The 72,089-nt window shown below is 44.0% G+C and overlaps 1 protein-coding gene across 1 annotated transcript; it reads left to right on the forward strand.

Moving 5' to 3' along the window:
- The first annotated feature begins 254 nt into the window (after nt 1–254).
- On the forward strand, nt 255–14,047 carry HIF1AN (hypoxia inducible factor 1 subunit alpha inhibitor). Its single transcript, XM_055300191.1, has 8 exons — nt 255–444; nt 710–960; nt 3,674–3,822; nt 5,698–5,843; nt 6,651–6,757; nt 7,175–7,238; nt 7,472–7,582; nt 8,414–14,047. Exons 1-8 carry the CDS (start codon nt 268–270, stop codon nt 8,456–8,458), a joined length of 1,050 nt encoding a protein of 349 aa, XP_055156166.1. The 5' UTR covers nt 255–267; the 3' UTR covers nt 8,459–14,047.
- Nucleotides 14,048–72,089: the final 58,042 nt, after the last annotated feature.

Below are 72,089 nucleotides of genomic sequence, written 5' to 3' on the forward strand. Positions count from 1 at the left end.
ACTGACGCAGCAGTAATATTTGGGGGATTCGTTAACCAGGTGATCAGTGAGTGAGTGGGACTAACCTCTGCGCCCCAAGTCTTCACCGGCGGAGCTTAGAGTGTAAAGCTGTTGGTCACCGACAGGGGGAGCTCCCCCACGCCGGGTTCCGCGTTCTTTGTGTCTCTGGACTGCTCTCGCGCGCAGTCCATCTCTATGGTTTCCGTTGTGTTTTACCCGGAATAGGCGGGGCTTCCGGTTCCGGTGGGGCTGTCTGTAGCGACGGACATGGCGGCGACAGCGACGGAGGCTGCGGCCTCCGGCTCTGAAGAACCCCGGGAAGAGGCTGAAGGCCCCAGCCTCGCCTGGGATGAGTCCCAACTGCGTAGTTATAGCTTCCCGACCCGGCCCATCCCGCGTCTGAGTCAGAGCGACCCCCGGGCGGAGGAGCTTATCGAGAATGAGGTAGGGGGCGGGGCCCCGTCCGAAGGGGGAGGGGGAAGAGACCTGGTTGAGAGAAGTCAAAAGCGAACGGTCACACAAGGCGGGCATTGGCCGGGCTGTGGACTACGGCTTAAGGGAAGATAGAGGAGGAGGCGAGGAGAAATGGGACTTACGGAGTTCGTGCTTTTTCACGGGAGAAAGTGTTCCGAATTGGGGAAGTTGTTGGAGTCATGGGACAAGAATCGCCAGCTCCGTGGGATGATTTCATTTGTTTGTTTTCACTTAGGAGCCTGTGGTGCTGACAGACACAAATCTTGTGTATCCTGCTCTGAAATGGGACCTTGAATACCTGCAGGAGAACATTGGCAACGGAGACTTCTCTGTGTACAGTGCCAGTACCCACAAGTTCTTGTACTATGATGAGAAGAAGATGGCTAACTTCCAGAACTTTAAACCCAGGTCCAACAGGGAGGAAATGAAATTTCATGAGTTTGTTGAGAAACTGCAGGATATACAGCAGCAAGGAGGGGAAGAGAGGTAGGTTCCCAGATCGTGGTTTTCCATTGAATCAAGGGTATCCATTTTCCTTTCTTGTAATTATTTGAGCATATGGAGGAGTTGGATGAGTTCTGTAACTTCAGAGATGAGACAATTATTAGATTTGAACTGTGACTCTGTAGCTTTTTGTCATCTTCATTAAGTGACAGTCACAGTCGCGTAGAAGGATTAGGTAGGTGAACAAAATGAGTGAAATTGTTTCGGTGAAAACTACAATGAATCTGAAAGCGTATGCCCTGTCAAAATGAGAAGTCATTACTTGACTCTTGTTTCTACTTGGGAGTGAAAGGTTGCCAGATACACTCTTATTTTTTGAGAAGCCAGGAATTAGGATTTTTACTTTAATTTTTTTTTTTTTTTTTTTTTTTACTTTTAAATGTGGGCAGCTAATTCAGATTTTTAAAAATACTGTGAGGTGCCATACAAAAACGAAAAAACAACTATCATTGGATTTAGCCCTGAGACTGTCAGTTTGCACCCTGTATCATGGCACATTCAGAACTGACTGTTCTCTGTGCTTTTATCCTTATATGTGAGGATAGCCTCTTTGATAGGTCCCAGACAGCCTTCAGTTCCACAGTATAACATTGCTTCTGGGGAATTGCTTCTGGGGATACTGAGTATCTCCATCTCACACGTGGTGCCCAACTCTGGGCTTGTCTTTAATCTCCTGCCTCAGTTTTTTTCCTGACTCTCTGCAAATCCGTTTGCTCAGCAGCATGTGGCTGAGCGAATGGATTTGAAATACCGTGTGTGTGTGTGTGTGTGTGTGTGTGTGTGTGTGTCTTCCTGACATTTAGCAGCTATCATAGTGCTAGGACTTTGACCAAAAAAGAATTTCCAGGGTCTCAACTGATTGATCAATTCCTTATGTTTTAAAAATACATAAGTTTTCTGCTTAAGGTTCCTCAAATTTTACATAGCATGTACATGTATATGTGCACACATCCATCCCCTACCCCCCAACATTAAGAGAGACAGGTCGATTAAATGGTGCTGGTGGAATGTAACACATCGAATGAACATTTGCAATGGAAGGAGCATGAGAAAAGACACATGATTCCTCATTCCTCAGTCACTTTAAGTTTCCTGCCTCCCAAAGGAAGAGTAGTTTGCCCCACTAAGTATATGCTATGAGTGTAGTCTGTACTTTATGAGTGATTCAAGGAAAATTTTTTTCTTATGCACAAGTTTTGCCCTACCAGCTGACTTTACCACCAGTCAGTTCCACTGTGGAATTGGGCAGGTTGTTATGATTCAAGGAATTCTGTGATTCCTCTTTGAGCACTTTTGACCATTTACTGTAGAGATGTAATAGGAGTAGTTTGGATTCATGTTTGGTGAGGGGTCTGCCTCTTTCAAAGTTACTTGGCAAAAGTTTTGTATGAATATTTTATTTCTGGGGAGAGTACAAAGGTTGAGTTTGAGTCTTGAAGGTTCCTTGTTTCCCAAAAGGTAGCTACTGTTTAGAACTTACCAAAATTTCTAGTAATATTGCCTTAAATATCCTGATTCTAGGCACTCAGATACCTTTGAGCCCTTTGAAGTAACATTCTCAGGACTAGAACAGGGCTCCTTACAGGGCTTCTTTTGTGTTTTCTCTTCATGTTTGCCCTTTTATTAATGTTCCTTGTGGGACTTGAGCAAATGTGTCTGGGTTTTCATATCTGTTAAGTAATTTCTGGTCTTCCTCGGTGTATAGGAGCCCCGGGTCTGCTGAAAGCCTGATGAAGCCTTCAGCTGTAGGAGGCTGCTACAGAGAGGTGGCTGAATTAGTTAAGATAAACTAGGCTTCAAGCCAGAGGCAGTGACTTGAAACAACAAAGGTTTATTTAGGTTTATAACAACAGTTACGCTGCATGTCCATCGTAGGTCATGTATAAGCTCTGCTGTTAAGCCATCTTTTTCATTTTGGGACCCAGATTGCCCCAGCAGTTACAGTCTGAAACCTTGCAGCTGATTAGCAGAAGGAAAGAAATGTGGTGGTAGTCAAATTACAGTTTGGAAGCAACACAAATAATTTTTGTGGACGTCTCATTGGTCAAAGTGAGTAAAATAAGCAAGCGTGGCTGCAAGGGGATACACGAGAATTAACTCCACAGGGAGGGAACTAGCTCTTCGTGAACAGTAATATGATCTATCATAATAGATAGAGCCCCATTGAGGGCCAAAGAGGATGTCTGAAGCCCTGAGAGTCTCTGGAGAAAGGCTGATTGATCATTCTAGACTCTGAATAGATGTTGAGGAATCTATGAAATTGTATGAAAGTCTTATGTGTATGTAAACTTTTATGGAAATGTTCCTTGGATTCTTAGATTTATGCTGTGATCCAGAAAAATTTAAGAATCATTTCTTCAGGGGTGCCTGTCTGGCTCAGTTGGTAGAGCATGCAACTCTTTATCTTGGAGTTGTGAGTTCAAACCTCACTAAGGGTGTAGAGCTTACTTAAAAAAAAAATAAAAGGAATCACTTCTTTTTAAAGTAGCAAGTTAGGTGTTGAATAGAATTCAAAGAAAGATAAGCAAGGATTGACAAGGATTCAGTTCTGTGAGAATCTGTCTTGGATAAGATTTGCATGGCTGCAGCTGTTCTCTGTGAGAGGTACTGGTGTGGATATGGATTTCCAGGTGTGTGGAGGCCATGCCAAAGGACCGTATGTGCACTAATGGCATTTTATTCTCGGGGAACATAGGTTGTATCTGCAGCAAACACTCAATGACACTGTGGGCCGGAAGATTGTCATGGACTTCTTGGGTTTTAACTGGAACTGGATTAACAAGCAACAGGGAAAGCGTGGCTGGGGACAGCTGACATCCAACCTGCTGCTCATCGGCATGGAAGGTAAGAAGTCTTTCAGAAAGTAGCATAGTTTGGAGTTACACAAACCTGATTTCCCGGCCTGTCTTCACCACTCATTTGCTTTATGACTTTGAACAAGTCATTTGATTTTCTTAAACCTTAGCTTCCTCATCTGTGAAAGGAATATGATAGTATCTTATAAATAGCTATGAAGGATAAATGAGATAGCACATAAAGCGATTTATGGACTCTAAAAAGGAAAATTAGTTCTCTCTTCCCTTCCTCAGTTGCTGCATGAGCATGTATACTTAGGTATTAGGAATCTTCCTGCAATATTATTCTTTATTGAATTTTCTGTATTCAGAACATTTTTATTTCAGTAGAAGAAGAAAGCTTATTTTTTCAATATAAATTGGACCTTATCTCTTGAAGGTTAACGTATTTATGGAGTTAAGTCCAAAAGGTATAAATAGGCATGTAATGATAAATCTCTCTTCCACTCCTCTATTTTCCAGCCTTCCGATATCCCTCCCTGGAGGCACCATATGTTATTAGTTGTTTGTGTATCCTGTTGGAGGATTTTATGCATACACGAGCAAATATGCGAATATATTCTTTTTTTCCCTTCCATTTGAATGAGAGGAGAAGCCTTTAAACTCCAATCATAGGAAGGAGAGCGGCTTACTAACTCTTTCTTACTTTTATTTCTGGTACTAGCTCAAGGCCAGACCTGTAAATGGTACTTAGTAAATGGTGAATAAGTTGGATTAAACAAAGAAGCAGAGTAATTATTTGTTGTCATTCACTACTGGGTTCTGAAGCCTTGTTTCCTCCTTTATTGTCCTTTCTTCAGATTTGGATCCTTTGCTGTCAGTGTTAATAAAGATTTCTACCAATGAAGCTTATGGATTGTACCCCTAACCTGCCTCTTTGAAACCAACTCTTGATTAACCCACCAGGAGCTAGTTTTCTGACTTACTTAGCTATGTTTTTCTGTTGCCTTCCTGCCCTTTGGTAGAGTGCACAGAAGCAGATCCCTCAGGTAGGGTTGAGAGAGCAAATCTCCTTTGAGGGTGCACTTGGACTCTCAACATTAAAGAAGGCCACGCTGTCTTGGCCTACCCAGGAAGACCTGGGGAATGTTTTTTAAACTCCATGCCCTGCAGAGGGCCCCTTGGCTCTCAGGGATTGTGCAAAGGATAGACAACAGATGAGATCCCAGTTAAAAAGAGTAGATGGAGCATACATACACTAGGGTAGAACTAATTCAAGTTAGCACCTTAAATAATTTGCCTTATTCAAATTATAGAACACTTCAGGAATCTGATATGCTTTCCCCATGCCTCCATGAAAATTAACAGCCCCATTGTTCTAAGAAGTGTTGCATTCCACAAGTGTATTAAAGTGGGAGCAAAGGTTGAGAATCTCTGAGCTCCAAAACAGCTACCCAAAGCAAGTATATATCCATACAACTTAAAATAACTGGTTAACTGTCAAAGAAGATTATGCATGTGTTGTTGATACCAGTCATTTCAGTTGTTTGTAACTTGCTTTGCTACCCTTGAATTCTTGCTGTAGTCAAGAAGAGTACAAGTATGCAGAGTATATTACTTTGCCAGACTTGTGAATATCATGTTGATGTGCTGCTGCTTCCAGTAAGGACAGAAGCATCATTTATGAAAGTTTGCTTTCCTCTAATCGATGGTGAACTCTTAGCCAGCAATGGTTTCTGAACAACCTATTACTCACTGAAAGGGTAACAGCTAATTTGCTAAGAGTTGTAATTGTTATCAGATCTTCCCGATTCTGCTTGAAATTTTGATTGGGAACCCTTAGCTGAGAGGGCAGGCTGGGTTCCCCTCCAGCCTATGCACTAGAGCCATTGCTCTGAATAAGAAAATGTCTTTCCTTCTACAGGAAATGTAACACCTGCTCACTATGATGAGCAGCAGAACTTCTTTGCTCAGATAAAAGGCCACAAGCGATGCATTTTATTCCCTCCGGATCAGTTTGAGTGCCTGTACCCATATCCTGTTCATCACCCATGTGACAGACAGAGCCAGGTGAGCTTGTGTGGTCTGAGGAGGGTATAGAACTCCTTTGGGATCTGGGCTTGGCATGTCTTTCCCCTTCCTGTGGATAAACTCAGGATAATTTCACAGTGTAGCTCATATAATCCAGGCCCTTGTGGTGGTCCCTAGGTGTTTATAATGATAAACAGCCCCATTGAGCTAATTCTGGAGGGCAGACCCCATCACTGCTGCTGGTGCACTCTGGTTATCCTGTTTGAATGTGTATGTCTCCGTTGGATCGAATAATTGTTTTCTGTGTCATGGATGCTGCTACTTTTTGATAAGGAGAACGCTAGAATTGTCATATGTTACTTACTGTCTTTCTTGGATTTGAAAGAAGTATCTGGTTGACCTTATGGCCAACCAGAGAGGTCCTCTCCTTTCTTGAGGAGAAAACTGCCTAGCCACTTCATGCAGGAGTTTTTGCTGGCAGGACTATATGTGTGAGAGAAAGTTTCAGAGGATTTGGTTGAAGGATGCATCCTCATTCCTCATATCTGCAGGCCATGAGTAGGTTTTCTAACCTGCGAGCTGTGATGATTGGCTTCTGACCTCAGGAACACTGAGGCCCAGGTTTCTTTATCACTTAATCTTCAAGCATGGCCTATCTTACACCGTTTTCTGAGAGAGAGCGTGTATGTTTAATGTGTATATGGTATCTTCTGCTGAATATAATCTCTAAATGCATCTTTTTTCTTAAAGCCATCTTTTTATTGCCACCAAACTAGCACATCACAGTTATCAATAAAGATTTGGTGATTGACTGATTTTTTTTTTTCTTTCTCTTGAACCTCTCAGGTGGACTTTGACAATCCTGACTACGAGAGGTTTCCCAATTTCCAGAACGTGGTTGGTTATGAAACAGTGGTTGGCCCTGGTGATGTTCTTTACATCCCAATGTACTGGTGAGGAGGGGGTTAGGACTGGGGGCTTCTTGAGAGCTTTCTTTCCCATTCCCAGAAAAGCTGTATCTGTGTCCCTTCTGAGTTATGGCAGGATTAGTCTTCTGTGATCTACAGGAAGGTTGGCATATCCAGATGTGAGCATACTGAACATGGGGGAAATGACAACCTAATCTCTCAGACAAGATGACAGTTCCTCAGGTCCAAAGAGATCCCAGAGGCTTGAGGCTGGAGAAACTATTCTTGGCTCTTTTGTATTTGGAAACTGAACACCACTGCCTCTGATTCCGGGGTCTGTTTGGCAGGATGAGTATAAAGATAATGTCCTTATAATTTGTTTCAGCTGGACTTTTCCTAGTTTTCCATCTCTCCTTCTAGAGAATATTGGTGGCAAACAGGAGCATGTTTATTTTCTTACAGGTGGCATCACATAGAGTCATTACTAAATGGGGGGATTACCATCACTGTGAACTTCTGGTATAAGGTGAATATGGGTTTTTTCCTCTAGATGGGATTGGGGTAAGGTAGGTGTAATAAATGATTTGGGGGCAGGGCGGGGAGGTTGGCTGTCTCTAAAAGTGATTCCTAGGTCTTCGGGGAGATGAAGGAGGGTTGGGGTCAAACTGGGTTTCTTAGAAGGGGTGAAGGCACTGGAATCATGGGTTATACTGAAGCCTGCTGCTAAAGGCATTTCCTGAGCTGCTGCTTCCTTTGCAGGGGGCCCCCACCCCTAAGAGAATTGAATATCCTCTCAAAGCCCACCAGAAAGTGGCCATAATGAGAAACATTGAGAAGATGCTTGGAGAGGCCTTGGGGAACCCACAAGAGGTATGTGGCTGCCCCAAGGTGGCACTCCTGTGGCCCAGTGGGCAAGAGTGACCAGGGAAAATCAGGATTGGTGTCACATTCTCCATAGCTCTGTTTCAGTATCTGGTGTCCTTTCTCTCCATAGAGGTTATGGGCGTGTTCAGAAAATCTTTGTTTTCTGGTGAGAGCTGGGCTTGACTGGTGGATCAATTATAATCTGTTCCATGCTAGTGGTAATGTTCCCCATGGGGCTTGTGTGCCAGCTGGGGACCCCTGAGGGGATTCTTCTGGAATGGGAAGTGAGCAGTAAAGCATCTCCTCACGCTCTCCCAGCTGTGCCAAGGCTGCTCTAGGTAATGTTGAGACCTGCTTCCCACACAGGTGTGCCAGTGGCCCATTGGGTACCCAGGGGAGATATTTGTAATGCTCTTGCCTTCTTCCTATGGATAGCCTCAGCATCCAGAGGACCTGTGGGATTGGGAGGTGGCACCAGCCCCAGTTGCAGGTGACCGTTTCGGGATACAGACGCATTTAACCTTCTTAAAACTCATTTAAGAAGCATGCAGGCACTCTTGGGTTTTGGGGGATTATTGGCTCCTCTGACCTTCTGTCTGTCAGTTTGGTGCTGCTTACAGGGTATTGTGAGAGGGAAGGTAATACAATATGGGCCCAGAGGAGAGGGCCATGTCCTGGAATATTCTCCAGGAAGAGAGTAGGCTAGGGGGTTTACAAGATTGAATGAAAGCCTTGTCCCTCCCCTTGGCTGGACATACAGTGCTTCAAGACACACCATGTCTGGCTCCAGGGCCAAGGGACAGGCAGTTCTGACTGGCTCCTCATGTCTCTTCACAGGTGGGGCCCTTGTTGAACACAATGATCAAGGGTCGATACAACTAGCCTGCCAGGAGTCGAGGCCTCCTGCCAGGTGACTGCTAGCCCGTCCACACCGCTTCATTGATGAGGACAGGAGACTCCAAGCGCTAGTATTGCACGCTGCACTTAATGGACTGGACTCTTGCCATGGCCCTGGAGGCAGGTGTTTGGGGCAAGGCAGGGTGGTTGGCGCTCCACTCCCATTTGGAGGGACTTCTTGCCCTTGCCTCTGTGCCCCAGCATCTTCCCTCTCTGCCCCCCCCTAAGGTCCTGCATTCAGTGTGTGGAGTCCCAGCTTCTGGTTGTCATCACGTCTGTGTGTGTGTCCATCTGTCACCCTCGGGATGTGTGTGCGTGTGTGTGCATGCACACGCGTGGATGTATCTGTTCCTTGCTTTCTCCTTCTGGGTCAGGATGCCACTGCTGGCTCTCAGTCCTGTCTCCTGCAACCTCAGTGCCTCAGCCTGAGAGTTAGATGGTCTTGGATGCCCACGATGTTTGGGCTGCAGGGCCAGTCTTCCTCCTTCCAGTTTTCACAGTCAGGCTCTAGGCTGGGTGGGAATGGTTACTGGGACTCCTAATGGGGAGAGTGAGAAGGAGGCTTGCCTCTAAGAGCCTAGATGACCTTCCTGTGAGAGAATTAGAGAGTTCTAACTTGAACCTTTAAGCTCAAGCCATACATAGAAAAGAACCTTGGGACATGAAACCCAAGGATTATGCACAAGTTCCAAACTAGAGACACATACAGCTTCTCTCTTTCGGCACCAGCTCTTGCTCTCTGTGCTGAGTACCAAGGGAGTCCTCCTAGTAGTGGCTTCTCTAGGTTCTAGGGGTATAAGCCTGTGTGTGTGTGTGTGTGTGTGTGTGTGTGTGTGTGTGTGTGTATGTGTATGTCTGTATGTGTGTCTGTGTGTCCCCGTCCACACTGGCCTGCCTCTCTGCTTACCAAGTTTCTCCACTGCTTAACCTTATTCAGTGGGACATAACAGTGTAAGCCCCAGGGAAGTACAGCCTGACTTAGCCTAAAGCTTTTAAACTCAGTTTTATCCATTGGATGTTGGTCAGGTCTCACTGCAACCTGCTTGAGGCTGACTGGCTAGAGCCTCCAGGTCCTGTGACCCTCCCTGCCCAGGCCACATCCTCTCTTCCTTGGAGCTTCCTGGCTGAGTAGATGAAATGGGGTCCAGCTTAGGTAGCTAACTTACCACCTGTCATCCACCTCAGGTCAAGGACAAAAATGTAGCCTTGCCTCTTAAAGCCAGCACCTCTGCCAGACCCCACTGTAATGTTCCACAAACACCCTTGAAAGTCAGGGCAACTGACAGAGCACAGAAGTGGAATTTCCTTTTCGGTTCATTGTTACTTGTGGGAACCCCTCTCAGGGCTACAGCTTACAGCTGGGCACTGCACAATGCAGAGGGCCATCAGTCACATGATTCAGTAGAACTGGGGCCACTGGAATTGGGCAGTATGGTGGCCTTATGGCCCTTTGTTTTCTCACCTCCACTTCCATCTCTATGCCCCTTCTCTCTGTCTGGAAGGAAAGAAGAGTTGGAAAACTCTGGGGTTTTTCCTTTTTTTTTTTTTCTTTTGCCAAAGGTTTACTTTCAGTGTCTGAGCTGTGGCTCTAACCCCCAAAGCTCAGTTTACAGTTACAGCGCACTGATGGACTGAGAGGGTGTGTGTGTATGCATGTGTGCACCTGTGTGTGTATTTTGGATAGGGGTGTTTATTTTTAGTGCCCCATTCTGGGGTTCTCTGATGCAGTGTGGGTGTGCAAACACGGTACCTACCTTCTCAAGTGTAGTTCTTTCAAATATAGCCAATGCTGGAAAATGTGATTGCAGTGATCTCCATCCCTCCATTTCTTGGGAAAGAGGAGCATTAGCAAAGAAAACAAGGCAGAGGATAAACGTGACTACAGCCAAACTTTGAAAGATAGCAGATTATTTTTGTTCTCCTTAGCAGGTCTGCTGTGTTCCTGGCTCAGCCCTCAAAGATGTGGGCGATGTGCAGCAGGGAGGCATGTGCCACTCAACTGATCCTTGTTGAGTGCTGTGCTGACACAGATCTGACCTAAGGCGACATAGGAGAAGGGTCCTTTACAGGATTGGTCCTGACCCTTGGGTAATATAATAGTGACCCTGATTATTAAGACACCTAATAACAGCCTAGTGCTTTTATCTTTGGTTCTCATCCTGCCAGGTAGGTATTTTCCTTTCACAGCTAAAGAAATGGACTCAGAGAGGTTTCAGTGATTAGTGGCAATCAAGATTTGAACCTAATGTTAATTTGACTGCAAACCCCCTGCTACTCCCTATCCACAAAACTGTTGGTTCTCCTACCTTGCCACTTCCCTTGAACTATAGTCCGTCCTCAGATCTCATGCCACTGGGCATTGTCCATGAGGGTCCACAAGGTATAGCTTAGGGTAAAAGCTTTTTTGGACTCCAGCTAAAAGCTTTTTTGGACCACAAGGTATAGCTTAGGGTAAAAGCTTTTTTGGACTCTTGGGAGAACTACTGGGAAGCCCTGTTCTAAGTTAAGAATGCTGGAAGGAGTGTGGGGAAACTGAGTTCTAGATCCCAGTGCATTTTTTTTTTCTTGAATAGGACCCATAACTTCTCCCAGCTTGCTTCTGCACCTGTAGGATTGAAGATCCAGTTCTAGGTGATAACTAGGAACATTTATTCATATTCTGTTGCCTCCTTTTCCCCCAAGGAAAAGACCTAGTCTTTTCACTTAGGGCTAAGTTAGGGTTGTTTAGGCTCAAATTCTACTTGCAGCTGCAGAAACATATCTGCTCTGTTGCTTACTACCATGCTAGCCAGCAGAGTGGAGCCAAGGGAAGGTGGTGGGGCTTTGGACCTGAATGGAGGTCTGCCATGTTACAGGCTCCCACTTTCACATCAGCAGGTACAAAGGAAACTGCTCTTTTGTGAAGTCAAATATTTGTTGGGGGGTTGGAATTCAGGGGAGGGAGGAGGGGCTGTTCTGGGCATCAGTTGAGCAGATGCCCAGGATGCCTGGAGGAGACCAGCTTCCCCTACAAATCAGAGCTCTAAATTACAAGGTTTTTACCAACGCGAACAGTTGGGGGAAGTCGTATGCTCTCATTTGCGTAATGGTTTCTGTCACTGGTGATTAGACACAGGATGAAGGAAAAGAAATTTGACAATTAGGAATGAGCGATCATTAATCTGAATCTGTTAGGAGACAGAGAGGGGAAGGATCCTTATCAATGGGCTAGCCTAGTATGGGGACACTCTCCCTCTGCCCCCACCAAAGACTCTTGGGCCACATACCCTTCCATTGTTCCCACAAGCGGGCTGGGCTGATGTTTCTTGACAAACCCTAGGTAGGTACAATCCTCAGTCTGAGCTGGATACAGTATATAGGCATGAGCCATCAGAGAGGTGGGTGTCAAATGCAATTGTTAGGGCAAAGAATACTAATGAAATGGTTTTGACGTGTTTGCTGTTTGTGGAAAAAATTCTTTCAATCAATACTCCAGATAGCCCACCTGTGACAAATGTTTGTTGCATTCCAGCCCTGCAGGGTGTGGAGAAAACCTGGTTTTTATCCCCTAGAAGCTTCTACTTAGTTGGAGAGGAAACCACACAAAACAGCCAGAGGTTATGAGGCCATGAATCTTGTGAGGACAAGATGAAAGATTGTGGAAAAAGGAGGAAGATAGTAGAGAGCAAGCTCTCCCACCAGGCTCCTCCAAGGCCTGGGGCTCCTCAGTGGGGGGACTCTTCACTCCAGGCCTCCTGGCAATGTTGATTTTTCCCAGTCCATGCAGCCAAAGTAGTTGCTGAAGGGCACTGAGGCGCCCCACCCAGGAGTGTGCACAGGGAATGAGATGACATCTAGTGGCCTGAGTCCTAAGGTGTGGAGGGTCCCGATTTGTATCTTCCCAGGTCTCCGTGGCACCTTAATATGCACTTTTTCTGGCTTCACACTTCAAGCACTATGTTAATTTGCACTAGTTGCTGTTTGTTCCTCAGTTTTGTGACTTGCATGTGGTGGGTTCCTTAGATCAGAGGCTCCCTCAGAGATTGGGGACATGGACGGTTCTTTGTCTCCTCTTAAGAGTGTGAACTTCCCACAGACAGGACTGCATCTCTCTGAGGCTTCTACTCTTCCAGGTTGGGTATGGAGTTTTTAGTAGGGCAGTGGGGAATAGCCCTCAGTGACTAGTTTTACCCAAACAGGGTGGATGCGGGGATGCACCTGGAAGTGGCTCATGAGGTTCCAGGGGCCCTGGCTTTTCAGCCCTTTTCTTGTTCTTCTCTGGAAATTTCAGTTCTCACCCTTCAGTCCTTCTGAATGCTCTGGTGTCTTCTCAAGCTTCCTGCATGAAGAGATATTCTAGCTTCCGTTTCCAGGGCTCCCTCAGTTTCTCCCACTCAGGCTCCCTCTGTCCAGTCTCGCCCTCAGGCAAGGACCTTTTTCCTAAACGGTTGTCCTTTCTTCAAAAGCCCTATGGCTGCAAGTATTTGGATAGACTTTCTCTAGGATTTCCACCCCCCCCCCCCAGGCTTGACCCTGAGCATCTTTGAGTTATCTTCCTTTTTTGACCTGCTCATTTATTCTGCGTCTGCTCTGCCCTCTTAGCATCCTTTTGCTAATTCTATGCAGTCTGATTAGCTTTTCTAACTCTGGTGGCCCTTTTGCTAGTCTTCAACTATCTCTGTTTAATCATCATAGGTCTTGGGTCCTCAGTGTAGCCAAAACTGAGCACTTTCTGGTACATTTCTAGGGGACGAGGCCTTAGACACTGGCAACATTGAGGCCCAGGGACCTGTGGTCTATGGGGCCTCCAGAGCTGGGTGAGGGGAGGGTACCTAGAGTCTTAGATGGTGGAGAGCCAGTGAGGAGGGATTGGGTAGGAGAATCCCCAGGTATGGATCCAGGCCTGGCAAGCGAGGGTGGAAAAAGCAGTTCTGTGTTCCCATCTAAATGCATCTGTGCCTTACAGTCGGGGATGGTGGGCATTTTGTGAATGTCTCCTAGTTTATTTCAGGTGTCTTTGGCAATGCTCTGAGTCACCAAGTTTGGCTGGCCTCTGGATTTCAGCAATTGCTGGAAGAGAAACAGCATACTGAGTAGTTGATACCAGGAGCGGAGGTCTTAGATGAGAAAAGCCGTGGAAGCTGGGGTAGCAAGGCAGGGACTTGGTGATCAGCTTACCCAGGCTATCTTGATGCCTCCAAGTATTTACAAAAGCTGACTAAAGTGAAAAAGTGAGGCCTCACCTTCTTCCTTACCTGAAGTCTGTGTTTCAGATAGTATTTGGGGAAGGAGTATGTGTCCTTTAACTTCCAGTGAGAAACAGTCTCAGATAATGTTTTAAAGCATGGATTTTAGAGCCAGGTGTCTGGTTCAGATTTCTAGCTTTACTACTTAACTAGCAGGTTTAACCTTGATAATTGACTTATCTTTTCTGAGCCTCAGTTTCCTCAACTCTAATGATATGTATTGAACTGAGGGGGGATGTTGAGAATATCTACCTCAGGGTTGTTGGATTAACTGAAACAATGTAAAGCTTTAGCACAGTACCTGGCAAGCACTTAATAAATGGCTGTGGTGGTGGTGGTGGTTGTTAGATTTATTATGTAACTTATTCAAAAACTTGATCTTAGCGGTTTGTGAGCAGATTTCCAATGATTTCTCTTCTCAAGAAAACTGTAGCAAAGAACAAGGAAAATGTCCTGTAGACAGTTACTGAGTTGAAGGCGCACAAAAGGGCCTTAGTACCTAAGCCTTAGAGGGAGGGAAACAGGGAAGTGTCTGATACCTTCTGCCTGGTCGACCAGAGTTTACCATTCTCCACACCCACCCAGGATCAGGGTAAGAAACCATCAGGTATGAGCTCTCCTAACACCATTTGAGGGGTGAGGGCAGCTGAATGGGTTCCCGTCACTCCTGGAGCTATGCTGACTTCACATTGTGAGATACCACAGCAGTCATGTTGGGCTCCATTGGTTCAGTTTCATCCCATTATCCTCAAAGTATTTAAATTATATGTAGGTTAAGATGGTTCTGGAGTACAGGGGTATTCAGAAGAGAATCCAAAAAAATAACAGACTGGAATGGAATCTTAATAGCTAGCATTTTCAAAGTGTCCTGGAGCATTTCTGCTTTAGACCCTGTACTAGTTTGTACCCATGTGCTCTCAGTTCAGTGGGGACACCAAACAGGCAGTTAGCATCACAGATGTGCAGAGGAGAAATTGGGTGTTCACAGTAGGCTTCCTCCAGGAAGTAACATAGTCTAAGCTGGTATCTGGAAGAGAACCAGGGGTTGGGAAGTAATAAAGAGCATACATTTCTCCTCTGACTGCTTTGCCAGTTCCCAAACACTGCTCCTCTGTGTTTAAGGGTTTTGTTAATAACTGCTAGGAAGGAACCAGATGATGGGCCCCAAAAGAAAACCCTTTGGTTAGTCACAGAAATCTTTGGAAATCATTTTGGTTACTGGTCTAGGTTTGCCCTGGAGTACACATGGATTGGACTTGCTCCTTTGTAGCCCTTTCACTGTCCTCTTTGTGAGAAGTCTGTCTGCATTCTGGCCTCTGGAGCCACTCTGCCACTCTACTTGGAAGAAATGCTGGTACGGTTACTCAGATGTCAGCCTGAGATACATTCTGGCTGCCTGGAATTCTCAGCGTCTTCCACACTGAGATCTCCTGATTACAAGTCTGCCCTAATGCCCAGCCACCCCACTATGAGCTAGGCTTCTCCGCAGTGCCCCTATATAGCCATGCACAACATCTTACATCTGACCGTGGTCCCCAGCCTCATGGGTGGAGAAGACCCCCTCTCTAGCTTGCGCCAAGTCATTTCTGGACTGTAGACCATCCTGTAGTCACCTTGTATTCACTTCTTTGCTTCTAGATTTCTTTGGCTCCAGGCCTTGGAAGCCTTTCTCCTTGGCCCCAGAAAATGTTGCTGTGCTTTATTCAGTTTGCTTAAAACCTACCTTGTCATTGAGGTCAGTCCTGCCCTTGAGGGAAGCCCTGCTCCTTAACCCAAAATCTCACCTATGTCTGGGCTAGATTTTTATTACCTCTTCAGTATATAGTGTATAGTGCAACATAGGATAGTGGTTGAGAACGAGGGCTTTGCATATCTGGCTTTGAATCCTAGATCTGCATTCTGTATAACCTCGGGCAAATGACAGATTGCTTGTAACTCCTTCATATTGTCCGAGGATAACATTACCTACCTTATCAGGGCTGTGTGAAATACAGTTTGTAAAGAAAGTCTTAGCAGAGTAAATTTCATAGCAAGGCTCAGCGCTTTTGGTTCTCAAAGCCTTTACCTCTATTCCTCATCTAGCTTTCCAATTAAAGTCCTGCTTCTAGTCTCACGGCAAGTCTAGTTGTTGACTTGTAGGCAGAGCAGAGCAGAAGTATGAGTATAAACTTTCCTGCACATGTTAACAGTCCCTACTCCTCAGTGACCGGATTCACAAGGACCCTATCATACCACTGTCATGGGGAACGATCTTCCAAAATCTCTTTTCTGGAATATTAAAAATATCCGAAACACAATGTCAGTGACAATAGAAAGCATCAGAACTGCTGCCGGCCAGGGTAAGAGTCACTGAAGGTGTGTACAAAGTGGCAGCAAAGCAGACAGGGACACAGGAGACAAGGAGATTGGTGCAGAGGCCACCATACTATCTAGAGGCAGCAGAACCATGGGCTTAAGAAGGTTCCCTCTAAGTTTTCAAGTAGTGAGCTTTTGACTTACGTTATTTGAGCAAAATCGTACCCACTTTACTGTCAGTGTGATCCTTGTTTTCACAAGGGTTTGTGTGATGTCCTGATAAGAATAGAGGCATTAGATGTGCTTCCTGGGTTTGAAGTCCCTATTTGCTGCTTCCTGACTCTATCCTTAGGTGAGTTTAAAGGCTCTCAGTCTTGGCCATTTCATCTCTGAGGGTGGGAAATAGCACATGACTTGCATTGTTGTCTTAAGTATATGTGGGAATGTTTTAAAAATACTCAGTTCAGCATGAATTCTTAGGAAATGGTTTATTATTAAGACTCAGATGTCTGTGAACAGTGTTTAGTTAGTGCTTGGAGCAAAGGAAACTGCTGGCATCAGGGCTTTTGGGATCCTACTGTCTCAGGACACAGTGCTCAAAGCAGAATCTCAGAGGAGATGGCTTGTTGGGAGAGCAAAATGGAAAAGACCATAAGTCTTTGTAAGAGCCTGAATGCCTGAAAGGCAACACTAGAGATAAAGATGGTTATGCCAACATGGGGTCTTGAGGAACAGAGGCAAAGACCTAGGCACTGTTGACCACCTAATCCCCAGAAGAACAAAGGAAATGGGACAGAAGAGTGTCTGTGGAGGACACTGACTGAGTGGAAAGAACAGAAGGATCAGGGACAGTGAACTTATGTGTGAATCTTAGGTGTACTTTTCACAGGCTGGGTGACTTTGGGCATGTTTGTCTCTATGCTTCATTCTCATCTTTAAAATTGGCTAGTAACTGCTGCTACCTTGCTTACAGTATAGATGAGACAACATATGTGAAAATGCTGTCTAAACAGAGCACTGTATGTTTGTTGTTGGGGTGAGGGTTTAGGAGAGCTTTTCCGGAGTGAATGGGCCACAGAATTGCAAGTGGTCACAGAGTAAATGGTAAGGCAGCATTTCCCACCAGGACATTGTTCTTTCATTCTGCCACCATTTGACTAGGAAGGATTTGATTGAAGAAAGAAAAGCAGTGTAGTGAGAAGGGCAAGTTTTGGAGTTGCATAGACTGGGTTTGAATCTTGGTTTCACCATTCCCAATATTGAGATGGTCAGATCACTTGCCATATCTGAGCTTTGTCTTTTTTTTTTTTTTTAAATCTGCCAAGATTAAGGCAGGTTTCTTTTTCTTTTTTTTTTTTTTTTATTTATGATAGTCACAGAGAGATATATCTGAGCTTTGGTTTCTTAACAGGCCCTTTCATGTGGTTATAGAGAATAAACGAGACACCTCAAGTGAAACAGCTCACTGCACAGTGCCTATTAAGTGCCCAGTAAATGTTTGTTTCCTTTCTTTTATTTCTTTACCCCTTAGGAAGTATCTAGTTTACCCAGCATAAAAGGGTCTTCATTATCCATGCCTTAGTATGAACAAGTAATACCAGATTTCTCTTCCTTTCTAGAGTGAGATCTGTTGCCTTAAAGACTTATGACTGGGGGAGAATTGAAAAGGGGGCCGAACTCCACAGTATTGGGGATGGAGTAGGGGTACCCTGCTTATCTGGTCAGCATGGGGGTGAGTAAACAAAAGGTAATGTTGAGAGGTGAAAATTTCAAGAAAAGCTGGGTGCTGAATGCTAGAGGGAAAGCCAGTTGCGCAGGGGCTTTGGAGTGGAGTGGAGAATGGAGTGGAGGCAAGAAGATCAGAGTTCGGGCATCCCCGGTGGCACAGCGGGCCTGCAGCCAGGGGTGTGATCCTGGAGACCCGGGATCGAGTCCCACATCGGGCTCCCAGCATGGAGCCTGCTTCTCCCTCTGCTTGTGTCTCTGCCTCTCTGTGTGTGTGTGTGTCTCAATAAATAAATAAAAATCTTTAAAAAAAAAAAAAAAAGATCAGAGTTCAACCAGGAGAGCCTTAGGAATTGTGACTAAAAGTCAAAGTTATGAAGAAGTCTTGCACTTAACCAACTGTCATTTTAATACCTGTAGGAGTTGTGATCCTCCCAGAAAGGAAGAATATAAAAAGAAAGCAGGAATTCTCAAGATGGAAATACTTTTTATTATTATTTTTTAAGTAATTATTTATGCCCAGTGTGGGGCTCAAACTCATGACCCTGAGATCAAGAGTGGCATGGTCTACCAACTGAGCCAGCCAGGCACCCCAAGATGGAAAGACTTTAAGCTGTTTTCAAATCCAAGGATATGCATCACTCAATGAGGGTATACGGCATCCTAGTTGGGGTTCTAGACTTCCATGAGAAAATGCAGTTAGGTACTAAAGAGCATAGAACCCAGGTATATGAACTGGGTGACCACTTCTGTAAGTAGTGGAGGTCCTTCAGGCTTTCAGAGGATGCAAGTAGGACTTTCTGGGTCCTTAGAATCCAGTCACTGATCCAACCAGTGTTTCTGGTTTATATCTTCAGCCATCTGGGAAGGCAACCTTGAAATTATCAGGGCAGCATCAATTGCTTCCTTTATAGGTCTGCATCTTAATGCTAGAGGACTTAGGATGAAGGATGGATGTGTTTAAGAACATCAACGCCACAGCATTACTACATTTGCTTTAAGGAATATATGCCATTTGTATTTTCAATCCTTGACATGTGGAAGAGAGTTTGCTTCTTAGTTTAATAGGTTTACCTTGTAATATCAACTAAAGAATGTTGAGTAATTGATTTAGACTTGAATTTTACATTGAAATCTTGCTAAGTGTCTTTACAGTTTTGGAACATTTTAAATGATTTAAGATTTGCTGTATTTATAAACTTAATTTATTGGATATATAATTATTTGGGAAGGTTTACCTCAGTCAGATAAATGAAGTACTTGAGGAAATCAAATACATAACCTTCCATTAAATCAAACTCCTTTGTTTTATAAGCAAAATAATAAGGTTTGTAATGTGAACTTAAACGTTTAGACAAGAATTAGGATTTTGAAAATGTAACTTTGAAAACAATATCGCTTTTACAACTAATTTTTGGTTAATTATTTCTGTACACAAAAGTCACCCTTGTGGATATCAAAAAACTCAGGGAATGTAGTATTACCACAAAGCCAAGTCTTTAGTCTCTCCAGATACCAGGCAACTGGCAGCAGTTAAGATGACCAGCATGGGTCAAACCAGAGCTACAGACACGTTCTTTGAAAGCTTTTTAAATTCTTTGGCAGCATTTAAGATAAACTTTCACCTAAAAAGCCAGATTTTGGCTTCTCTGGAAAATTGGAAGATCTGACAATAAAATTACATTTTCTGTCTGATGACCATTGGCTGGAGCTGAGTAGCTACCACCCATGGGGGAGGTGGGGGGCTGTTCCTTTCAGTTTGCTATAGTCAACTCTTCTCATTTTGGTACCTTATTCCTGGTTTGTCTCATTTCTGTGATCTCACTGGCCGATAGGAATTTTTGAGTGCAAGACCTCTGAACTAGAGGTTCTGAAGTTCCTAACAGCTGGTGTATAGCCTGGGTAAGGGCTCAGGAAAAATGTAGGCCCCACCCTTCTCTCTGTCTCAGTGTCTGCACGCCAGCTAGGCTGTCTTCCCATCTGACTTGGCTCCAGGACTGGGTTGAACCCCTATACAAAATATGCAGGGACTTCCCTGTGTTTGCTGCTCTTTTCTGTGACCTGACCAGTTCTAGATCTTTTCTTGCCCAATTTGCCTAGGCTCTTACCTCATGTCTCAGTTCCTGTGAACTTTCTGATTACCTTTACAATTTGACCACAGTCTCACTTTGTTATGTGAGGACCACCAGGCTCTCTGCTCTAGGTTATAACCAATATCTTTGGCCTGGTTGTGAATCTTATACTCCCAAACCCTAATCCATCTCCACCATCACTGCTCACTGCCTGGGCAGTGTGGTTACACAACTGAGGGGTGGAAGATTGCTCTAAGTTCAGGGAATGGAGGTAATGTTGGAAGTGTTTGGATTTTCCAGAGAAAGAGGCAGCTAATAGAAGGCTTTTTAGGGGAGGAAGATCACTACACATACTTGAAGGTAGAGGAGAAGACAGTAGGAGAGAATTTAAGTGTGAGAATAAGGTCTCAGAGAAGACACAGGGTAGTAGGATAGGAAATGGCAGTAGTTGCTTCTTGGAGATCGTGAAGCTCAGAAATACTTGCAGAGGCAAAAGATGCAGGAGGGAGCACTGTTGGGAGACTGTAATCCCCTAATGTTCTGGTTCTATAAATAATACTATATACTTTGGAAAGAGGGCATGGTTATGTTGGGGTCACAGCCTGGAGCAAGAGAAATCTCCAGCAATGCAGCCGATAGCCTTTCACAATATCTGTAGACATAGCAGAAACATCTAAACCAAATGGTCGTGTAGCTTGGTGAAAAGCCAGATCCAGTGAGGGTTGTTGATTAATGGATCCATGTCATCTTAGACCAGAGGGAAGTCTCCAGCAGTATACTGTAGGGCTCATTCTGGGCCTGTGTCCTGTCTGACATTTTTATTGACAACTGACCAAAGCAGCAGGCTCATCAAGTTTGTAGGTGATAGAGCTAGGAGGGGCAGCTAATACTTTGCATGAAAGAGTCAGGATTCAAAATGATTTCAACAGGCTGGAACACTGGGCTGGAACCAACAAGATTAAATTTAACAGGGATAAATGTAGAGTCCTGCACTTAGGTTAAAACAAAATCAATGACATAAGTACCGGGTGGGGGGCGGGCCCAGCTTGACAGCAGTTCGTGAAGAAAAGACCTGGGGGGTTTAGTTGACTGCAAGCTCAATATGAGTCAACCATGTGATGTGACTGCTCAAACCTCTAATACAATCATGAATTGCATTAACCAAAAAGGAGCAGCCAGATCAAGGGAGACCATTACCCTGCTGCTTTGTCAGATTGTCAGGCCACCTCTGGAATACTGGGTCCAACTCTGAGGTCCTTTTTTAAAGGAGGTCAGTGACAAATGAGAATATTTTGACAAGCAGCCAGTGTGGCAGTGGGCCTGAGTACTGCCAGAAACTTGGCTAGAAATTATGGTGCCAAAGTTCTGGGATGAGGGCAGGGATGGATAATCTGATCGCAACAAGCACGGTTGAATCTGGAGTACTTTGGGAGGTTGGGAGAAATGTGGGGTCTGCATTTTTCCATTTCCTAGGAGTACCCAGAAACATTGTCCCAGGCCTTTCTGAAGTTGGAGAACTAAGGGTTACTTAGAAGGGGTCTAAAATGGGGATCAGCATGGGAGTAAGTAGAGAATGGGTTAGTGAAATAGGAAGGAACCTGTGCATTTTACCTAGAACACCCAGCTTTCCATCGCTTCCCCTCCCTCACCTGGGATGTGCAGTCCCCAATTTGGTCACAACGTGGCGCCCTCACTCCACACGGATCCTGAGCCAATGGTGGGCGCGGAGTGGGCGGCCTAGCGGCACCAACACTTCCCACACTCGCCACTACGGGGAGCCCGCGGGGCCGCTCCAGTTAGTCGCAGTTGGCCAGAGGCTTCTGTGTGGCAAGAAGACAACTGAAGTGGGGAAAAGCTTGCCCACGAGCTTTTTGCCCACGGCACAAACACATGGGATCCAGATGTGTCTCCTGTTAGGAGCATGTATTCCGACCTGAGCTACTCTGCACGTGCCTCTTGTCTGCTAACATGGAGCCCACGGTGCAGGAGGGTTTCTAGGGCACCAAGAGCTGTACCCTGTGGGGTCAGGGATGGGCCTGAATTCTCTTACAGTGACTGGCTGTATTGCTGCTACCAACTTACCTAAGCTGTGTATGTCTTGGGTTCCTTAGCTGAAGTAGAATAACACTGCCAAGTTCATGGAGTTGTTAGGATTGAAAGAGGCACCTAGGGCAGTGATTCTGAACTGGTGTAAGAATCACCAGAGAAGGTTGTTGAAAATAGGATTCTGGCCCCAGCATCAGTCAGTTAGTAGTTCTGAATGGAGCCCAGGAACCCATCTTTCTAACTAACTTCCCAGGTGATTCTGATATACATGGTTCTCTGTTTGAGAAACTGACCTAGGACATGCAAGGTGACCTAGTTTAGTATGCATTAGTTCTTACTCGGAGCCTATGAGAGGGACAGTGGGGATCTTGGGGCTGGGATGACAACAGTACATAGGCTTGGTCTCCAGATGACTATAGCCTTGATGGAGAAGGAAGAGGTCTGGAGGTAAAGACATATATTAAAGCTCAGAATGGATGTTTGAGACCTGACAACCTTGGATATACTAAGGGCCATTGATACTTGGAGTGCTGGCACCAGGGCCGAGGGACACTTGGTGGGGTGTGGCGGTGTGTTGGGTGTAATGTGTTGTTGCAGGGAATGGGGTCAAAGTATACCTGGAGGGGAAGGAGCTGAGAGGATGAGGTGGAGTACATTTGCATTTTCTTAGGGGACCGGAGATGGAGGTTTGTTACATCATCATGGGGCCAAGAAGACTTAGCAATGGAGACTGCGATGCTCAGTGAAGCCCCGTGGGGGCAGCCGAGATTTGTGATTTGTGATGCAATATTGAACCTATGCCTCTGACTATTCCTTTTTTTTTTTTTTTTTTTTTTTTTTTTTAAGTAAGAGGGGAGGAGGATGCTCCTTAAGAGCTTCTAGGGGGACTTTCCTGCCCCCAGGGGCATAGGGTGTGTGTGTGTGTGTGTGTGTGTGTGTGTGTGTGTGTAGGAGATTAGCTTATGCAATGAAATTCTGTCAAAAGTTCCTTTCTGGATTTCATGACTGATTTTTGAGAAGAGTCACACACTTCTCAGGACACACTTGTCTCTATCTCCACACACATTGACCTGCCTAATTTCTCTGGGGCTCATTTCCCCAAAAAAGGGGTACTTTTGTCAGCAGCTCATGAGCATGTGGATGTCTGCCAACTGAAAACACCTTCTAGGAACTCCGAAGACCTTCCCGGAGGAACATTCTAGAAAGAATCCTCAAATTTCAAATCCTTGAACACTGGAGCTGGAACTTAGATACCATCTGATGCAGTCTCCCTCATCTTGGTCCTGGGGGATAGACACCTTGTGTGGACACTGTGCTTTCCAAGCTTCTGGGGACCCCAGAGTTGGTGTGGAAGACAAGACTCACTCATTACCTAGCAAAAAGGGAGACTTAGTAGAGTAGGGTTGTGGGTTCTGCTGGTAAACACTTAGGTCAGAGGTGGGTGAATACCTACGAAAGAAGCCTCCTTAGAATAGGAAAGCTAGAGCTGCACCTTAAAATGGATGATTTATTTTTAGTTATTTTTCTTACGTGACTTTATGAAAAATAAAAAATATTGGATGAGAGGGTGGGGCGTGGTGGTCTGCTACAGGGGCACAAAGTCACAGAGGCTTGGATCCATCTGAGATCTGGAGGATAGTAAAGAGACCACTTTGATAAGAGGATAGGTAGTGACCACTGCTGGGGGAGAGAGGGGCAGAAAAGTATGGCTGTAGCTGGAGGATTGAGGCTAGAGGAGCAAATGAGAGCACCCAAGGAGACAGAAAAGAAAACCCTGTACAGTGGCAGGCATGAACATGCCAAAGAAGGGCTTGCCAGGGAAATGGAACCAAGGGAGTGGAGGTCACACAGGAGGAGTGGTCAGAGGCTTGAACTCTGAATCAGAGTTTGGTATTGGAGTTGGGGATGAGTAAGGTCATTAGAATCCGTGATTAAGAAGTCAGCAGGATGGTAGGGGTTACAGAGTGAGTTGGTGGGGAAGAGATCGGGGTAGCAAGTGTAGACAATTACAGGTTGTTTCTTAAGAAATACATGGAGAACTGGAGACAGGCCTGTATTTTGAAAAGCTACAGCATAGCTTTGTTAGCCAGAGGTAGAGAAGCAAATTTGTGGACAGAAGACAGAAGTCATCATTGGAGGGGAAGAGATTGAGGTCACTAGAAAGACTAGACACTGGGAAGAAACAAGTTCTAGAAGAGAAAAGGACAATGAAAGCCTCAGGAAGAAAGGGGTGAAGTGAGGGACCCATGATGAATGTTCCTAGGGCAGGAATCCTGATGAAGGTCAGCTTCTTCAAGTAAAGGTGGCTGGGATGGGGCTGGTCTGGAGTTACATAGAGGAAGGCCGTGGTGGAATCAAAGGAGCAGTCTAATGTTTGACATGTTGCCTAAGGGGGCTGGGTGGAACTGGAGCTGGGCTGGAGTTTGTCTTGGGCCAGGTCTGATGCTCTGCCTCTGGGAGCAGGGTGGAGCAAACAAGCTACAGCGTAACCTTCAGATTACAACAACAGTGTCAGAAGCCAGGAGGCCAGGACACCATGAGGGCAGTAAGGAGCCTTCCTGGGGGAAGGGAGGCCAGCTGTCCGGGTGTGACCTGTGAGGGCTTAATGGAAGTTTTGACAGCCATGCAGCGTGGGGGTCAAGAGCCTGGATTCAAATGTGAGGAATTACTATTAGTATTTTTAAGTTTCTGAGGTGGGCTTTGAGTGGAGAGAACATTAGGAGATGCATAAAGGGAGCATTGCTTTGTACCAGATACTGTTTTATATTAAACTTAATCCTCACAAGAACACCCCCCCACACACACACACACCCAGCCATGAATTAGGTGCTAATTATTGTTTCACAAATGAGGAAATTGAAGTTCAGAGAGGGAAAGTAACTTGGCTGAAGTCACATAGCTAGTTGGTGGCTTTTGAATTTGTATTTGAAAGTTTCTTTTTTTTTTTTTGAAAGTTTTTTTCTGGGAAAAAAAAAGTTTTTTCTGACCCCAAAGCCTATGTTTTCTACTGTGCCTTTTATTTAGCTAAATGGGTAGGTGACCTTAAGTAAGTTACTTAATCTCTCCCTCGTTTTCCTCATCTGAAAGGTGGGGGATAGTAATACTATCTTATAGGTGTTTGTGAGGTTTAAACGAATATATGTAAAACATTTAAAACAGTGTCTAGCACATAGAATGTGCTACTGAAGGAGGTGTCATTTATTACCATTATTATTGTTTTTTATTTCTTACAGCCTCTTAAGAAGCTGAGGATTTTGAGGAAAGTGAAAGAAGGTCCTGGGGCATCTTGGTCATTTAGAGAGGGTCAAGTAGTGGGGGGGGGAAAGGTGAGAGAACAGGATCCAGCCAGTGGTTCTCAGCTGGGGACATGTTTATCACAGTGGCCTGGGTTTTGGGAGGCAGGAGCCAGGAGTGTTAACAGTAGGCAGTCACATCCCAGTTGAGAATGTGCAGGGGAAGTGCTGGAAAGGGTGCTTGAGATTTAACTCCTCAGAAGAGTAGCAGTTCCAGAGACTGGAGCAGGTTGAGCAAGTGCTGAGTGTTTTGAATGAGCACATACATCTGTAGGGGACCTGGGAAGAATCAGATCCTGATGGAGGCAAGGTTCCCTGGAGAGAAGGGTGACCACAAAGGTAGGCTGGGACCAAACCCCAGAAGGCCAAGCTGAGGGGTCTGGACACTGAGCAGCAGAGCTGGAGAGCTGTGGGGCTCTGGATGAGGGGCATGTTCTATTTAGGAAGATACTTGTACAGCCAGGGAAGAGGTTGGATGAGAGGGGGAGAATCTGAGGACTCCTTAGGGGAGTGGGGCCAAAACATGGCAGGAAGGGCACATAAGCTGGACTGAGTTTGGGGTTGGAGTGAGCAGATAAGTGGAAACAATAAGGAAATTCCCAGTGGGAAGAGGCATGAATGAGAGTGGGCTGGAAAAAAAAAGAGAGAGAGAGAGAGAGAGTGGGCTGGGTTGGATCTGGCAGGCACTGACCTGAGAGGGAATTCTGGAAGAGGTGGCCTGGTTTGGGACCCACGTCTCGTGTTTGGGACACAGTAATCATGGTGAATTTAAGGTGATGATAGGGAGTCAGGAGAGGTCTGGTGAGGAGCTGCTAGTCGAAGTCAGATCTGAAGTACAGGTTTGGGAGTTAGTAATCCACATCTATTGAGTGCCCATACACATGTGAAATAGGGCCCCTTTGAGGGTAATTCCTGTGGGGTTGCTGGTTTAATTTCAAGACCCACTTGCGGATACATTGGTCATGAGAGAGTGTGGAGGGGAAGCACTGAAACCTTCAGATAGCCTGGGCCTTTGCCCATAAGAGAGAGTCAGGCCAGGGTACCAGGCCAAGAGCTTGTAGGAGGGCCTCACCAATGTCAGACACGATGGAGGAAATGCTCAGGGGCTGACTGCTTCCGGAGCAAGTGACTTTAGGACAGCAGCAGAATGGAGGGCAGAGACAAGCAGTGGGGCCGTTGAAGGAAGGAGGCAGTGGGTGAGGGTGGCTGGAGGTTTTGGAGTTCAAGGAGAAAGGGACAGAGGGTTCTGAGGCCAGTTGAAGAGGGTATATTTGTGAGAGAGGAAGCAGTGAGGCTGATGGATGGGAAGAAGTAAGATGAGGTTCTCTGACCTAGGAGTTCCCAAGGAGCTATCCTCGTCTTGGGTACAAAGTAACAGATTTCTCCAGGCTCAATTCTGTAGCCTTTCTTTGCACCCCCATTCCCTCTTAACCCCCAGTTTAGGCTATTTCCTCTGCCCTTCCTCAAGGAACACAGAACAGATAGCCCATGTCCTATAACTATTCTAATTTATCTGGCTTTTTTATGCTGCCCTCCAGACTCAGTGATTCCTGTGCCTTCATCCTTCCCTTCCCAAGGATAAAGTTCACTCCCATGAGGTGATCTGACCATCAAGTTTTTTTCCTGTTTGCCATCCTCAGTGCATTTGGGCTTTTTCAGGAAGCTTTTGGACCACCCTGTGCCCCCCTCTCCCTCCCCCCGTAGTCTTTTGCTACTCCAGTTCAGGCCAGACTTACCTTTTTTTGGCCATTGCTTTGATCACCGTTCCTTCTGGGATATGATGCTCTGATCCCTCCCTCATCAGCTCCTTGGTCTCTTTGAGTCTGTCACCAGAGTTAGGAATCAGCACAAGATGTTGAAAACTCTCCTCTTGGATTTCTCCAGTTAGGCACATTCACTTCTTATTGCTTCTTTCTTCTGTTGATTCTGCAGATGGGTGGTCCACTTAGATAACTTTGCAGATAAAAAGCACATGCTCTAGTATCTTACTGTTTGGGAACCATTTTGCTTTTTTTGCATTGTAATATTCTGGAAGGGAACCAGAAATCACCTTGTCCAGAGATTTCAAGGACTATTTTTTTTTTAAGGAGTATTTTAAACTTTAGAATCTTCTACTCAATTCTGAAAACACAGAGCTAAAAGTAGAAGTGGCTTTTATCAGCAAGCTTCCGCACCTTCCCCATAGAAGCCTTGGATGTTCCTGAGAACCTAGCCCCACGGACCACATATTGAAAGTTTGATGCCTTCATTTCTTTTTTAAAAGATTTTATTTCTGGGATCCCTGGGTGGCGCAGCGGTTTGGCACCTGCCTTTGGCCCAGGGCGCGATCCTGGAGACCCGGGATCGAATCCCACGTCGGTCTCCCTGCATGGAGCCTGCTTCTCCCTCTGCCTGTGTCTCTGCCTGCCTCTCTCTCTCTCTCTCTCTCTCTCTCTCTCTCTATCATAAATAAATTTTTTAAAAAATTAAAAAAAATATTTTATTTCTGAGACAGGCAGAGACATAGGCAGAAGGAGCAGGCCCCCCGTGGGGAGCCTAATGCGGGACTTGATTCCAGGACCCCAGGATTACACCCTGAGTCAAAGGCAGACATTCAACCACTGGGCCAACCAGGTGTACCTGCTTTCACTTTTTAAAAAGATTTTATTTGGCAGAGCACAAGCAGGGGGGAATGGCAGGGAGAGGGAGAAGCAGGCTCCCCGTAGAGCAGGGAGCCCAATGTGGGGCTCTATCCCAGGACCCTGGGACCTTGATCTGTGTTGAAAGCAGACACATAACCAACTAAGCCACCCAGGTGCCCCTGATGCCTTCATTTATAGGTGAAAATACTGAGACCCAGAGAGATGAAGGGACTTGCCCAGGGTCACACAGCAAGAGCAAAAACTCAGAATTTCCTCAGATCACTCTCAGTCCTATTACTCTAAGAATTAACTTCTAGCTGAGCTATTCCTCTAGTGTTTTTTTGTATGCTTTATATTTGTCATTCATTTGCTTTGCAGATGTTTATTGAGCACCTACTATGCATTGAGTACACACTAGGCCCTCAGGACTATTAGGTACCAGTCCTGGGAGTTAATGGAAGCAAAAGCAGTCACTGCCTGCCCTCATGGGGCTTTCAGTCTAGTGGTGAGGGCAGGAAAACTATATCTGTGGGAAGTACGATGAAGGAGATCAATGGTGTGGTAAGAAGGACTTGTAAGTGAATATTAGTCTATTTGGGCTGCTAGAACAAAAATACCATGGAATGGGTGACTTATAAACAGAACTTTATGTCTCAGAGTTGTAGAGGCTGGGAAATCTTTTTTTTTTTAAGATTTATTTATTTGTTCATTCAGAGAGAGCGAGAGAGAGGCAGAGACACAGGCAGAGGGAGAAGCAGGCTCCATGCAGGAAGCCTGATGTGGGACTCGATCCCAGGTCTCCAGGATCACACCCCGGGCTGCAGGCAGCGCTAAACCGCTGCGCCACCAGGGCTACCCGAGGCTGGGAAATCTTAAGATCAGGGCACAGACTTGATTTATAATGAGGATGCACTTGGGTCACAGATGACTATTCTCTCACTGTGGCTTCACAGAGTGGAAGGAGTGAGGGAACTCTCTGAAGTCCCTTTTATAAGGGCACTAATCCCATTCATGAGGGCTCTACTGTCATGACCTATCACTTCCCAAAGGCCCTGCCCCCAAATACTATCACATTGGGAATTAGGTTTCAACATAGGAATTTGAGGAGACGCAAACATTTAGTCTGTAACATGAGGGATGTAACCTAGGTAGGAAGTGCCCTGGAGCCCAGAGCTAAAGGTGAACTAGGAGAATAGAGGACAGAAGTGTTGGAGGTAGAAGGAGCAGCATACACAAAGCCCCATGGCAGGAGCGAGTGAGCAAGCAAGGTGGCTGGAGCATAGGAAGTGGGGAACACAGCCAGGCAGGAGCTGGGGCCATACACCTGGCAGGGCTGCACAGGCTGTTAAAGAGTGCTGGGGCTTCTTCACTCAAGGATTAGATTTGTGTTTTGAAAAGATATCTCCAGTTGTCAAAGGTAACTGAATGCCCTGTCCCCAACCCTGTCTCAGCTGAGTTCCTTTCAGTCCATCTCCTTCTGTCTGCTTTTCTGACTTCAGTCACATGCTGCTTGGGTTGCTCTCAATGGGTCTGGTTTCCACTTTTTGTGGCTCTGAGGTGTATGTGTGCATTTGGTGTGTGAGTGTGTTGCTATCGTATCACTTATTGATTCAATAAATACTAAGTTATTAAGTGCTACTGTGAGCCAGGTACTGTTCAGTCATCGCTATGGGCAACCAACATGATGGGTGATAGTGTGCCCTTGTGTGTGATGTTGATGCATTGTATCATTATATGTGAGTGCTTGTATGTAAATGTGTTGACCATGTGCTCTAAATGATGGCCACTGTGGGTAATTGTAAGGCTCCTCTCCGTGTTATTATGTGTGCCTGCATTGTGGGTGTTGTGTCTAACTCAATGTGACAACAACAGCGGGTGTGGCCCACATTATGGGTGGTTGTGTGTGTTGCCGTGCAATGTTAATGTAGGACTGTGATGTGTCTGTGTGTCTGGGAGGGCCCCTTGGGAGACCTTATCTCTTGCAGTAAATCTAGCAGAGAACAAGCTTCCTGGGACTGTAGGAGGCACTCTCCACGCCACCTGGGATGATTGGTGCAGGGAGTGGAGCCTCCCCTGCTGGTGCTGGAGCAGAGGGGAGGTGAGGGCGCCTGGGCAGTCCTGGCTGGCCAGACGGGGCCAGATTAATAAAGCGGGACCTGGGAGAGGGCAGGCCAGGGCGGGTGGCTTTGGCAGGAGGCGGCTGAGATGAAAGTGGCCTGACTGGCAGGCAGGCAGGTGGCCTCTCCCCTGCCCTGTCAGCACTTTTTAATGTCCCCTCAGTTAGAATGTGTGGGAGGAGTGGGGTGAGGGAGGCTGGAGCTCACCTTTCCCAGGCCCTAGAGGAGGGGCTGGGGCAGCCAGGAGGTAGGGTGGGAGGAATGCAGTTCTAGGTGTAATGGAGAGCAGGAGTCCCAGCCTCCTCTGTCCTGTCAGCACCCCTTAACTCCAGCTCTTCAGAGAGGCAGGATGAGGAAGCAGCTGGAGAAACAGAAACCAGGAAGTGGAAGGGGTGACTGAGCCTGTGCGCCTGCACACAGGTGACAGGATATGACTGGGAACCTGTGTCAGCAGATGATCATGAGGCTGAGATCATAAGAGCGTGAGCAGGACTCTGTGTGTGTGTGTGTGTGTGTGTCTGGGTGTGGGAATTTAAATTTTAAAATAGGAGGCTTGCCTCCTGGCTTTGGCTGCTGCTGGTGTGTGGCTTTAGATGGTTCATTCATCTGCCCTTAGCTTTGTTGCTTCATCTCTGAAGTAATGATGAGGCTACCTGTTCCACAGAAATGATCGTGGGGGCTTAAATAGACTGAAATAAATGGTCAACTGTAAATCTCTTTATAAACATGTGGTATTGTTGTTAATAATGGCACATGGGGCGTGTTGGGTGACTGTGTGTGATGGTGTGGGTGTGTCTAGGGCCTGGATGTCTATGTATATCAGTCATGGTGTCTGGTTGAGAGAACAGGATGTTGGTAAGTGTGAACTCTATTTGTGATTAGTTTGTTGCGGGAGTGAGTATACAGGTGTTAGATATGTATTTAGTCGTTGCATATGAAAACGTTTGTGTGGATCCAAGAGCAGTGAGGGTGGGTGCCTTTGTATGACTAAATGTGTATGTGGGTGTCTGTATCTTTGTGTGTATCTGTTTGCAATAGATTATTTTGTGTCTTGGGGTATCTGTTATTGCTTGGCACCTTAGACGTGTGCATCTTGGAGAGTGTACTGGCTATGGGAAGATGTGTGGAGTGGGTTTAGTGTGTCCATGTGCCCTGTGTGTGTCTCTGGGTGTGTGTCCCAATGCAAATGTGGTTGAATGTGCCTTTGTCTTGGTCGTGTGAGTGTGATGGCGGTATGTGGTGCCTTGGTGTGTGTGTGTGTGTGTGTGTGTGTGTGTGTGTGTGTATGCATGCGAGTGTGTTTGGTGAGCGGCTCTGCTGCCTTAAGCACCTTTCGAATACATTGGCCACAGCTCATTGAATCCTTTAACAATCTGACTCTGCTCTTCCTTCCCCGTTTTTTCTAATTCAGTTCCTCTTATTACAAAAATAAAAAATAAAGCGCTGCCCCTTTCCAGTGGCTGGCCCCACGGAGCCCCCGCCTCGGGACCAGCCTCGTTTCACTCCATTTCGGAGAAAACGGGAAGTCGGTAATTTTAAAAAATATTTTCTACTTTATTTGGGATTTAATGTTCTTACAGAATCCTGCTGCCTTCCTCTGTCCCCCCCCCCATCCACCCCCAGCCCCACATGCAAGAGGCGTAATGGCCCATTCAGCATATTAGGGGAGCCAAGTGCCAAGTGTGTGTGTGTGTGTGTGTGTGTGAATGTGTATACACAGACATACTTTGATAAAAACACACAGAGACCTACAGCAGACACACATAGGAACATACAACAGCTCAAATGTATACTCAGATAGGAACTCAAACACTCTAATATGCAAACATTACACAAAGACAGAGACCCAGCTCCAGACAGTGTCACATTCTAAAAAGAAACACAAAGGCAGGAGCACTGTCAGGGGGACCCTCTGGAGACAGGGAACCAGACAGGCTGAGAGGGGAAGAAGGACAGAGACATGTTTCCAGTGAAAGATTGATACCAAAGAGGAGTGTGAGTAGACTAGTTAAGAGAATGAGAGTTGGAACATCCCTGGGCCAAACATTGCCCCTTTTGTACAAGAGGATACCGTATGGTCAGGAAGTGATGAGTCAAGTTCATGCAGGGAGTCCAGACTGGATGTGGGATCAGAAATAAGAACCCTCTGCCACTTTGCTGTGCCCTGTTATTATCCCAGGGCAATAAACTGGACATGTGTGCCATACATGTATTAGGCTCAAAAAATATTTGCAGAGGTCGGCAGAACCTGAGTGTGGCTGTGTATGTCTGTAATAAATATATATTTGAGAACCTGTGTGTGCACACACATGGGAGCATCTATCATGATGTATATAAGCCTGTGTAAGTGTGGCTGTGTGGATATGTCAACGCATAAGACCATAAGCCCCATAGGGGCAGGAACTATGTAGCCCTCTTGTATCCCATCACCTAAGAGAGGGCTCAGCACATAGTAGGTACTCAGTATATTCATTCAAGAATGATGAATGATCAAAATCAGTCTGGGAGCTCAGGTAGCTTAGGGAGGGCCTGACTACCACTGGTCGAGATCATGAATAGTCCAGCCTCTGGGAAGGACCTGGGAAGAGGGGAGATGGTACACCATGGGGTGGTAGAGTGAGGACTCTGGCGACCTCTCCCTGCTGCCATCTCTACTGCTAGGAGATATGGGCCCTGAGGTCTTGAGGTTTGTCCAGAGTGATGAGTTTCAAGAGTTTTAGACTATTATGTGATGAAAAAAGGAAACGAGCTATCAATTTGTTAAATATGAGACAGGTGAGGGATACCAGGGCAGTAGTGGGCAGAAACTCAAGATGGATGGTTGGACAGAGATAGATAGACATACTGACTAAACACACAAACTGATTAATAGATTTATTTATAGACAGACCGAAAGACAAATGGAGACGCAGATAAATAGATGTACAGCTAGGCACACAGACTGACATGAATAGTCAGGTAGGCAGACAATCTCTAGGAGTGACTGACAGACCAACAGACAGGCAGGCCAATCCATAGATGGACAGCTGATTGCACAGAGAAGATAGATGTATAGCTCAACGTACAAAATGGGCCTATAGCCATGCCCTGTATTCTATCTTCCCACCTTGCTAATAGAACCCATTCTTTTGTTTGGTGTTTAGAGACCAAGTGCTTTGTGGGGGAGGGGTTGAATCCCTCCCGTGTCCCAGAGGTGAATCCTGATTGGTCCAGGAAAGTAATGGTAATTCCATCAACTTCCTACAGATTGATTTAAGAATGACATGTTATAATTCTGAACACTGAAATGTAGGAAGAAGTCTGTTAAGGAGATTTTGGAGAAATTTTATCTCATACTCATAAAAGGTCCTAGGGAAGAGATATGCCCCTTTTCTCTTTCTGGATTTTGGACTTCACTATATAAAAATGTAATGTGCTGAGCTGCTACAGCCTTTTATAAAACCTTGAGTTTCCTTCAGTCAAAAGCTGACATGACAAAGATGGCAGAGGAGGGACAGGAAAAGAATCTGGGTATTGAATGATGCCACTGGGCTACAGTAATCAATTTTGGAATCTCCCTACCCCAAAACTTTTTGTTATGTAAGGTAATATTTTTCTTATCATCTAAGCCACTTTTGGTATGGCCATCTGTTACTTGCAGCCAAATGCATCCTAATTGCTACACAAATCAACTGACAAATCAGCAAATAATGGAGAATTGAAGAGATTACATGAGTGGAGAGACCAACCAATAGACAGAAAGACACAGATAGATGAACAACAGATCAACAGAAAATAAACGGATTCTTCAAACTGACAAAAAGGCAGATGGTTTGTAGATGAATATGAACTAAGCAGACGAACAGAGGTGAATTAGACATGGAAATATGGACTGGGACATGGGATAAATGGGAGGACTGGCAGATGGAGACATGTATAGACAGATCAGAAAAACCACTGCCAGAAAAACCTTCCCTGACCCCCATCCGACTTGGATTCTCCTTCTCAGTGTTCCCATGGCCATCTGTATAGAACACCTTATCAGTCCTACCCATTGTGTGGTGAAATTGGTTTCCTCATCACTCTTCATGGTGAGTTCCAGGTCACAAGTTCCTTGAGGATGGGAATCACATCTTACCTGCCTTCAGTATCCCCAGACTAGCAGAGAGCTAAGCACACAGCAAGCACTCAAGAAATATTTATCAAATGAATGACTGAATGAACAGCTATAGATGGGGGATGGATGGATGGAAGGGAAGGAGGGAGAATAAAAAGATGGACAAGAAGTTGTACAGATAGATAAATGGAAATGAATAGATAATTTGGCAAACAGGTTGGACAGACCATCAGAGAGGCAGATAGTATGTTCATGTAAGAACCAATAGATGAACAGAGAAACATAATAATCAGGTAAATACAAACAGATGTGTGTGTGAGAGAGGGAGGGAGGGAGGGGAAAAGAGAATTAGAATATGGATGAATAGATCACTAATAGGCAGGTATATGATGGATGAATGGTCAATCTGATGGTTAGATTAAAAACAGTTAGAAAAACAAAGGAGCAGGTGAACAAAGACAGGTCGTCAAGCCTGGGACATATAGATATCTGGCTAGTTAGGCAAATTAAAAAGCAAAAAGAAATGTATACATGGATGGATAGATGGATGAATGGCTAGAGAGATGGGCAGAGAGATAACCAAATAAACTAGAGGGCAGGCAGCTCAAAAGACAAACTCTGTGACTCTGATGTTTATGTTTGTTACTTGTTAGATAATTATGTCTACTTATGTAATTAAATTATTTGGTTAAAACTCTCTCTCTGTCCCTATCTCCACTCCCTCCCTCCCTCTCTTCCTCTCTTTTCCCTCACACCTATCTTACCTCCTTTCTCTTCATTTTCTCTCCCTCTTCTCTCTTTTCCTCTTCTTATCCTTTTCCTTCTGCCATGTCCTCCCCCTCTGCCTTCTTCCCCACTCATTACCGGTTTTTGTCTTTAAGAGTCCCCATACCCACAGATGACCCTCTGCTTTCCAAAATAAGGCATGTATTTGTGTGACAGAGGCTGCCTCTGAGCAAGGCCTGGATTTAGGATGATGAAGGAACATGAAAACCATGGGAAGGTAGAAAACATCCTCTTACCCCCATTCCTACTCTCAGCAAACCCCCCGGGGCAGTCTTTCCCCCAAATCTAGTAACTAAGTCTTGGCCTAGGATTCTTCACGACCATCCCTCCCCTTTATCCTCCCTGCCAGAGATTCCAAGAAGCTGAGGTTAGGCCTTTGTTTCTCTGAGATCTGATTGCTTTCCAGTCTTGAAGGAAGGGAGCAGACTCGACTTGCTTTTTTGTTAAGGGGCATGGAAACGGTAGCAAATATAGAGGGCACCAAGGAAAGAAAGGTCTACCAAGCTCAACCCAAAACCTTTGTTCTCTCCGTCTTTTACATCCATCTCTGTTATTGGTGACTTTCTGAATCTCCTCTGAGTCTCCCAATTCAACAAGTGATTCCTGGGGTCCCATGGGGTACCAGGTACTTCCTGGTGCTATGGGGACTAACGGGAAGAAAGACAAGTCCCTTTCCTGGAGGCTTCTTCTCATTTGCTTCTTCCCCTTATGTGCATCTGTCTTTTGGTATCTCTGTCTTTCTCTTAATGGATCAAAAACTAATCATAAAGTAGCCACTATCTGCCATGCATCTACACTCTCTTCTGTAGCTCTGCTCTGTTCCCACACCATTCCCACCTTCCCACAATCTCCAGTTCCCACTTAGGCTGCAGCAGGAACTTTCCAAGAACAGAAGACCCAGGAGATTGATGACTCTGTTGGTGTCCCCTCCTCCTTTCCCCGGGGATATCCAGTATATTAGGGAACCAGGGGAGTGGTAGAGGTGACTTCACACAGATACAGGCAGTGGGTGGCCCCTGGGGTATTCCTCCTGGCTGTTGGAGCTCCTTTCCCATTGTTGCCCTTCATCTCTTGCTGGCTAGTTATTCTTTCTGAAGCATTACTCTGAGCAAGTGCTATGTTGAAGAGGATTCAGGATGGCATTCCGAGCTCTCCACTATAGACCCCAACTTATCTCTTCCAATCCACTCCGACTCCCACAAGCCCTTCAGGACTGGTCACCTTCCTTGACAGGCCTGTGGTTTCCAGCTTTTCCATCAGCCACATTCTACATCTTTTAAAGCCATACTCAGATGCCATCTGTTCCAGGAAACCTTCCCTGATTGCCCCTACAAGAGGCTCCAACTCAGACCTACGTGCACCAAATACACCCTTATGTATGTACACACTGACCTCCAACTACAAATGTTGACACCAACACCAAGAAATTCCACTGCCACGTCTTGTGCTTTCTACCTGGCTGTGGTCAGGGTCCAGGCTCTTCCAGGCTTATGGACAGTTCATCCCCAAGAGCTTTCACATTCTTGATTCTACTATCTCCCAGCAGGCTTTGTATGTCCTTTGGGTTAGCTGTTCCCTCACCCTTCCTAATTACTTGCCCAGACATTGATTATTTTTCTTCTCCTTCACTGTCTTCCCTTCCTCCTTCCTCCTGAACATCAACAAGCTTCCTTGAGAGCCTACTGTGTGCTGAGTATGCTCTTCCCACTCCCCCAGGGAACAGATCTGGAGCCAGACTACCTGTGTTCTAATTCTGCCTGCACCTTTTTCTAGCTGTGTGATCTTTTTTTTTAATAATTTTTTTAAAATTTATGATAGTCACAGAGAGAGAGAGAGGCAGAGACATAGGCAGAGGGAGAAGCAGGCTCCGTGCACTGGGAGCCCGATGTGGGACTCGATCCCGGGTCTCCAGGATCACCCCCTGGGCCAAAGGCAGGCGCCAAACCGCTGCGCCACCCAGGGATCCTTAGCTGTGTGATCTTAGGCAAATTACTTCTCTATGTTCCATGTCCTCATCTGAAAAATGAGGCTAATAATGGTATCTACCTCACAGAATTGTTGAAAGAATTAAGTTGGTATAAGCAGGGTGTTTAGAACATTCCCTGGCACATAATCAGTACTATAGACATGAGAGTTATTATTCTATTATGCTTTGGCTCTGAGAATTCAGATCAAGTTTAGAGGAAGAGAACTGTCAGGTACCAATTGACTTCTGTGTGCCAAGGGTCTTTATGTGGTGTCTCAATTTTAAAAAAGGCAAAATCCTTATTAGGATTATTATCACATCTGTTCCACGGACAGGGAAATGATGCTTTAGGTAGTTGAAGTGACTTGCCCAAGGTCTCACAGCCAACATAGAAGATTCAGGAGTTGAATTCAGATTTACTTGACTGCAAAGCTGTGCCTTAAAACACCATGCTGTTTCTTTGCAGCAGATTAGGACCAACAGATTAGGCATCGGGGGTTTGTAATAAAGAATATGAGGTCTGAGAGTGCTGGTGCTTTGGGGAGAGGTGTCCACATTATGTTGGCCAGGAGTAGTTTAAGTACAAGTACCATTTTCAGAATGGTCACAGTATGTGACAGAGGACTGGAACCTCATTGCCCTACATCCCCATTTTCTGCCTTCTGAAATCAATGCTCTGGCTTCAGAGTATGACTTGGGGGCTTCTAAGGGGTGGTGGTCAAGTGTGTCCTGGAGAACAGCATGAGTCACCAAATTAATGAGCCACCTGGGGTCAGGAAGTCCAGGGCTACCTAGAAATGAATTATCTAGTTAAGAAGCCATGACCAGGGGATCAATGGAGACAGAGGGTTTATCGCTTACTGCCCCACATTTAAAGAGCTACACCACTGGGGCTGAGGTTTGTGGGGATCACTGTCTTTCTCCTGTACTGCCCCAGCCCTGTGTGACTGAATCCTCAGGGAGCTTGGAGTCTGGTTGAGGAGTCCAAAACACTGATGGCTTCCCCAGAAAGCAGATTCTGAGATGGAGATTAATTTGTGAGGTGCTATCCAGAAGCTTTTTGGGATCAAAACCTATGGGAGGAGAGGAAGGAATCAGGATTGGGCAGGGCCAGCCTTTTGGGCACCCTGGAGATAGAATGGCCCTTCAATTGTTTCCCAAGTTGGAGCCAGAGGGCTCAGCATATATGCCCCCCACCCCATTGATGAGTCATAGGGTGGGTAGCTCCAGGAAGCAGGTGTGACCTTGGGCTAGGCAGCTGTCTTCAGCTGAGGCCAATCTCCAGCAGGAACTAATGGGACTGTCTGGTAGCGCTCCCAGCAACTGGGGTAAGTCATTGAAGGGGATCTGGGTGGTACATGACAGTATCCATCACAAGTGCCTACCCATCTGGGGAGGGTGGGGCATTCAAGGAAGGCTTCCTGTATGGGACAATGCATGTGCTTTTTAGAATAGGTAGGGGTTATGAGGGGGGGAAAAAGCAGCAGCTAGAAGGGGGATGTGTAGAGAAAAGAGGAGTTTCTGGTAGAAAGAACAGCATTACTAAAACCCAGAGGCAAAACTGATGCAGAAGTAGGTAGAGCTCAGATCTGAAGGTCTGCATTGCTATGATAAAGAATTTGAGGTTTTGTATTAAGGGGCTGGGGAGCCCTTAAAGATTTTAGGGCAAAATGTGATAAAATTAAGATCTGTTTACATTTTAGAATAATCTTGGCAGGGATCCCTGGGTGGCGCAGTGGTTTGGCGCCTGCCTTTGGCCCAGGGCACGATCCTGGAGACCCGGGATCGAATCCCACGTCGGGCTCCCGGTGCATGGAGCCTGCTTCTCCCTCTGCCTGTGTCTCTGCCTCTCTCTCTCTCTCTCTCTCTCTCTCTCTCTCTCTCTCTCTCTGTGACTATCATAAATAAATAAAAGTTAAAAAAAAAAAAGAATAATCTTGGCACCTCCATTTACTAGCTGTGTTACTAACAAGTGACTTAACCTCAATTCCCTAGTCTGTAAGATGGGGATAATAATAGTGCCTGCCTGTTAGGGTTGTTGTAGGAGTGAAGCGAGGTAGTGTGGGTAAAACTGGTGTGTGTCATGCCTCGGTAAAGATGGGCTGTTGTTATTGGCTATTATGGGCTGGCCTGGGCTGGGGAGGAGAGCATGGAAGGTGTAGCACAATAGCATCAGCAAGTAGTCAAGAAACCTATGATGAGGGTATAACTAAGACAGAGGCAGCAGAGGTGGGAAAGAGCCTAGTTTAAAAGCTTTTAAGAGGTCAAACTCACAGGGCTTAGTGATGGCTTGGATGACAGAGGTGAAGAAAAAGATGGCATTTACAGTAACTTTCAGATTTCTGGTTTGGATGACTCCTGGGAACACATAAATGGATTTGGGTCAGGGGAGGTGATAGATTCATTACGGATGTGGATGCGTTGCAATGGAGATTCTTGAGGAATCCAGCTGGAGGTGCTAGTCAATTGTTCAGAGTTGAGCTCCGAGAAAGGGTGGGTGGGAAAACATGTGTAGGGACCATTTGTATAAAGGTCAGTGAAGCCGTAGGCCTGGGTGAGGCCATGGAGTGAGTGCATAAAGGAAAGAGCTATTATGGGCTGGCCTGGGCTGGGGAGGAGAGCATGGAAGGTGTAGCACAATAGCATCAGCAAGTAGTCAAGAAACCTATGATGAGGGTATAACTAAGACAGAGGCAGCAGAGGTGGGAAAGAGCAGGTGCAACTGCGATGGACACTACCCACAAAGGGAATGTGAGAGACGGAAGAGATCCCAGAGAAACAGGGTATGTATGTGAGGGGGAGGGGGGATGCGGAGATGCTGCTGTCACAAAGGCCAGGGAGGAAAGGAGACCCAAAAGGGCCCAGCCAACACAGTTCAGTGTCACAGAGACAGCAGAATCTGTTAAAGAGGGCAGGGGGTTCCTGGTGGTTGAACTTGAGGAGAGCATTTCCTCAAACTGGTAGGTGGAAGACAAATTGTGATGGCCTGAAGAATAAAGATGAAGCTGAGGGTTGTACATCTCTGAATAGACAAACATGGGGAGAAAGAGATTGCTGAGGATCAGTGCTGGGCCAGGACAAACACAATCTTTCCAGACCTTTGCTTGTGCCCCTTCTCTCATGTTTCCCATCACAGACTGTCTATGTGTATAGTAGTTTATCACTGTCCCTGCCTGCCTCTCCTACCAGACTATAAGCTCCTTTGTGATGGGATCCTCATCCATGTTTGGGTCCTTTCTGGAACGAGAGATGGTGCCGATTAGACCTATAGGTAATCGGCAGCTGCTTATGAAGTGAATAAATGGTCTGAGATGGGAAGCAAGTTTCCTGGTTTGCAGACTAGTCAGTCAGCAAGGAAGTAGTGAAACTATGTTCTGGAAGAAGATATGTGATGGGAAGAGGGAGGGCTGAGGATTATGGGGTGTAAATCAAGGCACTTAGGGAAGAATGAATACAACTCACTTTTTTTTTTTACTTAAGTAAACTCTACCCCTAACATGGGGCTTTGAACTCACAACCCCAAGATCAAGAGTCACATGCTCTACTGACTGAGCCAGCCATGCACTCCTAAATAAAACTGACCTTTGAGCAGAAGTATTTAACCATTTCAATTCTGGGCTCTATGAAGAAATGCCAATGTAAATAATAAATACTTGCTCCAGGAAAAACACATATGACACACTCATATCTAGTCTGCATATGATTTCAGCAGTTTCACAGACTCCTGAGGCCCACCATCTATGGACTTGACCAGTGGTCCATGAATTCCAAGTCAAGAATGTACTTCCAGAATGGAGTATTTACCAGTCTTGTGACCTATGGTGTTTCATGTACCCACTCTGGACCTCAATTTATCTGTAAGATGAAGAATCATGGGATAAAGGTGGAAAGTATAAAGAAACACAACTTTGTTAGTCATCTGGTCAGGCATTTTACATAACACAAATATTCTACCTTCTTAGTGGGTAGAATTATCCTCATTGGGGAAATAGGAAAACAGTTCAAGATTTGGCCAGATGTACACATGAGTAGGTGAAGGAGCTAGATTCCACCCAGGTCTGTCCAGGTTCAAATCCTGGCTCTCCTGTAGATAGTGCTGCCCAGCAGGTATAACACCATCAACATCTGTCTGCCCTCCCCTGGTACAGTTAATGTACCAACATGCATGAAAAGGATTTGAAAACTGGACAGCACTTGGGCAAATACCACATTGGTATCAGCATTGTTGATCACCTCATATCTTAAAAATCTCTTCCTGTGGCATTTTCTTCCCAAAACCTCAGACCCCTTCTTCCTTGCTTCTGTCACCTGCTCCTCTTTTTCTTCTGTCTCCTGAGTGTAGGTTTTCTCTGGTCCTACCTCTTGCTTTTTATTCTTTCCTCTCTAAATCCCCTCATGCTGTAATTTCAGCTATGACCTCTAAGCAGGTGACTCTCAAATCTGTACTCCAGTCTAGAGCTTTATTTCAACCATCTGCTAGGAATTTGTCACCTTAATCAGTGGTCTCAGACTTTATTGTGCATCAGAATCACCTGGAGTGTTTGTTTAAAAATGGGTTGCTGGGCCCCATTCCCATAGTTTAAGATTCAGTAGGCCTGGAGTGGAGCCAAAGAATATTTTTTACAGCAGTATACGGGCATAATTGACATATAATAAACTGCACATACTTAAGGTGAATAATTTGATAAGTTTTGACATGAATAGATTCATGAAACCAGCACCACAATCAAGATCATGAACATATCCTACCCCAAGTCTCCTTGTTTCTTTTATAATCCTTTTTTTCCTTCTTCCTTGAGTGTCCTCTCCTATCTCCAGTTAAACTTTGACTTGTCTGTGTCACTATAGATTAGTTTGTATTTCCTGGAATTTTATGTAAATGGAATAAAAAATGTACTTTTTATTATTTCTGGCTTGTTTCACTTACATAATTACTTTGAGATTCATCCATGTCATTGCATGTATCAATAGTTCATTCCTTTTTATTACTGAGTTGTAGTCCATCATATGAATATACAATAGTTTGTTTTTCCATTTACTAGTTGATTGACATTTGAGTTTCCAGTTCAGGGCTATTACAAATAAAGGAACCAAGAACATTTGTGTAAAAATCTTTGTGCTCTTATTTCTCTTGGAAGTAGAATGGCTACTTCCAAGTAGGCAAATATGGCATATGGCAAATGCATGTTTAACTTCTTAAGGAATTGCCAGATTGTTTTTCAGATTGGTTGTACTATTTTACACAGCCATCAACAGTGTATGAATACTCCCAACTGCTCCACATCTTTGCCAATATCGGGTATGATCAGACTTTTTAATCTTAGACATTCCAGTGAGTATGTGGGGTGTATGTAATGTAGTGGTGGTGGTATGTAGTGGCTTTAATTTGTATTTCCTTAATAATTAATGATCTTGAGCCAGGTGTTTATCTGCTACCCATATATCTTCTTGAGTTTAGTGTCCAAGTATTTTGCTTATTTTAAAATTTGGATTGTCTTTTTACTATTGAGCTGTGTTTTTTATGTATTCTAGGACAGATGTACTTTGTTGGGTATTTCCTTTGCAAATAATCTCTCCTAGTATATGGCTCACTTTTTCATTTTTTTAATAATAAATTTATTTTTATTGGTGTTCAATTTGCCTACTTTTTCATTTTTTAAACAATATCTTTTGAAGAGCAAACATTTTAACTTGATGAAGTCAAATTTTTTATTTTTCATTTATTTATTTATTTAAAGTAATCTCTACACCCATTGTGGGGCTTGAACTCTCAACCCCAAGATCCAAGAGTTGCATGCTCTTCCAACTGAGCCAGCTAGGCTTGATTTTCTTTAATAGTTTGTACTTTGGGGGTCATATTTAAGAAATCTTTGCCAAACCAAGGTCACCAAGATTTCTCCTATGTTTTCTTATAAAAATTTTATGGTTTTAGCTTTCATATGAGGTCTGTGATCCTTTTCAATTCAATTTTTGTATATGGTGTGAGGTAAGGATTGAGGTTCTTTCTTTTTTTTTTCCTCATATGGCTATTTGATTATTCCAGTATCATTTATTTGAAAGAGTCTCCTTTCCCCATTTAATTGTTGTGATACTTTTGTCAAAAATCAAGTGATCATTTATGCATAGGTTTATTTCTGGACTCTGTATTCTGCTCTACTGATTTGTCTATATTTATGCCCATACCACATTGTGTTGGTGTACCTTTATAAGTCTTAAAGTCAGACAGTATAAACCTTCTAACTTCGTTCTTTTTCAAAATTGTTTTGACTATTCTATTGTATTTCCATATGCATTTTATTTATATTTTTTAAGATTTTATTTATTTATTCATGAGAGACAGAGAGAGAGAGAGGCAGAGACACAGGCAGAGGTAGAAGCAGGCTCCATGCAGGGAGCCCAGTGCGGGACTTGATCCTGGGTCTCCAGGATCAGGCCCTGGGCTGAAGGTGCCTGAAACTGCTAAGCCACCCAGGCTGCCCTCCATATGCATTTTAGAATCCATTTGTCAGTGTCTAAAAATAAACAGCCTGCTGGAATTTTGAGATTGCATTTAATCTAGAGATCAATTTGGGGAGTATTGACATCTTAACAACATTGAATCTTCCAAAGCATAAGCATAATATTTCTTCATTTATTTGGGTTTTTTCTAATTTCTCTCAGCAATAATAATGTTTAGTTTTCAGAGAAGTCTTAAATATATTTGGTCAAACTAATCCTAAAACGTTTAATATATTTTGATGCTTATTGTAAATTGTATGGTTTTTAAATTTATATTTCCTATTGTTTATTGCTAGTATATGAAAATACAGTATATGTTTGTTAAAACAGGCCTCAAAAAAAAAACAGATAGGCCTCCTCAACCCTACAGTTTTGGATTCAGTAGATATAGCATGTGATCTCAGAATTTACATTTCAAAATCAGGTTATGCTGATGCTGTTTGGGGCACACACTTTGCGAACCATCAGCATAAGTGTTCTGCCTGAATCTCTTGTTTCAAACCAAACTCATCAAATCTGAAGCTTTTCTTCAGATTTCTCTCTTTTAACAAATGGTCCATTCATCCAGTTGGGGCCATTGACATGTTCATTGGTCAACTGTTTGAGTTTCCCATTGCAAAATCAATCTGTGGTTTATTTTAACACCCTCACATCCAGCCAGCTGCCACCCTAATAATATACTCCTGAAATGTCTCCCTTTTTTCCCCTTCACTTTCCATCTCATATCTTCATCACTTTCCTTCTTGACCAGTGAAATCACCTACTAACCAATCTCTCTGCCTCTAGTTTCTTTCTACTACAACCTGTTCATCACAGTCCCAGACTAATCCTTCTAGTCGGCAACTTGGATTGTGCCCGTCTCTTCCTAAACAATCCCTGACAGGGCTCTTACTGCCGGATTAATTAAGTCTAAACCCTTTACTCTGATGATGCAGACTTCTAGTTGCCTATTTAGTATCCTTTCATCTTTAGTAATAGGACTTGTATCTTATCTGGGACAGAATATGCCCAGATTTTTAAAAGTTTATTTTTCTCAGCAAATAAATGGTATATTATCTTCTTGCCAATAAATAGCCATTTGACTAAGTTTGGACCAATAAGGGGTTTGTTTCTGTTTTTGCCGATAAGATGTTAATACAAGTCATTGTGTGCCACTTCCTAAAGGTTCCATAAAGAGGGAAGATAGCTAGATAGATTACCTGTCTTCCTTTTCTTTCTCTCCATGTTTGGAATGCTGGAGCTCCAGCAGCTATCTTGGACTATAATGCAACTTTAAAGATGGAAGCACTTGCTAAGGTTATAAGGAGCCTGGGTCTCTGGTAAGGTAGAGCTGCCATACCAACCTGAGGTCACCAAACTCTGAAGTTATTTTACTTAAGGAAAAATAAGCCCTTGTCTTTAATCTACTGTAACCTGGGTGCTTACAGTCAACCCTAACCCTAACTGACATGACACCTGATTCAAAGCTCTCCAAATATCAGCCCCAATATACTGTCCAGTCACCATCTCACTCTGTCTCCCACCACACATATGTTATAGCCATATCATACTATTTTCTGCTTTCCAAGGATAGTTTGTACCTTCTTTTCTCTTTTTCTTTGCTCATCTCTTGCACTACCCCCATGTTTATTGAAGTCAAATTCAGTTGCGCCCTTCTTATTAATTCCTCCCTAATTCTTCTATCCAGATGTGATTTTTCTCTTTTCTGAGCTCTCAGAGTATTCTGATCATATCCTTCTTGGCACATAGAGTCTGCCTCAAATTATCATTACTTAGATGTCTGTCCTGCTAGATTGTAAGCCCCCTTCATGTTGCCAAGCACGGGGCCATTGTTCAACGAAGATTTGCTGAAGGATTTATGAATAAATAAGGGAATAAATGAATGAAAACAAATAGTAAACATTGTTCCCACCAATCCTGTGCAACATCCATCTCAACACCTTCAAAGAGACTGCATGAAGCTAAAAAGGTTCCCACAATTGATAAGAGACAGTAGGCACAGATCTGTTCTGTCTGGAGAGAATGAGGCTAAGGGAGAATTATTATACCTGGCCCAGCCTGCTTTGTAACAGCAGCAGCATTGACAGCAATGACTAATATTTAGTAAGCACTTGCTATGTGATGACATCATGCAGAGTGATTTACACACACTATTTTGTTTAATCCATCAACAGCCTATGATATTGGTACTAATCTTTCCCCTGTTTTACAAGTGAAAAGACTGAGAATCAGAGAGGTTAACTCACTTATCCAGGGTCATAAAGCTTGGAAGTGGCAGAGTTGGAATTGAGACTTAGTCCTGATTCCAAGCCATGCTCTTAACAGTGAGTCAGACCATAGGAGACTGGCTGTCTGTCCCACCTAACGGTGATGTTCTGGCATACAGGACCTATAATTTATAGATTATGCTCACCCTGAAGTGCCTACACAATGCCTGCTATGTCCTAAAGGCCCGGCAAGTGGTTGTATCAAAATCATCAAAAAGAAGTTTCTATCCTAGAAATATAGTACAGAATAGGTAGAACAGATATACTTTCCGCTATTCCTTCCATTAAGTACAACTAAAATTCCTGGGCATTATACATAAAGCAAGCATAAGAAGACACTGAAAGGTAGAAAGAAGACAGCAGATTGGTTAGGGATCTTGGAATCCAAGGAATGACATATTGAGTTCCCTGAGTTTTCTTTCTTCTCACCTTATTTTCCTCATACCTGAAGCTGAGGAAACTGGCAACTCAGAAACACCAATAAGTGCAGACAAAAAAACAAACAATGAAAGGTGCACTCTCTAGTAAAATGAACCAAAAAAGGGGCAACCTAGTAAGACAGCTTTTAGACAATAACTGATCTACTTAAGCCAAATTCCATGGAAAAACCTGTGGCCCCAGTCCCACCCATGCCAGCAAGGATGAGGGCTAAGCCTAAACTCCTATTCTCAGTAGGTTGTAATGAAGCATCCCAACCACTTGCAGGATGGTGTCACAAGCCCAAGTAGGGAGTCTGGACACTTGTGCTTGCCAGATGTAACAAGCTCCCCACACCACCCACAGTGTCAGTGGAGACCAAATGGGGTCCTGGACTTACACGCCCACCCAGCAGTTATGAGATGACCCTTCTCCTCCACATTGGGGTGCTGTTGGAGGAGGCCTAGTACAGTTTAAGGACTTTCATTACTTCTGTAATATCAATGAAACTTATGTGGGTAGCAGTAACAAAGCTCTCCTAACCCGTCTCAGCCAGGGAAGTTTCAGAGAAGGCCTAGTGGAGAGCTGGAACTTTCACCTGCACACAGCAGTAATAAGGAGAGAGGCCAAGTGGGGAACCTGGACTTCTATCCCACCTTGCAGTAACAAGGAAATGCTCTTCTCATTCCTCTACTAGAGGGGCATCAGGGGAACCAGCTAAAACAAAAGGTTGAAATAAAATCAAGAGTCTTATAATAACCAAATTCCTAGCTTCAGTAAAAAACCACTTATTCCAAGAGATCTCAAACTGAATGGAAAAAAAAAAAAGAAGTAAATAGATGCCAACACTGAGTTGTCAAAAATGTTAGACTAATCTAACAAAGATTTTAAAGCAGCCATTACTAAAAAGTGGTTTTTTTTTTAATTTATTTTACGATAGTCATACAGAGAGAGAGAGAGAGAGAGAGAGGCAGAAACACAGGCAGAGGGAGAAGCAGGCTCCATGCACCGGGAGCCTGATGTGGGATTTGATCCCGGGTCTCCAGGATCGCGCCCTGGGCCAAAGGCAGGCGCCAAACGGCTGCGCCACCCAGGGATCCCCTAAAAAGTGTTTTAATAAACAATTGTGAACACTTGAAACAAATGAAAAATACAAGAAGTCTCAGAAAAGATATAGAAAGTCTTAGCAAAGAAATAGAAATAGAAAAAAAAACAAATGGAAATTTAAGAATTCAAAAATACCAGGACACCTGGGTGGCTCAGCGGTTGAGTGCCAGCCTTCGGCAGAGGGTGTGATGCTGGAGTCCTGAGATCAAGTCTCACCTTGGGCTCCCTGTATGGAGCCTGCTTCTCTCTCTCTGCCTGTGTCTCTGCCTGTGTGCGTGTGTGTGTGTGTGTGTCTCATGAATAAATAAATAAAATCTTTTAAAATTTTTTTTAAAAATACCATAACAGAACTAAAGACTTCAGTGGATGGGCTTGAAAGCAGAACGGATGGGCAGCCCTGGTGGCGCAGCGGTTTAGCGCCGCCTGCAGCCTGGGGTGTGATCCTGGAGACCCAGGATCGAGTCCCACATCGGGCTTCCTGCATGGAGCCTGCTTCTCCCTCTGCCTGTGTCTCTGCCTCTCTCTTTGCTCTCTCTGAATGAATAAATAAATAAATCTTTAAAAAAAAAGAAAGCAGAATGGAGAGAAAAGAGGAAAGAATCAGTAAACTGGAAGATAAAACAGTAGAAATTATCCAATCTGAACAACAAAGAGGAAAAAATACTAAAAATAGACTACAGGACTATTACAAAAGATCTAATATTTTTATCATGGGAGCCTCAGAAGAAAAATAGAGGGTAGGGCTGAACAAATATTCAGAAATGGCAGAAACTCCCCCAAATTTGGCAAAAGATGTAAACCTACAGATGCAAGCAGTTGAGTAAATTCCAAACAAGGTAAACCTAAGAAGTCCACACCAAGACACATCATCAAAATACTAAACACTGAAGACAAAGAAAACTCTTGAAAATAATAAGAAATGACACCTTACCTAGAGGGAACTCAATTCAAATGAAGTGGAGTTTCATCAAAAAATTATGAAGACAAGAAAGAAGTGACACAACTTTGAGTCCTAAAAGAAAAGAAGTGTCAACCAGAATACCCACTGAAAATATCCTTCAGAAATGAGGGGAAAATCAAGACATTGTCAGATAAAGGAAAACTAAGAGAATGTGTCACTAGCAGGTTTACCCTAAAAGAATGGCTAAAGAAAATTCTCCAAACACAAAGGAATTGATAAAAGAAGAAACCTTGAAACACCAAAGAAGGAAGAAAAAACATGGTAAGCAAAAATATGAGTAACTACAGTAGATTTTCCTTCTGTTCTTGAGTTTTCTAAATTTTGACTGTTGAAACAAAAATTACAACAGTGATGCATATAAAGGAAATATTTTTTTAAGATTTTATTTATTCATGAGAGACAGATAAGAGAGAGAGGCAGAGACATAGGCAGAGGGAGAAGCTCCCCTCAGGGAACCCCATATGGGACTAGATTCCTGAACTCAAGGATTAAGCCCTGAGCCGAAAGCAGAGCTTAACCACTGAGCCATCCGGGCATCCCTAAAGGAAATATTTTAGATGATATTATAAATGTGGGAAAGTAAAGGGATAAAATGAGATATAATATCTACACTTTGCCCAAACGAGTAAAATGACAATAATAGTAAACCATGGTAAGTTTTGCATATATAATATAGTACCTAAAGAAACCATTTAAAAAGAGATACACTCAAAAAACACTAAGGAGAAAAGCAAAATTCTAAAAAATATTTCAGTAATCCACAAAAAGAGAAAAGAAAGGAAATGAAATAGAGAACAAAGAGAAAACAAAAAGTAGAAGGTCAAACTTAGACTCTAATAGATCAATAGTTACATTAAATGTAAATGGCATAAATATGCAAATTAAAAGAGATTGGCAGAATGCTTAAAAATCATGACCTAACCATATTTATATATGGAGAGAGAGATGGGGAGAGAGAGGAAGAACAAAAGGATGAGAAAATATATACTATGAAAACATTATCAAAATAAAACAGAAACTCATATGTATATCAGTTCATATACTATTTTAGTATACAGATAAAGTAGACTTCAAAACAAATTAAATTACCAGAGACAGAGAGGGATATGATATAATGATTAAAAGGTCAACTTATCAAGAATATATACAATTTGGGGATGCCTGGGTGGCTCAATGGTTGAGCATCTGCCTTCAGCTCAGGGTGTGATCCCAGAGTCCAGGGATCGAGTCCCACATCAGGCTTCTTGAATGGAGCCTGCTTCCTTTCCCTCTGCCTATGTCTCTACCTCTCTCTGTCTGTGTCTCTCATGAATAAACAAAATCTTTTTAAAAAGAATATATACAATTCTAATTGTGTAGCATCAAGCAACAGAACTGCAAAATACATGAAACAAAGACAGAAATGAAAGGAGAAACAAATACACAATTATAATTAAAAACTTCAACACCCCCTCTCAATAGTTGATAGGACAGCTAGATAGAACTCAACACCACCATCAACCAACAGGATCTGATTGATATTTACAGAACACTCCAACAACAGTAGAATGCATATTATTTTTAAGTGTACATGGGACATACACCAACATAGACCATATCCTGAGCCATAAAACAAACCAACAAAATTAGAAGAATTAAAATCATACATGGTATATTCATTGACTACAATTTTTAAAAAGAATTTATAACAGGGATCCCTGGGTGGCGCAGCGGTTTGGCGCCTGCCTTTGGCCCAGGGCGCGATCCTGGAGACCCGGGATCGAGTCTCACGTCGGGCTCCCGGTGCATGGAGCCTGCTTCTCCCTCTGCCTGTGTCTCTGCCTCTCTCTCTCTCTCTCTGTGTAACTATCATAAATAAAAAAAAAAGAATTTATAACAAAGATGAAAGAAACTCTTTAGACACTTGGAAACAAAACAACACATTTGTAAATAATCCATGAGTCAAAGAGGAAGTCTCAAGGGAAATTTTAAAAAATTCATTGAACAACAACAAAAAATCATTGAACTCAATGAAAATGAAAATACAACATATCAAAATTTGTGGGCCCACAGTTAAGGCAGTGCTGACAGGAAATATATATATTAAAGTTAGGCATTGGAAAAGTCAACTGGGTGACTCAGTTGATTGCCTGACTCTTGATTTTGGCTCAGGTCATGATCTCAGGGTCATGAGATTGAGCTCCATGTTAGGCTCCATTGTCAGGGGCAGGGAGTCTGCTTGAGATTCTCTCCCTTTCCCTCTGTCTATCCCCACCGTGCTCACTCTCTCTCACAAGTAAATAAACAGATCTAAAAAGAAGAAAAAAGAGGGGCACCTGGGTGGCTTAGTGGTTGTCTGTCTGGCTCAGGTCATGCTCCTGGGGTCCTGGGATGGAGTCCCGCATCAGGCTTCCTGCAGGGAGCCTGCTTCTCCCTCTGCATATGTCTCTTCCTCTCTCTGTCTGTGTCTGTCATGAATAAATAAATAAAATCTTTAGAAAAAAAATAAAGAAAAGAGGACTGGCTGGCTCAGTTGGTAGAGCATGCAACTCTTGATCTCAGTGTTGTGAGCTCAAGTGCCACATTGGGTGTAGAGCGTACATAATAAAAATATTTTTAAAAATACAATTGATAAGGCTTTAGCAAGACTGATTTAAAAAAAAGAAGATATAAATTACCAGTTTCAGGAGTGAAACAGGAAATATTACTATAGACCTGCAAACATCAACTGGATAAGGAAATAGTATGAACAACTCTATGCACAATGAAAAAAACAAACTACCACAACCCACCCAATGTGAAATAGATCATTTTACATTTATTTTCTAACTACTAAGAAAGTTGAATTAATCATTTTTTAATTCTTATAAAGGAAATATCCAGGCTCAGACAGTTTTAGTGGAGAATTCTACCAAATGTTTAAAGAAAAAAGAACAGCAGAGCTACACAATCTCTTTCAGAAAATATAAGAGTAGGTAACACTTCCAACTAGTTTTATGAAGTTAATATTAGCTGGATATGGGGATCCCTGGGTGGCTCAGCGGTTTAGCGCCACCTGCAGCCTGAGGTATGATCCAGGAGACCTGGGATAGAGTCCCATATTGGGCTCCCTGCATGGAGCCTGCTTCTTCCTCTGCCTGTGTCTCTGCCTCTCCCTTTCTCTGTTTCTCTCATGAATAAATAAATAAAATCTAAAAATAAATAAAATCTTAAAAAAATTTTTTTAAATGGTAATACCAAGTTCTGGCAATATTAAGAGAAATGATATAATGCTGGTAAGAATGTAAAATGGTATAGTCGCTCTAGAAAATAGTTTAACAGTTACTTTAAAAAATTAAATAGACACTTATCAGTTGACCCAGCAATGGTATATGTAGGCATATGTAGCAGAGAAATGGTATCTTACGTCCACACAAAACCTGTGCACAATTGTTCATAGCAGCTCCCAAACTGGAAACAACCCAAATATCCTTCAGTGGGAGAACATTCTTCAATAAGAAAATAAAAATTACACTATAGACTATAGAATACTACTATACTATACACTATACACTATAGAATACTATAGAATACTACTATACACTATAGAATTTACACTATAGAACACTACTCAGCAATAAAAAAGGAATGAGCTACTAGTACACTATAGAATTTACACTATAGAATACTACTCAGCAATAAAAAGGAATGAACTACTAGTACATACCACAAGCTGGATGACTCTCCAGAGAATTATGTTGAGTTTTAGAAAAACCAATCCCCAAAGGTTATATACTATGTGATTCCATTTGTATAATATCCTTGAAATGATGAAATAATTTAATTAGAGAAAAGATTAGTGGTTGCCAGGGGATAGAGAAGGAGTAAAGGCTGGAGGGAAGTGGATGTGGCTGTGAAAGGGCTGAGATCCTTGTGTTAATAGAAATGTCCTGTACCTTCCCTGTATCAATGTCAATATCCTGGTTGTGTTATTGTGCTATAATTTTGTCAGATATTATCATTGGCCAAAACTGGGTAAAGAGTATTTTGTTATTTCTTACAACTGCACATGAATTATCTCAAAAAACGTTAATATTTTTCTGTCTCCCTCTCTAAACCATACATTTCTTGAGGTCTGGGATCATCTCTCAGCTTGCCTCTCCATACCTTAAATGTTTTATGTTTAGGTTAAAACAAATAAAAGACTATATACTCTCATTTTTAGATGTAGGGCCAAGACATTTCTTTATGTATGAGTGTACTGATTGTGATTTTACCAATATCTTTCTTGCATGAGCTACACCTAGAATGCATTGATTGCCATTTTCTGTTTTGATTTCTTTAACATGGATTGGAAACTGAAAAGCATTTGAGAAAAAACTATCTGGATGCAGAATCCTAGACTTTTTTATTATTTTTTTCTGCTTTTTCAGTTGTCTCATTAATACATAATTTGGTAAAATTAAGCAACTTGCTGTTACAGAGTCTTTCCAAACAGAAACGTGAGTTTAATACTTATATTTTATTGGTTTATGTAACATTTAGTTAAATTATATAATAATAATATGCACAGCTGGCATAAACAGGCTGAGTTAAAAACAAATGACTCTTGGTAAGCATGCAATTCAACCAAATGGGAGAGTACAAGTGCACAGCATCCTAGCCATGAAGGCTTGATGAGCCATGAGTGTAAGTCAGTATGTTTTACAAAAGAATTGATGGTGTCACTTAAGCCAGTGAGCCAGGTAAGTATAGGTTGTTTAAAATTTTATTTTAATAGTATGTAATAATAACTAACTAACTAACTAACAAACACTTTCTGAGTCCTTGATAAGTACCAAGCATCATGCTAAGTGCTTCTATACATATCTCAATTAATCATTCCCTGAAGAAAGTGTTATCATCCCCATTTTACAGATAAGGAAATTGAAGCTCAACAAAGTTCAGTAACTCTCCCAAGTTCTCCTAGTTGTTAGGTGGTAGAGCTGAGTTTTTGTTCAATTCCAAAATCTGTGCTTTTATGCACTACAATATGCTATTTCTATTATTTGTCTTGTGGATGATTGAAGAACTTCAGGCAAGTATCCATAGCTCAGGGAGAGGCTGGGAGTTGGGAGACATGTTCCTACAGTTGGGAAAGTGTCCCTTGGAGAGCAACTGGCCATTCTTGACAGTTTCCTGAGGTGAGAAGAGTTCCTAAGAAAAGGGTTGAATGTCCTTAGAGAGTTTGGAAGTGGGGAGGAGGCCCACAGAGAATGATGGAGGAAGCCTAGACCTGTTGCCGGGATGGTTTAGTCCCATCTCCTGTATCTACTCCAGACTTCTGACTACCATCAACATTGGCCCCCCCTTTAGTTTAATCCTGCCTTCTTTTCTTTCAGTTGAATCTGGCTGGAATCTTTAAACTTTTTTAAAAATATTTTATTTATTTATTAATGAGAGACAGAGAGAGAGGCAGAGACACAGGCAGAGGGAGAAGCAGGCTCCATGCAGGAAGGATCACTGGGATCACTCCCTGAGTCAAAGGCGAATGCTCAACCGCTGAGCCACCTAGGTGTCCCTGGATGTTTTAAACTCAATTACAAAATGAAAAGAATACAACAAAGCTATAGTCTCAATGCCTGGACTCATGATCCCAAACAATAGCAACTGAAACCGACCAGTTTGGCTGCCAAAGCTCATGAGCCAAACACCTCTCCATTTCAGTTTCTCACCTCAGCTCTGAGTGAATCAAACATGATGGATTCAGGCTGGCACAATGGCTTCAGTTCTTCCCCAGACCTCCTTCTTAGCTGCCCTCTCTGAGCATCTGTCCTCTAACCAGTTGCACACCTCTGTATCTCAGAGCTGCCTAACTCCAGAGGTCCTGGTCTCCAGGTCAGGAAGAAGAGTCAAGGTCTAACTCCTCCTATGTTGGATTTCAATCCCTCCTCCCTCTCACCCCTCTCCATCCCAACATCTGCTTTCCTAGGTGACTTTTACCCTTATAAGAAGAAGCCCTGCTACCAATCTCAGGCTCATTTTTCCCTACCATGTTAAATCCTGTTATCTGAAGCATATCTACTGGCTGAGATTTAGGCTACTTCTTCACTCAGGTACCCAGCTGATATTTGGGTCTTGTTTCTCCTCTACTTTGTGCTTTGGAGAAGGCATTATACTTCCTGGCACTTCACTGTCTCCTCCTGGATCCCTCCCATGGCCTGGAGCAGATTCCTCACCTCCTGCAAATTGTTCTTTCTGCTTGGAATGCCCTTCTCTCCTTTCTTACTTGGCTACTTTTTAATTATCCTCTGGATCACAGCTTAGATGTCACCTCCTCTAAGAAGCTCTTCCAATCCCACATATGATCTGTGTTAGGTGCCTTTTCTCTGTGTTGGGTGCCTTTTTAGTTCTTAGGACACTATACTGAGGGGCGCCTGGGTGGCTCAGTGGTTGAGCATCTGCCTTTGGCTCAGGTCGTAATCCCAGGGTCCTGGGATCAAGTCCTGCATTGGGCTCCCCACAAGGAGCCTGCTTCTCCCTCTGCCTATGTCTCTGCTTCTCTCTCTCTGTCTCTCATTAATAAATAAATAAAATCTTTAAACACACACACACACACACTATACTGAAATTGACTCATTACTTGTATGTTTCCTCCTCTGGGCTCTGAGCCCTGAGAACTTGCATCTTGTTCACCAATGTGTCCCAGCACCTAACAGTGTTTGTCATGTGGTAGGTACTCAACAAATATTGTTTATTTAGCTTTTTAATCAATCGATGATTAAACCCCTTCTGGTTTGAAAGCCTGATCTACTACCCATCAACTTTCATCTGCTGTAGGATGATTTTGTCTCCCTGGTCATGTGTGAGGCAGAATGACTCTAGTGAATGAGGTCACCCAGTCACCCACCTCCTTGATGGACGCATCCAGGTTCCCAGAAACCTCTAACCTCCTATCTATAGATTTTCCTGCATCAAAAATACTGTATATGGACAACCCCCTGTCAGTGATTTAAGCAAGGAAGGTTTATTCCTCCTTCACACCATGTGTGCATCATGGTTGGGCTGGGGACTCTGCTTTGCACTGTCATCATTCAAGGAACCAAGCATGGTTCTAAGAAGTCTTGTGGTTAGGGGTGCCTGGGTAGCTCAGTTGGTTAAGCGTCTGACTCTCAATCTCAGCTCAAGGGCCGTATCATGCAGCCCAGCATGGAGAGCCTAACAACAACAACAAAAAAAAGTCTTGAGGTTAAAAAAAAAAAGTTAAAATCCTGTTTACATGTGTTTAACCTTCTGTTTCTCAACTTATTTGACCTTAAAACCCTTTCTCTTACATAACAAATATTTCTATTCTATGCGCCTCAAGCTCAGAAATATTGGTCTACAGAGGTTGAAAGGATAACAGATTTCTTTTTCTTTTTTTTTTTTTTTGCATAACAGATTTCTGTGGCACTTCTAATAGGTGATAAAGTATGAGTAAAGCAGTCTCTACTCAGATTTATTGATGTTTAAAATGTGTTCAAATATCTGTGGAGTCCTTACTTTGTGCCAAGTGAAGTACTCTGCCAGGTGCTGAGGATACAGGACTTGCAAAATGTATATGGTCCTTGCTCTCATCGAGCTTCCCTTCCAATGGGGAAGACACATATTAAACCACTAACAGCCACCCTCGCTATGCACACAAAGTAAATATGCCCCAAAGTGCTATGGAAGAAAGGCACAGGGTATTCTATGAGAGTGTGTAATTGAGTGACCTTACATAGTCATATAAAGCTACCCCAAAGAAATTAATCTGCTATTTACAGGATGAGTAGCTAGGCAAAGTGAGGGTAGAGAGTAGAGGTTGTGAGTAGAGGTAGGAAATGTATCAGCCAGAGAAAACAGCATGTTCAAAGTCCCTGAGATAGGAACAGAAAGGTCAGTAAATTTGGAATGCTTTGAGAAAGGGGGAATGAACAAAGGGCCATCTTCATGCAGGCCTTGCTGGTAAAGTAGACATTTTGAGTTTTATTCCAAGAGCAATGGGAGCCAATGAAAGGGCTCCTAATCCAACAAAGAAAATGCAGATATGTTCAGCTAATTAATTGTATGGCTTTTTAGAATATTTCATTGGCATAGAACATTATGCTTTCCAAAATATTTTCATGTCATTATCTTATGTCTTCCTTGCAGCAGCCTTCTGAGGGAAATAGTCCAAGTATTAGTGTGGATGGGAATGTGAGGCTTAGAGAGATAAGCAATGTGTTCAATGCCCTAGCCAGGGAAAAGACATCCACATCCTGGTCATTCTACTTCTTAGGCAAGACATACAGAGAAAGCACTGGTTCGGCAGGAGTTGGTCTTGCAATCTATATTCTTATTGGCAGGGAGGCCTTTTACCGAGGGCTATATGGTGGGAATAGCAGTTAAGTGCTCAGACCAAGTATCTGCCAAACTGAAGTTCAAATTCCAGCTCAGCAACCATTTACTGGCAAGTTCATTAACCTCTCTGACCCTCACACTCCTTATTTGTAAATTGGGGGTAATCATACTGACCTCATAGGGTTGCTATAAAGATTAAATGAGATAATGCAAAAGATGAGAATGTTTGGCAGTAGGAGCTCAACAGTTATCAGTTTTATTTTTTTAGAGAACTAACTTTTATTTTGGAACCTTGGGATATACTGAATGTGAAACTCAAATGAGGCTAAAATCCTTCATACCAGGGTTCATTGTATATGAAATGGATTGAATCCTTGTGTGATTTGTAGACATTCAAGATGGTACAGAGGAGGAAGAAGTTCTGGGGTTCTTCTCAATAACAATGAGGATGCTCAAAATGAAGTCTTTATAGCTGGCACATCTACCTTCTATACTGTGTGGGGGAGTTCTGCACATAATACTTTCCCTGGGAGCTAAGTGCGGGGGAGTAATTGCCCAGGTGTTCTCCCAGGTGGATATTTAATGATAGCTTTGAGAGCCACATTCAAAGAACTGTCTAGGGGTCAAGACTCTGGAGAAAAAATAGTTACGGGTCTCAAAGTCCTGCTAAACATCAGCTGATAGGCCTTCCCAGAGAGTTGATAGGGGTATTGAGGTGAAGTACAGAAGCCTAGAGCCAAGGAACATCTGTGATTCACTGGGTAACCTTGACCATTTGTGGGGCTTCTAATTCAGGGCAGCATAAACCTTTGTGGGACCTTTCCTCCTCCCTGAAATATGATGCTGTATTCTAAGAACTTCATATGGAGAAGATAGGCCTTGAGTTTTCCTAGCTTTGCAATTAATCTTTGCTCTTGAAGATGGGCCACCAGAAATGCATGGTAGATTGAGTAGGGTCTCAGAGAAAAGTCTAATCAGTGACTCTCAAACATTTTTACCCTGACTCACAGCCTGAAATGTATTTTGCGTGGTGACCCAGCATGCTTGCTCTCATTCTCTCTCTCTCTCTCTCTCTCTCTCTCTCTCTCTCTCTCACACACACACACACACACACACCTCTGAAACAAAATTTCAGTAAGCAATACCTATACTTACATATGTGATTCACCTTGGTATTTATTTTCTCTTTTATTCTATTTCATTAAATTGATTTCATGACCCCACTAATAGATTGCAACCTGTGCTTTGAGAAACATTGGTCTTATAGATGATGACTTGTCCTTGAAGGTGATTGAGGAAGACGTTATCCATGAATAATGAAATTCAGATGAGCAGGGCCAAAGGCTGAACAGACTAACTATATACTTTAAATGCTCATAGCAGATCCAGAATCTGGCTTTCTGTCACTTCTGAACATTGAGATTAGAGACAGTAAAAGTAATAACGATAAGAAAAATAACAAAAGCACCTAGTAAGGACCTTAGTGCAGAGAACTGGGCTAGGTACTTGAGCAGGATAAAAATATAAATAGTAAATACTCTCTCTGCTTATAAGTGTTCATAACCTAGTGGAAAAGATGGACTGGATCATAAACACAAGAATATGAAGATATTTCAGGCCAACATATCCAACTGAGCTGATGTAGAAAGATGTTTCTCACTAGAAATGTAAACTTCATAATTGTTTAGGATAAATTTAAAAACATATAAAATATAACAATTTAAAAGTATATAACTAAAAAGCAGTAAATGGAAGTCTCTAAGTGCCAGGAATGAAAAGAAAACTCACAGAGGCCTTGGATCCAGTACTATGTGATAAGAACTAGAGTTTTTTTTGTTGTTTTTTAAAGATTTTATTTATTTATTCATGAGAGACACACACACACAGAGAGAGGCAGAAACACAGGCAGAAGGAGAAGGCTCCATGCAGGGAGCCTGACATGGGACTCAATCCCAGGTCTCCAGGATCATGCCCTGGGCTGAACGCAGCAGCGCTAAACTGCTGGGCCACCCGGGCTGCCCAGAGCTAAAGTTTAACAGTGATGAGGATAGAAGAGTTAGCCTCAGTCTGCTGCATTCTGGGAAGATGAAACTGAGCTCCCTTCATAGAATTAGGAGCCATAAAGTATTACTTATCCATGAAATGGGAACCAGAAAACTCCACTCAGGATGAGGACTCAGTAGAGAAGCTTTGCATTTTTCTGTGGCTGAGGGTAGAATGAAAGTTATTTTATGAGAAATTAGAAACCCAAGCCTGTGCCAAACATGGATGTGCAATGTAAATGCACTATACCAAGGTGTAGAAAACTCAATTCAAGAAAATAATAAATAAAATAGTCCACAAATAGTGAGACCCATAGAGTTCCAGCAGAGGCAAAGCTGATTGACATGGTGCCTCCTCCATGGCCAAGGCATGTAAGTCTCTCACAGAAACCAAGTTCTGCTAGAGATGACTCCACAATAAAGAACTTCAAACCACAAGAAGAAATGAACAACTACAAAAAAAAATAATAATCCCCAAAGGCAATACATTGGAAAATTCAAATAACTGTATAGGTAACAAAACAATATGGAAAATACTCTTAAATAAATATGTTTTAAATATCCCCCCTAAAAAGTAAAAAATAAAATCTAAAAGGCAAGAATAGGGCAAAATAGAAAAAGAAAATTAGAATTTAAAGAACGAAATAAAATTTCTAGCAATAAAATATTGAAAGAAAAACAACTCAATGGAGTGAGCAGTTGATAACACTGCTAAAGAGAGAATTAATGAATTAGAAGGCAAATTGGAAAGTACCCAAAATCCCCCTCACAGAGTTGAAAGTCATAGAAATATGAAGGAGAAGTTAAGAGACATGAGAAATAAAATGAGAAGGTCCAATAGAGATAGTAGAAATTCCAGAGGAAGAGAAAAGAGAGAGTAACAATTTTTAAAGATTTGATGGTGGCAAATTGACCAACATTGAATGAAAAAAAAAGTGTTCTCAGTAAGAAGAAACAAAACTGGTTTTCCAAGCAGAATAAATAAAAATATATTTACACCTAAACACGTTAGTGATTCTGCAGAACATTAAAGACAAAAAAATCTTTTTTTTTTTAAAGACAAAAATCTTAAAAGCTACCAGCAGAATGACAGACAGACAGCAGGCTTCTCATAGGAGCAATAAAAACCAGAAGACAAATACTCACACCCTCAAAATGCTGAAAGAAAATAACTGTCAATTTAGAAAACTATAGCCCCAGATAATTATCATTAAACACAGAAAGGGTGAAATAAAAATAATTTCAGATACAAATGAAAGAGTTACATATTCACAGATCCTTGCTGAAAGAATTTCTAAAAGTTTTCAGTAAGAAGGAAACTGAACCCAAAGGGGTTCAAAGAATTGGGCTAATAGAAGCTATAGTGAGCAATGAAACTGATAAATATGTAGGCAAATCTAAACAATAATTAATAATGATAATTTTTTGAAAGAGTATAAAGATATGATAGAACTAAAATACCAATCAGTAAATTATATGAAAAATGGAAGAAGTTAGTTTACATTACATTCAGATGATAGAAGTAAGTCCAAATGCATTAATCACAACAAAGGTAGACATATCAAATTTTCTGATTAAAAGAGACTTTCAATTTAGATTTTTATTTTTCATTTATATATATTTTTTAAAAGATTTTTAAAATTTATTTATTTGAGAGAGCAAGCACAGAGGGAGAGGAAGAAGCAGACTCCCTGCTGAGTAGAGAGCCCAACGAAGAGCCCAATACCAGGACCTTGAGATCATAAGCTAAAGGCAAACACTTAATGGACTGGGCCACTCAGGAACCCCAATTTGGATTTTTTAAAAATCCAGGCATAGGCTGTTCACAAAAGACTTGCCTAAAATATAAAGTCATGGAAAGATTAAAAAGGAAGATATAAAACAAGATATGCTAGGCAAATATTAACCAGAAGGAAGGTAGGCTAGCAATATTAATATCCAACAAGAATTTAAAAGCAAAAGCACCAATAAGGATAAAATGGGATGTTACTTATTGATAAAAGGAACAATCCAACAAAGAGATTTGCCATATCAGCTGGCTGGGGCGGTCCTGCCTAAGCAGCTTGAGTCCAGCCTAGAGAGGCTCCTCTGTCTTGAAAAGCCAAGGGACAGCTCCCTGCTCTGACTGCATTTGGTTTGGCTTGCACCTGCCTGGGCTGGGTAAGGTATACCAACACAGTGCACTGCTAGGAAAAAACATGCTGCTTTTCTCAGGTACAGCTTGTAATTGATTTAGGTTGTTTGTTGTAAATTTTTAGTATTTGGATTTTGCAAATTTCAGGGACGAGAAGAAACTGTTAACCAGGATTCCCCAAAACTGGGCTGGGGTAACAACACTAGACTGAAATAACTAAATCCTCCATGGGACTCAAAAATACCAAATACCACTGGTATGCCTTTGGGATTTCTCTCAAACTCATTCTGTGAGTGGGAGGGACCCAAGGGGCTCTAGGATTTGAGACCAAAGCAGATGGTTTGGTATATGTCCTTTAGTGGATCAGATGACAGGAAGCTGAATGAGACTTACAATTTAGAGACCTGGTGTCATGTCCCTATTTGTGAAGCCAGATCAGCATTTGGTGTTCCAGCTTCAAGGTGACCAGACATCTACAGATACTCAGAACTGCACCTTCTGGATATACTTCCCCTTGTATACTGTGTCCCTCCAGACCTTTTACAGTGTGGTTGGTCCATGGGACTTGGCTCCATCTTTCAACTCTTGCCAGCACAGCCTAAAGCCAAGGCCTTCCCCTTTATGATGGAGTTGTTCTCAAGAGTTTTTATTTGCCTGTCCTTTGGGGAGTTTGTGAGTTTATTTCTGTGACATGTACCTCTTGAATGTCTGCCCAGCATCTTTGGGAAGGATTCTCTCCAACCAAAGGAGTGGATTCCTAGAAAGGATTTTTGGCCACAGTTGACTGAGGTAAGGTCAGATACCTTGTACAAAAGCCAATCAGATTCCCACTCTTGGGAGTTGGAAATTTGAACTGATGGGGCCAGGGGCTGGGATGCTTACAAGCAGGGTCACATTGACAGCACGATGAAGGAGTAGGCCAATGGGCTTCAGTTCTAGGGACATAGACCTGCTTTGGTTTCTGCCTTTCCCAAGCCTAAACATCGCTTTGTGCTTAACCTAGCTTGGACTTCTTTCTGCCATTTTTAGCTTTTTTTTTTTTTTTTTGTAGCCTTATAAACATGGGTTAAAGAAGGGATCCCCTCTTCAGTAAGAAGGGTCTTCTCCTAGCAATTCATTTAACTGCCAATTCAGAAGCTTTGAATTGAAAGACTAAAGGCTCAAAGATGTAGCTTAGGGGCTCCAAGGTGGCAGCAGGTCAGCCCACTCCAGAACAGGTACTGAGTCTGCCTGTCCAAATCATGTCCCTGCCCCCATCAGAATGTTGTATTCAGAGAGGGCAAAGGGCACCCTTACAATGGAGAAACTTGGGATGATGCCACCTTAAAAATGATCAAACTTATCACCACCAATAATGAGAGAAACTGATACTTATGCCTTCTGATAAGATGCACTGAGAAAGAAACATCACCTATGTGGTATTCCTGTCCAAAATATTTAGCCTGAATTTAATCATGAGGAAACAATCAGACAAATCCAAACTGGGGACATTTTGTTGCCTGGGTTTTCCAAAACTCATGAAAAAAAAAAAAAAAGCTTGAGAACTATTCCAAAATAAAGGAGATTAAAAATACAAAATAAATACAAAGAAAGATCTTGGAGTTGGGGTGAGAGAGGGCAGTTATAAAGAACATTATTGGGACAATTGAAGGGTTTTGAATATGAACTCATACATCAGGCAAATGTTAGAGTTCCTGAAAGTGATCATCACACAGTGCAGTACAGACATGTCCTTGTTCTTAAAAGATAACTGCGGAAGTATTTCGGGATGAAGTGTCATTTATGTCAGCAACTAATACACAAGTGTTTCAAAAAGAGAAAGGGAGAGATCAACCCAGTGTGGAAATAGTTACAAATTGTTCGTCTGTGTCAGAGTACACAGCATTCATTGCAACAGTGAACTTTGCTGGACAGTTTTAAACTCTTCAAAATAAAAAGCTGGAAGAAAAGAAACAGTTTCAAAACAAATACAGAAACACCTAATGAAGTAATGGATCTAGTCAATGATAGTAAATGGCTGTTAAAACCATTAAGTGAAAAGCTGATGGAAGGAAAAAAGCTGAAGGGAAACTTTGTAATGGATAGATCCAGCTGACAGCAACTGAACCCCCTGATTAATCTTAATATTTTTAAAAAAATTATTTATTTATTTATTTATGATAGACATAGAGAGAGAGAGAGGCAGAGACACAGCAGGAGGGAGAAGCAGGCTCCATGCTGGAAGCCTGAGGTAGGACTGGATCCCGGGACTCCAGGATCGCGCCCTGGGCCAAAGGCAGGCGCTAAACCTCTGAGCCACCCAGGGATCCCGATTAATCTTAATATTATAAAAAGAAAAGCGACAAGAAATTATGTATTCCCGATGTGACGCAATAGGAAGTTCACGCCACCTATAAAATATTCTTGCCAAAAATTAAATCTGAAGCCAAGGGACTCTGGAATCTACCAATTTATTTATTTTTTTTATGATAGTCACACCCAGAGAGAGAGAGGCAGAGACACAGGCAGAGGGAGAAGCAGGCTCCATGCACCGGGAGCCCAACGCGGGACTCGATCCCGGGTCTCCAGGATCGCGCCCCGGGCCAAAGGCAGGTGCCAAACCGCTGCGCCACCCAGGGATCCCGGAATCTACCAATTTAAAAGGACAGAGAAACATATTAAATGATATCACAGAGGTGCTATCAACAAAATCCCCAATGAAGGAAATTCCATAGGACAAATGGCCCATAGCTTCTTCAATAAATAAATTGCAAGAAGAAGAGGTAAGAAAGTGTAGCTTATGGAATAAAAGAAGCTTTAGAGCCACATTGACCATGTACAGTGTGTGGACCTGGATTAGAAACTGATTCAGGGAAATTTGAATACCGAATAGATATCTGATGAGAGTAAGAAATTAGAGTTAATTTTTATTTAAGTGAGATGATGCTATTGGGGTAATGTTAAAAGAGTCAGCTTTTAGAAATGCATGTTAAAATATTTATAGGTGAACTGATTTTATGTCTGTATCCAAATAATCCTCATGAATCGAAGATATAAGATTGGCTATATGTTGATAGTTGTTGAAACCAGTTTATAGGTATATGGATTTTTAAAAATATATTTGAAACCCTTCAGAATAAACCTTTAACAAATAACTAAACCCAAGCCACTCCGATATTTCCCCAGTATATTCTCCCAAAGAAGGCTCTTCAGTGTTAGAAAGAATGGCTGCTCCCTCACAAGTAGACACAGGTCAAGTCAGAGAGAGAATTCCAAGTGGAGGGTAAAGCCAAGGGCCATTGTGGGAGTCCTCATCCTCTTTCAAGTCGAGCACCGCTTACTTGGGGGTGGGGGTTCTGTCTTGTGTGTTTTAAACCAGACCGTTCCTTGTTGGGTGGAAGCAAGTTATTACATCTTGGTAGCTCCCTGCCCTAACCTAGGTTAGGGAATGGGGTTTACAAAGGCTAGTAGGTTGGATCCAGGGTAGAGGGAGGAGGTGAAATTAGATGTTTCTTTTTGTGAGGCTTAGATGAGGTTGAGGTGTGAGATCAGAGGTCAGGATGGAGCTGGAGGGATGGATATGTCACTAAGTTGTGTATGCCCTGCTGAGACCTAAGAGGCTTCAAGAGTAGACCTTTCTGGCCTTCATGCCTTTATCTTTGGTGCCAGTTCTCTGGGATGGAGACAGAGGTCCCTCCCATCTCTCCCTACTGGCCCTCACACAGCCCCATCCAGGGACCCATCTCCTTCCCACACCATTCTCCTCTTTTCTCTCTCCAGTTCTCTGACCCATTTACATTCTCTCCCTCCTTGTCTCTTTTCGTCATTCCCTGTCCTCCGCCCTACCAGACACCCCAGTTCAGGGTCCAAGAGAAGGACAGCTTTTATGTGGCTTGTAAAATTCTATTATATCTGTATTCAAAACCTAGCAGCTGAGAAACACTGGTAATAAGCGTGTTATTAAGCGTGTAAATACACTTCCACTCCAAGGCCTCCAAGGGGCAGGGGCCGGATTCTCAGCCTGGGCATCTCCCCTGCTTGTAAGTCCCTCCCCACCTGGCCTCCACCCCAGACTCAGACCTTGTGCTGAGGCCCAGGCCTCCTCCAGTCTCCAACTACCACCGTCCTGTAAAACCCAGACTCTTGGAGAAAGGGGGCGGGGGAGAGGGCCGAAGAAAAAAAACATTAGGAAAAAAACTCCCACCCAGAGAGCATTCTTTCTGCAGCACTCAGGAAAAAGGATGTCTCACAGGGGACGGGAAGGCGAAATTTTTTCACATCCAAATGGATTGCAATTTCCCTCCATTTAGCACCTGAAGGTAATTAGCTCGAAGAGACTGCCGAGTGCGAAACACGTTCACGGAACATTAACTCTCACACATTCTCCAGTTGCAGGGAATTAATAGGAAAGATTAAAGTTTAAAGAGAGCAAAATGCCATTACCTCGCCAGCCACCTCTCTCCGCGGCAGTATCCAGCCCCCGAAAACCTTCGGCCAGTGCCTGGTCTGGGGCTCGGGTCTCAGCCTCCAGCCTGGTTGGCTGGGGCATCTGGGTGCACCCCATGAATAGGGTTAGCATGTGCTGATATGCACACATGTGTGCCAAAAAGGGCAGGTCTGACCCTTCACAAGGCCAGTGCAACCCCCTTCCCATCACCAAGAAGTTTGGGGTGGACGGGGCAGGTGGGTTCCTCTAGGCTGACTCCTGGCATTGGTGTGTATTGTGGCCCTAGGTAGGGGATGCTAGAAGGGTTAGTAGCGTGGATGTGCCTGTGATTTTGGTGCAGAGGGTGAGATCCGGCGGCTTGGCTGGCAAGAGAGAAATGGAGGGTGTCAGTCCCACCTTGGGTGTGTATAGAGGCACTGGGTGAGGGGAAGGAGGAAGTCACTACCACTCTTGTGCAGCAGGCAGGAGCCACAAGCATACATGTACACACATATGCAAGCTCCCACTGCCACATACAGATGGCCTTTGTCACTCTTTTTTCAAAGTTTATGTAGGTTTCCAAATTTGTAACGTTTCTATGTTGTTTCAGTATTTTAGGAAAAGATGAAAGACAGAGAGAGGGAGACACACACACACACAGAGAGAGAGAGAGAGAGAGAGAGGGAGAGAGAGAGTGAGGGAGAGAGAGAGGGGCAGAGGCAGGCAGGAGAGAGAGAGCGCGAGATGAAATTGAGACATGGAAGAATTTATTGCCCAGAAAATTCCATTCTGCTATCTGATTCAAAAAGTCCAGTCCCCCCAGCTTCGGAAAATCTATTTTCCACATTTTAATACCCTGCAGAACAGTCCTCATAACTCATCCGAGTGTGTTAAGCACAGTTTTATTAGATCTGAAACAAATTTTGGTGGGGAGATACTATAGGTCATTAACCATGGAGTAATTTTATCCTTGTTTCCCTAATGATGCCATAATGGCGAGCGAATTTCTTAACTAAAGACCAAAGAACATTTTGAAGGTCAGTTTCATCTGTGAGCTCCTTCAAGCGCTTCTCAGAGAAGATTGGAAAACTCGCCGATTTTTTGAAGAGTCATTAATAATGTGAAAGCTGAAAGCACCCTCCATTTGCGTTCCTGCTTTTTACCTTTTAATTTTATATCGTCCCCGCTCAGAGCCCCGCTCCCACTCCCTCACCCTCCTCTGGACCTCCCGCCTGCCTACCCGCCCCACGCAGGGAACAAGGCTGCCCCGTACCAGGTACCAGGCTAGCTGTGAGGCGCAGACGGGGGCAGCAGTAGGGGAGGCAGAAGAGTTAGAGGCCAGGGCCCCACTGAAATGGGGGGCCTTTGCTATATTCCCAGAATGTGGGGCACCATGTGAGGAGATTGTTATAGGCATGGTACACACGTGTGTGTGTGCATGTGTGCAAATGTGCGGCGCAGGGGACTGGGGTCTCTGGATTATGTGCTGGCTGTGCACACATTTGCTGGGGACCAATGGGGACTTAGTAGTCTCTATAGGTGTATTCCCTGTTGGAAGCAGGAAGGGAGAGGGAACTGAAAACTAGCACTGGGTCCAGTGGCTGGGTAGTGGGTCAGGGGGGGACTTGTGTCTCCTAATGGAGATGAACACCATGTAGAGTGCATGAAACAATTTATAGCATGTTGTAACCTCTGCTTACATGTGTGTGCAAATGACTGTGTATGTCCTGGGGCGGTGAGGTCATCAAAACAAGAGCCCCAAGGACCCACCCCACTGGTAAATATTTAGACACTAGAGATAGTGACCATTGGCTGCCCATCCCTCACTCCTTAGACCACTCACCCCTTGCTCCTCAGGCCTGGAGCCCCTCATTTGCCCACTTAACTTGCCTCCTGGTCTCCAATCCCTGGCTCCTTGGACCTCCCACCCTTGCCTAGTTCCATCCCTCCCCCTGAACCCTTATCCCCCTACCTCTTCACCCATCTGATAGCTGTCATTGCAAGGTGCCCAGCCAGGAGCTAGGGTGGGACAGCATTTCTCTGTGTGTGCAGGTTTGGGGAGGAGGGGGCGGTGTGGTGACACTCCATGCTCCCAGATGTGGTGGCAGCGATAATTCCAATTTTATGCCTTTGTTATGGCTTTAATCACTTTCTTTATGCGTTTTGTTCCAGCGATCAGGGAGAGACACCTGATAGGCAAAGAGGATACCAGGGGAACCATTTTTATTTGGAATGTGGTGAGAAGTCTAATTAGAATCTGAATTCTGCTGAGCCTTGAAATGGCCAGCACTTTATCCTGATCGCCTTAGATATTGTTTCGAGTCAATCATCTGTCATGGTGCAGCAGGAGAGCCTCTCCCTTCACACCGCACCCCTCCCACCACAGGGCCAGCCAGGGGTACACTGGGGGAGGGGCGGGGAGGGGAGGCTTCTGCCCTAGTAGGGGTATGTGCCTCCTTCTGGGGGGGGGGCTGTATGGCTAACCCTCCCCTGGTGAGGGCTGTCTTTGCTGGGTGCTGAGTTTGAGCTCATGGAGGGTGGAAGGGGGAAAGGGGCTGCAGGAAGAGGGTGCTGAGGAGTCTGTATTCGAATTAGGAAATATTGAGGGGAAGCCAAGCTAGTCTGGAGCACCCCCTAAGTGTCCCCAGCACACTGACCACCCCATCTCCTCTCTATTAATGGCCCACAGGGGCTCTCATCTCTTTGCTGTTCCCTGGACATATTGTATCTCTGCCACCTGCTCACTGTTCCTCAAACCCACCACTCCCATTGCCAACTCCTCCCTGACCCAACATTTGCCACATGTTCAGCTCCTTTTCTCTGACTTTCCTTACTCCAGTCCTGCCACTGGAATGCCGCTCTGGTTTGTTGTGCCATCTATCAAGCCCCAGGACTGGTTCTGCTTCCTCCAGAAAGCCTTCCTTGACTACTTGAACCCACACAGGTGAGCTCCTTGAGAGGTGGGCAATTATAGCATCCCGCGATGGCCATGCTAACAACAGACACTCTTCTGACCAGAACCCCCATCCATTTATCTTTCTCCTGCCTTTAAGTGATTTCCAATTGTCCTTTCTCTCTTTGCAAACTGTTCTGATCCTTGCATGTGTGTATGTGTGTGTGTCCTAAATCTGCACAAGCCCCTTTGACCATAGCAGTGTAAGTAGAAATAAATATTACTCTTAATAACAATTTCACCTCCCTAACCACATCTTGAGCTCCCCAAATCCAACCATTTCTTCCTTATCACCTGCCTTTTCCACTATGAGCATGTAAGACCAGGCACCGAATGGGGAGCTGCAGAATCACCTCCAAAAGTCACAGATTCACTGAAGCTTTCTGCGTCCTGTTTCCCCTCACACACTCTCCCCAATACATACCTACTGTGTGGCAGATGTGGGCATTGTTGGGGAACGATTAGTAGCCAAAAGAAGTGCCATTTCTGGCAGGGAAGAGGAACATGTGCTCTATGAATAATGTCTCCTTGGGAGATGGCCTGGATGACTCCTTGGAGGTGCAGGGATCCACATATGGTCAATGTGGGTCTTTTTAGATGGTTAGGGCACTCAGTGGCCCTCTAGCCAATTAGTGTGCCCCATAAAGCGGAATGTCCTCATCGATGTCAGTATCACTAAGCCTCCTGAATGGTCACTGCCCTCTCACGACTGTCTATGTAGCAGCAATACCTTATGTATGGTGCAAGGGGCAGTGTGACCAGATGCCACTATAGAAAAATACAGACTAAGGGTCCCCAGAACCCTTCTCAACCTGCTCACTTCCCCATCCTTATCTAGATCCATTCTCGAATGCAATCCTGAGTCGTTTTATTCCAGGATGATTTCTTTTCTTGTATGCACCTCAATTGTCCCTGGTCCCTGAGCTCTGGGCAAGGAGGGGGATGGCATTAACCACAATCTAGCGAATCATGAGGCTTGTGGCCAGGAACCACCGGTGGTTGCCCAGAGTGGAGTCCATTGCCAGGACTCTAGTATTTTCTCCCTCCCAATAGCCCCTGTCCAGAAGGCATGGCTATATTGATACCACATGGATAGATGGAGAATAAAGAGATACAGGGAGATGAGAGGGAATCTATAACTGGGGTCCTCATTTATAGGGGAAGGCAAGACAGTGGTTGGAGGGACTTAAGAGTTAACTTCCTAGTGGGAAACTGCAATCTGATATTAAAATTTAGGTACAAGTTAATATATCAGAAGGTGTGTGTGTGTGCACATGTGCACACAAGTATATGCTGGAGGGTCTGTAGGTGAGGGGCTCAGGCCCCCGTAGGGAAGAAGCAGAACCCTGGCACACTTGGTATGCCCATACAGAAAGGTGGCTCATTCTCCAACTGCTGCTTCCCCATCTACACATGGGAAGATGGAGCTCCCAGGCCAGGGAGCACATGTGCTGGGTGGGGGTGGCAGTGGGAGAACAGAGATGCCAAAGCTGCCAAAGGCCTGGTCTCTTCCCATCTCAGACACCCTCAAGGCACTGTCTTCTCTCTACATCCAGAGCTTGGCTGCAGCGGGGGTAGATGAAAAGGAGGAGAAACTGTTGGATAAAAAGAAATTCAAAAAAAAAAAGTAAGTGAAATATTCAAACTGGAAAGTGATATTATAGAAACTGCAGCCCACGGCTCAGTGCATTCAAATTTATTCAAACTCGGCGCCTGACAGTGATGGATGCAGCAGCTTTTCCCACAATATGGAGAAGGCGCGGGGGCATTTAGGACTGCGGGTCCCCTCCGGGAGGGTGGGGGCCCATACCACCTCCCATGCCTTGCTCCTCCTAAAAGGGAAATGAGGTTCTGGGTCCTGTCCCCTCTACTTCCTAAACCCCACAGTTCTGGGGATGCTGGGGGACCTAGGTGTTAGCAGCCCCAGTGCTGGAGTATGGCCCAAGATAGAGGTAGGCAGCTGCAGAACAGGGTGATTCCCAGTGCCCAGAAAGAGGATGGTCAAACCTGTCCAGGGGATGACCAGACAAGGGTGCCACCTGCATCAAAAAGAAGAGGACAGCTGTGTGGTTTCTATCCAAATAAACAGCATGAACCTAGTAAGTCCCTGAGCATGTTGAGATCTGAGGGTTTCAGGAATCCCAAGTTAGGGAGCGGCTGGTCTCACTGGTTCCCACTTGCCTCCCCATTGACTCCCACTTTTGTTTGCTCCATCCAGAAGAGGGACAAGAGGGCCTCTGGGGAAACCTCAAGTCTGGGGGCTTGGTCTGAGCAGTGGGCTTGGTGGAGTATCCCTGCATGCTATGCCTTGGAGTAGCCCCTGCTCCCAGGAGTATCTTCTAGCCTCATTTCTCCGCACAAGGTTATTCATGGCCTCTCATTCAACCTCCTGACCACCAGACCCCACTTACGATTTTCAGGCCCCATCCCATGGAAACCTAGGAATGCCAGTCACTCAGGGAAAACTCACACATCTCTCAGCTGCCTTGCCCACTGCACTCTGCCCCCGACTCCCACAGCATCTCTAACCCTCCCTGTCTCATTTGTCCCCTACACTCTCCCCTAAATGTAGCCACAGCACAAAGCTCAAATTCCAGCTCTCCGCTATTCTCTCCAGTCTCTCAGGAAGTCTTAACCACTCAGGAACTTTCCTCTCTCAGTGCAGGTAATAGAAGCATTGATCTCTAATTCCAAGCTTCTCTTGAGATCCAAGCCCACAACTCAGGCAGCACAAGCCATTTAATACTTGACAAGCAGACTCATGTGTCCCTCCTGAAGTTAGCAACAATATGTGAGTCCCTACTTTGTTGGTAGCCCTGCCATTCACCCATTCACCCTCAAGGAAACCTTGATGCCTCTGGCTCTTCCCCTGTCCTCATTTCTACCTTCAGTTAGCATACCAATTCAGAGAATCTTCCTGATTTCTTTGGCACCCATCTTTGCCTTACCATCACCACTGTCCCCAGGAAGGCCCTTATCACAGCCTTCCCGGGCCTCTTCAATTCAACTGACAAACCCTATGGAACACCAACCATGCACAGTCACCAGGTGTGGCATCTTCCTCCCAGCAGGGCTCTCTGTCTCTAAGTTCCATGTCTCCAGTTCTATACACTGCTGCCAGGTTCATTTTCCTCAAGCGCAGCTCTGATCCCATCATCCCCTACTCAAAACCCTTCAATGGTTCCCCATTGCCTACTAAATAAAGTACAAACTCCTGACTCTGATATTCATGGCCCTTTGTGATCTGGCCCCTTCCTACCCCTCTCTCCAAGAGTTCCCATTACTCTCCTTCATGCCCATACTTACCAGCCAAATTGGACTCTGGGTGGTTCCCCTGCACACTTCCCACCTAGCAACTTCCCACCTCCATGCACTGGTTCATACTCTTCTTCTGCCTGTGACTCTGTCCTTGTGCGATGGCATTACTGCCCAACACCCAGCTCATCTCTGGCTGTCAGTATCTTAATCTTCTGCAAGACCTGATTCAAGTAAAACCATCTTCTGAATACTCCCTGTAAAATGCTCAGGAAGGTGCCTGCTCGATTTTGTTGTTGTTATTATTATTATTATCATCATCATCATTATTATTATTATTCACCGGCAGTAGCAGTGGTTTCTCTGCCCTGGGAACCTTCTAGTCCTCTTTATAGCTTTCCTGATTCTTGCATAATTTTCTTAATACTGTCATTATTAGTATGTTTGCCCTACAGTTGTCCTGTCCTATAAACCTCTTGAGAGCCAGTACTCAGTAATGTTCATTTGAGTTATCCTTAGCCTTGGACCCAGGAGATTCTGTAAACACCTGTTGAATACATGAACGAAGAAGTGAATGAATGAACCAATGCAGAAAAACCGGCTTTTGACATGGCTATGTGACACAGAACTGGCTCCTCTGAGCCTCCAGTTCTGGGCAGTGACCACCTAAGAATTCCCTGTCATTACTCTCGGCCCTCCTGACATGTATCTAGGTGAGCTGGGACATGGGTGTGCAGGCGGTATGACAAGTGTGTCCTCCCTCCAGAGTGAGAGGGGAGTGTGGCAGAGTTCAGCCTTCCTGACTCATCAATCAAAGGGCACTTACTGACAGGCAGTTCCTTAGAGCTGGCTCCAGGTTCTGCTGGGGTTGGGGGCCTGAGTGAGGGATGAGGTCTGCCCTCTGGGGGTTCACAATCTAGTTGCTCCTTCACTCCTCCTGTGACCTTCAGACCACAGGAAGTCAAAGGTCTCCCCAGTGACTGTGGACAGGGATGTCATGCTGATGGGTTGGGTAACCCCTTCCCTCCAAGCTGAGC

This window comes from Nyctereutes procyonoides, unplaced genomic scaffold (genome assembly GCF_905146905.1).
Source record: "Nyctereutes procyonoides isolate TBG_1078 unplaced genomic scaffold, NYPRO_anot_genome, whole genome shotgun sequence".
NCBI classification, from domain to species: domain Eukaryota; kingdom Metazoa; phylum Chordata; class Mammalia; order Carnivora; family Canidae; genus Nyctereutes; species Nyctereutes procyonoides.

Excerpts from the sequence above, each read along its gene's own strand:
- HIF1AN (XM_055300191.1), top strand. The coding sequence starts at position 268 with ATGGCGGCGACAGCGACGGAGGCTGCGGCCTCCGGCTCTGAAGAACCC. Across the intron at positions 445-709 it reads AGGAGCTTATCGAGAATGAG|GAGCCTGTGGTGCTGACAGA; the intron begins GTAGGGGGCGGG and ends GTTTTCACTTAG. Across the intron at positions 5,844-6,650 it reads CATGTGACAGACAGAGCCAG|GTGGACTTTGACAATCCTGA; the intron begins GTGAGCTTGTGT and ends TGAACCTCTCAG.